The 72,089-nt window shown below is 38.0% G+C and overlaps 1 protein-coding gene across 3 annotated transcripts; it reads right to left on the bottom strand.

Annotated features, from left to right (window-relative positions):
- Positions 1–18,802: 18,802 nt before the first annotated feature.
- On the bottom strand, positions 18,803–47,534 carry TMPO (thymopoietin). 3 transcript variants are annotated; one of them, XM_081312042.1, is made up of 9 exons: positions 46,674–47,465; positions 38,815–38,941; positions 36,985–37,143; positions 31,603–31,700; positions 23,624–23,743; positions 23,429–23,524; positions 22,920–23,030; positions 21,803–21,891; positions 18,803–20,996 (listed from the first exon to the last, which is right to left on the bottom strand). In XM_081312042.1, exons 1-9 carry the CDS (start codon positions 46,950–46,952, stop codon positions 20,711–20,713), a joined length of 1,365 nt encoding a protein of 454 aa, XP_081168168.1. In that variant the 5' UTR covers positions 46,953–47,465; the 3' UTR covers positions 18,803–20,710. The 3 variants fall into 3 exon arrangements, with proteins under 3 accessions (XP_081168168.1, XP_081168169.1, XP_081168167.1); XM_081312043.1 differs by lacking the exons at positions 23,429–23,524; positions 23,624–23,743 and having other exon boundaries at positions 46,674–47,282; XM_081312041.1 differs by lacking the exons at positions 18,803–20,996; positions 21,803–21,891; positions 22,920–23,030; ... (1 more) ...; positions 23,624–23,743; positions 31,603–31,700 and adding an exon at positions 33,276–36,052 and having other exon boundaries at positions 46,674–47,534.
- Between the last annotated feature and the right edge of the window lie 24,555 nt (positions 47,535–72,089).

Genomic DNA, 72,089 nt, shown 5'->3' with positions numbered 1-72,089 from the left:
AGGCAAGCACTCTACCTACTGAGCTATATCCCCATTCCCAAACATATTCTTTAGAGAGCAGTAGCTTCAAATGTTATTGGAATTAACTGACTGACTTTATTCTTCTGAGAGAAACTGAATAGCAATGAGTCTTACACAATTACAATTAACTTATGAAACACTAGCAGTTACTTAACTTTTATATAATTTGTGATACTTGAAACACTGTGGGAAAAATATTTTTCCCTTTTGATTTCAAGAATTTCAAATTTTAAAAATATTTAAATCATTCCTCATTTAAATTACAAAATAGGGGAATATAAAGATCAAAGTAGAGCAGCTAATTTACTTGAACAGGGCAGCTCATGAATTGCAATAACTTGTTCCTCGTTGTTGGAATGATCTGACTGGACATATGAATTAAATGAGCAAGATTACTAATTTCACTATTTAAGTAGTATGGATAAAATTTAGAAATAATTTTCTAATTTTAGAGAAATATGATTAAGCATCTGAAGGCTGTATAAATGGAAATGTAATTTATTCTTAGAATGGTCTAAATTGCAGCAGGAGGTGGTGCACGCCTGTTATCCCAGTGGGTGAAGAGGGAGGCTGAGACAGGAGAATCACGAGTTCAAAGCCAGCCTCAGCAAAGATGAGGCGCTAAGAAACTCAATGAGACTCAGTCTCTGTATCAAATACAAAATAGGACTGGGGATGTGACTCAGTAGTTAAGTGCCCCTGAGTTCAATCCCCTTAACCCTCCACGTCCCCCGCTCAAAAAAAAAAAAAAAAAAAAAAAAAAAAAAAAAGTCTAATTTGCTAAAAATTCTTTGCATACTGGAGCAATCCAAGGTTTCTTATACTATATTCTTGCACATTTGTAATGTTTGTTCCAACTTTTTGTCTTTCAGACTAAGTTGTTTCTTACAAATTGTATGCAGCCTGAATTGTGTTTTTTTCCCCCTTTAAACCCCCAACACAGCTTTATTAACACCCCAGGGTGACACCAACAATTTTTCCATAACCCAACATGACGGCTCCCACCAGCTCCCATCCCGCTGCTCCTCACAAGGCTTTAGCTCGGGTTAGGACACAAGAAGCTTCCATCGCCATCTGGAGACTCAGCAGGGGCTGGCCCATCTGGTCACACACCAGCAGGGACCTCGTCGCTGTCCCTAGGAGAAGCGGCACTGTCGCTTCCTGTAGAAGCTTCGATGGTCCCTCGGAAGACCTCGGTCTGGGGTTGCTGCAGCGCGGAGCTGCGGCAGGGCCCAGTTCGTTGTCTTGGACAGTCCCAGGATTGGGCTGAGCGGGAGCAGTGGAGGTCCCTGAATCCTCCATTGTTCTCCACGGTTCACGTCCAAGGGACGGGTGGTGCCTCCTTGGAGCTTCGGGGCGTAGGGAGTCACTTTCGTGGGTGCGCAGGCGCAGTGGCGGCCCTAGCAAGGCAGCAGCGTCCTAAAAGGCGTCTTCTCTACAGCTGGCACTGCAGTCCTGGGACGCGGCTAGGGGTGTGGACCGTGCACTGTCGCCCTCTACCCTGAGACAGCCCCCGGCTTCGCACAGCCCTCCGCCAGCGGTCCCCCGCCCTCTTCCTCCACGCAGCCCCGGGGATGATCCGCCTGCACCCGTTGCCCACAGGCTGGGCAGCGTGCCGAGGCGCCTCCTGGGCAGACAGCCCCAGCAGGGGCGGCAGAGGACTACGGGGGGGTCATGTTCAGGTTTTTTGCCCGGTCTACCCCTTCCAGAGCAGCTCCTGAATTGTCTTTATATATTACTATTTTCATAACATTATTACAAAAATGAATTTCCTTCTGGGCTCTGTGGATCAGCCTTACTCTTAAATATTAACCACTTTTAAATACCTTATTTTGCCATGCCCTATCTTTCACTCCAAGAAATACTGTGGAAAAAAATAAAAATAAATCAGAACAAGGCAAGGTAACATAACATACTTTTAAAAATTTGGTGAAACATTTCAAAGTTTGCTTTAAGACAGTGGGTTCAAGGAAAATGGAAAAAGAAGTCAGAAAGGCATGTTTTGACTGTTAAATATTTAATATAACATGATGGTTAAAACGTAAATATGTCTAGGAAAAATAGAAGACAATTTTTAGACCTCAGTACAATAATTAAACACCAAATACATATGCTAGATTAATCTAAGGCACACAGTTTTGTCTTATTTTATTTTAGTACAGGGGAGTGAACCCAGGAGCATTTAACTGCTGAGCCACAAGCCTGCCGGTTTTATTTTTTTTGAGACAGGGTCTGGCTACATTGCTTAGGGTCTCCTAAGTTGCTGAGGCTGGCTTTGAACTTGTCATTATTTTGCCTCAGCCTCACATTTTAAAATTATTTAATGTTTATGGAACACTTAATTTAAGGTACTCTTAATATATTTTCAAAGTTCTATCTTTGGCTTCTCTTCTTTTATCTCCTCTTTCCTTTATTACCAGGGGATAAACTTTCATTCTTCATAGGAAATTCTCAATCTTGTATTGTTCATGTTTTCTGGTTTTATTTATTTTCATTTTTAAGTAATTTCAGACTTAGTAATAGTAATAGTCAGACTTAGGTTATACATTAGAACAGGACTGTCACAGAAGGGATATTCTCAGTTATCTTATCCAGAAGCACTTGGTATTGACTCATCTCATTAGTGGTCAGGTGAACTTTGATTACTTGATCAAGGGCTTATCTGCCAGATTTCTTCATTATAGTTACCATTTTCTCTGAAAACAATAAGTAATTTGTGGGAGACACTGTGAAACCACCCAAGTATTCTGTTCAACAATAATTTTCACATCCATTCATGATTCTTGCCCGAATCAGTTATTACTGTGTTGGTTGTCAAATGGTGATTTTTCTAGTATCATCAGTCCTTCTAGACTTATTAGTTGGTATTCTACTAAGTTCTTCCTTTCTTTTTTTTAATATTTATTTTTTGGCGGACACAATATCTTTGTATTGAGGATCCAACCGGGCCGCACGCATGCCAGGCGAACGCACTACCATTTGACCCACATCCCCAGCCCCGTGGAAGTTCTTCCTTTCTGCCTATTCATTTACTTCCTCACTTGTTTTTATCAGTATGGACTAACAGATCTCAATTTTATTTAATGACTTATAATCTAACACTAGTACATTATTTTTTTTAAAAGAGAGAGTGAGAGAGGAGAGAGAGTGAGAGAGAGAGAGAGAGAGAGAATTTTTTTAAAATATTTATTTATTTATTAGTTATTGGCGGACACAACATCTTTGTTGGTATGTGGTGCTGGAGGATCGAACCGCGGCATGCCAGGCGAGCGCGCTACCGCTTGAGCCACATCCCCAGCCCCCACTAGTACATTATTATTTCCATTTTCATATTGTCCCAGATTTGATCTGCAGGAACCCCTTTAATCGATCTTTTATTCTTTTGACAAGTGCCCATTATTTAAAAAAAAAAAATTTAGTTGAACATGAACACAATACCTTTACTTATTTACTTTATGTGGTGCTGAGGACTGAACCCAGTGCTTTATGTGTGTAAGGCAAGCACTCTACCACTGAGCCACAACCCTAGCCCCAATACCCATCATTTTTAAAGTACTTTCTTATTTTCTGTCACAGCAACATGTTCCATCCTTACTTTACCCTTTTTCTCTATCCAAGAGTCTTGGAATCAGCCATTTCTCCAAAGAGCTCTCATTCCTTTGAGGACAGAACAGCACCTAGAAACCAAGATCTGGGAGAAAAATATGCTTATTGTTTCTGGGATGCTGTTGCTTCTAGGCTCTGTGAGTGGATGTGTGTGTACATAAATAAACGTGTGTGTGTGTACACACACATACACACACACACAATCTTTTTTTTTCTTTAAAGAGAGAGTCAGAGAGGAGAGAGAGAGAGAGAGAGAGAGAGAGAGAGAGAGAGAGAGAGGGAGAGAGAGAGGAAATTTTTTTTAATATTTATTTTTTAGTTCTCGGCGAACACAACATCTTTGTTGGTATGTGGTGCTGAGGATCGAACCCGGGCCGCACGCATGCCAGGCGAGCACGCTGAAAGACCCCAGCCCCATAACCTAAGGCCCGATTATGAAAAATAGAAAGTATGCAGTAAACAGGGTGAGCTCACCACATGACCTGTTAGAAAGGGCACCCTGCCCACATCACAGGACATGCTTGAGCAAACTGGGATCATAAGCGGGAACAGGGAGGAAACAAAATGTAAACCTGTGAGATTTATGAGTTTTTCGGGAACCTATAGTGAAAAACAAGTTTATCATAGTGAAAAACAAGTTTACCCTTTAAGTGACATGTATGCTGGATTCAAAAACACCTGTTATTGTGCTAGGTGGAAAACAACTCCTTTTTCCCTATAAAAGGTCTGTACCCCGAAGCCCGGTGTGCCAGTTCACCAAAGCTTCGGCTGAGGTTTTGCTGTGCACCCGCAGGCGCCTGTGTATTAATAAACTTGCCTCTTGCTTTTGCAGCCAGTGTGACACTAGTTCTCTCTTGGACGGGGGATTTGAGGGTCTGAGGGTCTGAGGGTCTTTCAACGCTACCGCTTGAGCCACATCCCCAGCCCCACACACACAATCTTAACTGGGAGCCCCTGCCATCTGACCCCTCTGTCCTCTTTTAGTGTCCCATCAATTTTTTAGCACATCCTCCACTTTTTCCCCACCCCATATTGGGGATTGAACCCTGGGGCATTGTACCATTGAGCTAAATCTCCATCCCTTTTATTTATTGAGATGATGGGGTCTTGCTAAATTGCTGAGAATGGGCTCAAACTTGCAATCCTCCTGCCTCAGCCTCCCAAGTAGCTGGGATTACAGGCGTGCACCACAAGCCGGGTGCACCATTATCTTCTGGTACAACACATTCCTGGCTTCTTTTGTCCTTTTCATGTCATAACCCTGAAATCAGTCACTTCTCCAGGAAACACTGGTACCTTTTACAGGCTAATACTATTTAGGAACCAAAACCTGGTCAACTTTAATCCTTTCTTAAGGAAGGACTCACATTTTTTAATCGATTCATTTTGGGCCTTCTGAACTAGAGAATTAGATTAGGTTCCATTGGCTCAGACTGAAAAGTTGTTCATCTTCTTTACATTCTTTATAGGAGTATAAATCAGGCCAGGCATGGTGGCACATGCTTATAATCCCAGCTACTCAGAGACAAAGGTTAAAAGTTTTGCAAGTTTGAGGGTAGCCTGGGTAACTTAGAGAGAACCTTCCTCAAAATTAAAAAAAAAAAAAAAAATTTTTTTAAGGATTTGGGATGTAGCTCAGTGGTAGAGTGCTTACCTAGCATTCACAGAGACCTGGGTTCAATTCCCAGTATCACACGATGGTAATTTCTACATGGGTCAGTTTTGCTCATAGGTGGACTCTTGGTACCCAGAGTGCCAGCCATTTATATAGGAAACATTCCATAAATACTTTCCGAATGATTTACCTGCTGCCAGACCTACTTTAGAGAAACCAATTTGAGATAAGCTTCCCATCCTAAGTTCAAGGGTCACTACCAAGCAATTACATTCTCTGCATTCACTTGTTACAGCCACTTATCATGTTTCAGACTCAGCTTAAAATAGACTTCTCTCTCCTGCAATTTACCTTAGTGTTTATATGGTATTAGAACCTGCAGAGGCTGACAGCTTAGCCTACAAAAACTATTTTTCAGTGTCTCTTTTTCAAGATGCCCTGTTTTCTAGATCCTTCTAAATGACTCTGAAGTGATCTTAGTAAATGTAGCTGCTTTTACTGAGACTGTGAGAGTACTGACCTCTGTAAAGTCTAAAATGTCAATTCAAAATATATAGTTAAGAAGAGCATTTTATTTTTATTTTTCTTGGGAAAAAAATGTGATTGTAGTCATTCTATAAGGAGAAAAAGAAACCATACCATTTATTTTAACAGAATGTTTCATGTGGGGATTGGTTAAACAGGCATTGGAGAACAGAGAATCTACAAAGAAGACTGAGGTCACAAAGATAGTAACTACAGACAGCAGCTGCCACCCCTGGTGCTAAAGGCACAAAATAAATAGGCTGGAATCTTAGAATTTAGCAATGGGTAGGAGGGGACCTATAGAACTAGATCCAGACCTCTGAGAAGGCTCTGCCTGAGCGTCTCTGAGAGCACTCAGTGAGGCTGATTCTGGAAATGCCAGAAAAAACTGGAGACTGGCACCAGCTGTTGCTGCCAAAGTTAAGGGAGGAAGACAAGTAGGATTTTGACAGGATCAACAGCCAAGTCCCATCTTCCTCCTCCTGCCCCATCTCCTCTGGATCTTCCTATTGGTGGAAACTAAAATAGTGTTTGCATCCTTGGAACCTTAATGTCAAGAGTGTAAGAAGGGGAGGAACTGGGTTTGGAGCTGGTCAAGGAAAACTTTAAAACCAGCACAGCACTCAAAGGAGTTCAGGCCTAAAGCAATCTATCATATCGACACATTTAGACCTGAAAGACTATATTACACCGAGAACAACTGAATGCTCAGTATATAAATTTAGTGCATAAACTCAATGTGTTATATTCAGCTTTGTTTAAGTCCTATGTCAAGATTTATATGGTTAAGTTTTGAAAATATTTTTTAGTTGCAAATGGATCTTTTATTTATTTATTTATTTATTTATTTATTTATTTATTTATATGTGGTGCTGAGGATCAAACCCAGGGCCTCACACATGCCAGACAAGTGCTCTACCATTGAGCCACAACTCCAGCCTCTATATGGTTAATTTTTAAAGTAAAAATATTAAAGCATTATTATTAAAAATAATACAAGATGATTCATTGCAGTGTCACTTATAACTATTAGAAAGGATATAGTAAAACCATCAGTTGGGTTACATCAGTTGCTTTACTGTAAGGGAATTAAGTATAAAAAATCTGAATAGTTCAAATTATAAATTTGAAACAAAGGTAGAATTCTGATCTCTAGTTGGAGAAACAAATTATATATATATATATATATATATATATATATATATATATATATTTTTTTTTTTTTTAAAGAGAGGGGAGAGAGAGAGAAGAGAGAGAGAATTTCAATATTTATTTATTTTTTTTAGTTTTCGGGGGACACAACATCCTTGTTTGTATGTGGTGCTGAGGATTGAACCTGGGCCGCATGCATGCCAGGCGAGCGTGCTACCGCTTGAGCCACATCCCCAGCCCAACAAATTATAATTTTTTTTTTGAGAGAGAGAGAGAGAGAGAGAGAGAGAATTTTCATATTTATTTTTTAGTTATTGGCGGACACAACATCCTTGTTTGTATGTGGTGCTGAGGATTGAACCCGGGCCGCATGCATGCCAGGCGAGCGTGCTACCGCTTGAGCCACATCCCCAGCCCCGACAAATTATAATTTTAATGTAACTTTTTATTTTATTTTTTTAAAGAAACCTAACAGTCTTGGAAATCCGCTTTTTAAAAACATGGGGAAATAGAAGATGAAAATTAGTAGGGGCAAAGAAGCTGTATATAAAAATCCAGTTGAGAGCCAGGCACAATGGCAATTGTCTGTAATGCCAGCGACTCAGGAGGCTGAGGTAGGAGAATCTCAAGTTCAAGACCAGCCTCAGCATCTTAGCAAGACCTTCATAACTTAGCAAGATGTGTCTCAAAATAAAAATAAAAAGGTCTGGAGATGTAGCTAAGCAGTAAAGTCCTTCTGGGTTTAGTTCCCAATACCAAAAAAAATAAAGAAGTAAGTCTATTGAGAGATAAAAAGAGGAACAGATAATAAGAGGGAGAACCTTACACAAAAGAAATAGAGCTGGCTGTTCCTATTTAGGATTAAATTTTACATGATTATAGATATTCCCTCTGTCTCTCACACACCTCTAAAAGGGGAAAAGATGGATGGAGAAAGAGGGAGAATACCTTAGTTATCAAGACATACGATACTAACATTTTTCTACCAAAAATTGCAAATATACATACACTTTGGTCCAGTTACTTCCGGGAATTTATTTTACACTTATAATGGGCAGGATGATGTTATGTACAAGATGATTCATTGCAGTATCACTTATAACTACAACTATTAGAAAGGATATAGTATGGGGCTGGGATTGTGGTTCAGCAGTAGAGCACTCGCCTAGCATGTGTGAGGCCCTGGGTTCGATCCTTAGCACCACATGAAAATAAATAAGTAAAATAAAGATATTGTGTCCAACTACAGCTAAAAAAATAAATATTAAAAAAGAAAGGATATAGTAAATCCATTAGTTGGTTTATATAAATTATCACATGGAATATTATGCAACTCGTAGCTAATAAATGTAAATAAACAAAACTGAAGTCTCCATTGTTAAATAAAAATTCAACATGAAATAGTATGCAAAGTATGCTACTATCCGTGTACAAGAGGATGAAGATTATGTGTGTATGTGTGTGTGAGATATCATCTCTGGAAAGATACACAAAAACGGGTAACTTTGGTTGTGAATGAGGCAGGAAACTGGGTAGTGGGGGCCACTAATGAGAAGACTTTTCTCTGTATCTTCAATATATTGTATTTAAACTTTTAAACCACGTGTATGTATCAATTATTATCTTGATATTTCAAGATTTACTTTACGAGTTGGTCTTATAAAAGGCTCTTGTTCTTATGAGAGTTATCAGTGAAAAATAAATGATCTAAACTTATTTAGTTAACCTTGATGACCAGAATACATTATAATGGAAATAATGCTTGGGTCCTCCTTACTGATTCCCTATTACTCTACCTATACAACTTATTTATTTATTTATTTTTTATTGTAGATGGACACAATACCTTTATTTTATTTATTTATATGTGGTGCTGAGAATCAAACCCAGTGCCTCACACATGCCAGGCAAGCATCTACCACCGAGCCACAACCCCAGCCCTCTACCTTTATATCTACTTTAGTGTAATTACATGAATAGTTAACATCTAATAGTATTGTTAATCCAGCATGCAACATGAACCACTTCACATTGTTACTTATTACTGAGTTATACAGCGACATCTAGTGTAAAATCCCTTATACTTGATTTTTGGGATTGTCACACCCACAAGCCAATTTGTGCCATGGTAGTCAAGTGTTTCCAAGAGGCCAAAGAAAATGCCAGAGACAGGGTGTGAGACATGATTTATTGAGGGGAAGACTTACAAGAGACAAGTGACTGCTTCAAGAAGAGTTCAGAGGTGATAGCCTCATAGACATCCCTAACAGTGCTTAGCCATGTAGTGCCTCCTCTCCTGCAGCGCATTTTGTCCAGTGGCAGCCGGCTGGACTAGGACACATATCCTTTCCCCCGTACCCTCAGTTCTGTACCCATCTCTACTCAAGGTTTTTATGTTAGACTGCATTAGCAGTGCTATCATCAGCATTAGCTTGCTTGTATGACCAACATTCTAGGGAATAACTGTCCTGGTGATCATGCTAAAAGTGTTCTAGTTCTCAGTATGCATAAGAGAAAGTCAGTGTCTTTCAAGATAATATGTGTTTAGCCAGGTGCAGTGGCACACACCTGCAATCCCAGCAACTTGGGAGGCTGAGGCAGAAGCCTCAGCAACTTGGCAAGATCCTAAGCAACTTAGTGAGATGGTCTTAAAATATAAAAAAGAGCTGGGGATGTGGCTTTGTGGTAAAGTGCCCCTGGGTTTAGTCTCTACTGGAGAGGATAAGAGAGGGAAAGGGAGTGATGAGTGGGTGATGGAGGGAGGGGGGAAGGGAGAGAGAGAGGAGAGAGAGGAGAGGGTGGGGGGAGGGACATGTAGCTCAGTGATAAAAGTACTTCTGAGTTCTGTACACACACACACACACACACACACACACACACACACACACACACTTTCCGACCCAGCCTTGCTCTTTGTGTTCCCTTAATTTGGCTAGGTTTTTGGGGAACAGGAAAGGGGCATCCAGGGACCTGGTGCTTGACTCTCTCCCTTTTCTTTAGGGATAATACAATTACTATGTACTTATTTTATTATTTTTTTTCTTTTTTAAAAATTTTTATTATTGGTTGTTCAAAACATTACATAATTCTTGACATATCATATTTCATACATTTGATTCAAGTGGGTTATGAACTCCCATTTTTACCCCGTATACAGATTGCAGAATCCCATCGTTTACACATCCACTGTTTTACATATTGCCATACTAGTGTCTGATGTGTTCTGCTGCCTTTCCTATTCTCTACTATCCCCCCTCCCCTATGTACTTATTTTAGAATCCCAAAATAAACATCCTAGTCAAAATGTGCTTACTAATTCTTATTGTGACTTTTAGATTACAGTGTAAATTGTGGTATTGTTTGGGGTTCTTACCATGCATGTTTTAGCCAGATTGGATTTGACTAAAGCAGTTGACCCTGCAGTCTCAAAATAGTCGTGGTGGTTGGGATTGGGATTATAGCTCAGTGGTAGAGCGCTTGCCTAGCATGTGTGAGGTTCAATCCCCAGCATCACATTAAAAACTAAATAAATGAAATAAAGGTATTTTATCTATCTACAACTAAAAATATTAAAAAGAAAAAAAGTTGTGGTCGTTGCTTTGAGACAGGGTCTCCTTAACCTGCTGAGGCTGGCCTTGAACTTGATATCCTCTTTCCTCAGCCTCTAAGTAGCTGGGATTATTGGTGTCTGCTATCATACCTGGCATGAGTAATTTATTTTCAATAAAAAGGCTTATGTAGCTCACAGTTCTGGAGGCTGGAGGTTGCAGCACCTGCTGGGCTTCTGGTGAAATCCTTGTGCTGCTCCATATTGGATAGAAAGTGGGCAGGGCAAGAGGATGTGTGCAAAGGAAGTTCACATGGAGAGCCAGGAAGCAAGAGAAAGATACGGAAGCCAAACTTGATTTATATCAACCTGCCATGGTACAATCAGTTCTACAAGAGGGAGAACTCATTGACTCCCACCAGCTTTAATCTATTCAGGTAAGCTCTGCCCCCCATGACCCAAACACCTCCAGCTAGGCCCCACTTCTCAGCACTGCCACTTTGATTAAGCCTCAATGTAAGTTTTGGGGGGGACAAATCATATTAAAACCATAGCACTTTTTAAAAATTTTACTGTGAAATATACTTAGTTTGTGAAGAGAGAGAAATTAGGAAAAGCTTTGATTTATGTGTAAATTTTTTAATTACTAGAAATACTAGAAATATCTACAAAAATGCCTATAACCATCTTCCATTTAAAGCTGCCTTATGCAAGGTAGAGTAGTATAAAAATAGTACAGGACTTCTGTCCACAAAATCAAAATTTTATTTGTTGAATATTATGAAATTAGAAATCACTTGAGTAAAAATACCAATATCATTCTTGACTAATAAAGGAGTAGCAGACAACAAGCATATACTTTGTGACTATCATTCTCTGGTTGGTAACAAGGCCCCATTGCTCCAAAGTAACTTTATTTACAAAGACATAACAAACTGCAAGTAAACATTTACTGATAACTTTTTCTATTAACTGCTTCTTTACTCACTATGGATTTACAGCCAAACAATCACATCATTAAGTTGAAAGTATCATAGGTCAAAGATGCATTTGTGGGTAATCAGCTTTTAGTCACTGTGACCAAATCCTGAGCAGAAGGAATTAGAGGAGCAAAGGTTGATTTGGGACTCAAGATTTCAGATTTCAGACCATGGTTGGCTGACTCAACTCTTCTGGGACCAAGGTGACGTAGAACTTCATGGGGGAAGAAAGCCACTCAGTTTGTAAGAAGTGACAAAGTGGGAGGAGCCAGGGATAAAAATACATAATCCCCAAGGTTCGCCCCTATGACTCACTTCCTCCAGTCATGTCCCATCTTCCTACAATTACCACCTAGTAATCCATTCAAAATCATTAATCCATTAAGTGGATTAATCCGATTAGATGGCAGTTCTCATAATTTGATCATTTCACTTCTGAATATTCCTGTATTTACATAGCTTTTGGAGGACACCTCTTACCCAAGCTATAACAACATTTAATTCATTTGAGCTATGAATGTCACAGTGCAGCCTAGTATGGGTTCAAAACACAGCCCACGGTTGGGTACAATCTTCTAACCAAAGAGTACTTTTATTTATTTAAGTTGTAGATGGACACCATAATTTTATTTATGTGGTGCTGAGGATTAAACCCAGTGCCACACACATGCTAGGCAAGCCCTCTACCACTGAGCCACAACCCCAGGCCCCAAAGTATTTTATAATAAAGGGTTGAATGTCTCATGTAACAGTGAATACCTGCATCCAGAAAATGGTGGTGGTACAGTATACTGTAGAGCATCCATTTTTCACTTCTGAGATTGTGTGACTGGGAGTTACCCAGCATCCTAAGACAATATTGAACCCCACATACTGGGAATCAGTCAGGGAAAAGATAAAAAATAAAAAATTCTAAGTATGGCTTCCATTGAATATGTATCACTTTTTCACCATCATAAAGTTGAACACTTGTAAGTTAAACCACTGTGATTCAGGAATCCTCTACCTACTTTTAATAGTCTAGGAAATGGGTCACTGTTGTGTTGCTTTGGAAAAGCAGATATTATTTCTCCATTCCACTAAATAGGCTTCAGTTTGAAGCCCTTCAGGCCCTTTAATCAAAGAAAAAAATTCCACATTATGTGAAATTGATTATTTTATTAATCAGTGTTACCCACCAAATATTTATTTATATACAGAGCAGAGTCTGAATGTTTGGAGTTACTTGCTTAGTTGTGCCTGGTTTGACAATCTTTTGTAAGAATACAAACCCTTGGGACAGATCTGAATTTAAAACTTCAGTTTTGATCTGCAAACTGTGTGACCTCATGAAAATAACTTAATGCCTTTGGGCTATAGTTTCCTCAGCTGCAAAAGAAAGATTTAATCTTCCTTGAAATGAACAAGTAGTGAAGACAGTAAGCATTCTTTTTTCCTAAAGTAACAATTTAGGAACAATTTATTTAGTACTTGTTGTTTTACTATTAACACAACTCCAAGTTTTGACAGATAAATTAACCTGTAGAAATTAAGGATATTTCTTTCTATTGCTAGATTTCAAATTTTTAAAAATAATGAATGGGAATTTAATTGAACGGTTTTTCTGTGTCTTTTGAGATGACTATATAGTTGAAATATGGAACAGCATATTTACAAATACAGACTTGAGTCCCTGATTTTGGAAACAAAAGAATTTAAAAAGCAGATAAAGCTTGAAAAAAGTGTTTACCATTTGTAAATTAGAATTTTGCACAATTAACACAAAATAATTATGAAGATACCTAAGTAATGTATTTTATGCATGACCCACTCATTTTACTTAGGCTAAAAATTTAGAATTTTAGATTCAGCCACAAAAAATTTTAAAAACTTTAAATTGTGGCTAAAAAAAGGTAATAAAAATTTTTCCATGTTAACCATTTGCAAGTGTACAGTTCAGTAGCGTTAAGTATATTCACTTTGTTGTGCAACCCATCTCCAGGGTTTTTTCACCTTTCAAAGGTGGATTTTTTTTCGGGGGGGGGGCGGGTACTGGGGATTGAACCCAGGGGTGCTTAACTACTAAGCCACAACTCCTGCCCTTTTTGAGTCAGATAGGGTTTTGCTAAAACTTGTGACCTTCCTGTTTTAGCCTCCTGAGCTGCTGGGATTGCAGGTGTGCGCCACTATGCCTGACTACACTGAAATTCTACATTAAATACCAGTTCTCTACTTCCCTTACCCTCAGCCTTGGCACCTTTTTCTCCCTCCCCCCAGCTCCCCAGTACTAGGGATAAAATCCAGGGCCTCACGAATGCTGGGCAAGTCCTCCAACACTGAGGACATCCCCAGCCTCACCATTCTAGTTTTTTTTTTTTTTTTTAAAGAGAGAGTGAGAGAGGAGAGAGGGTGTGAGAGAGAGAGAGAATTTTTAATATTTATTTTTTAGTTCTCGTCGGACACAACATCTTTGTTGGTATGTGGTGCTGAGGATCGAACCCGGGCCGCACGCATGCCAGGCGAGCGCGCTACCACTTGAGCCACATCCCCAGCCCACCATTCTAGTTTTTGTGTTGACTTCTGACATGAAATAATACAGCATTTGAGATTTTGTGACTTACTTCCCTTACTGTAATGTCTTCAAGGTCCATCTATCTCACAGTGACAGGATTTATCTCACGGCCGAACAATATTTCATTGTGCACATATGCCACATTTTTGAGAATGTCTGAATTGCTTCCACCTCATGGCCATTTTAAATAACACTACTATGAGCAGGCTATATATATATATATATATTTTTTTTTTTTTCTGGGTACCAGGAACTGAACTCAGGGACACTCATTCCCAGCCCTATTTTATATTTTATTTAGACAGGGTCTCACTGAGTTGCTTAGCATTTTGTTTTTGCTGAGGCTGGCTTTGAACTCAAGATTCTCACACCTCAGCCTCCCAAGCTGCTGGAATTAAAATAGGAATGTGCCACTGCACCTGTGACAATTGCCTTTGAGAGCCTACTTTGAATTCTCTTGGATATATACCCCAAAGGGTGGTTACTGAATCATACAAATCCATTTTTTTTAGATGGACACAATACCTTTATTTATTCATTTTTATGTGGCACTGAGGATTTAACCCAGTGCCTCACGCGTGCTAGGCAAGTGCTTTACCACTGAGCTATATCCCCAGGTCCCACAAATCCACTTTTAACTTGAGGGCTGACTATACTGTTTTCCATAATGGTTGTACCATTTTATTTTCTCACCAGTGTATAAGGGGCCCAATTATCTCACATCCTTGTCACCACTTGTAATTTTTGACCAGCCATCCTGATATGAGGTGATCTTGCTTTCAATTTTCATTTCTCTGATTATGTGATGTTTAACAAATTTTCATATGCTTATTGTCTATTTATATATCTTCTTTGGAGAAATGTGTAATAAACCCTCCCCCCCCACCCACCTTTTCCTTGTGAGACAGGGTCTCACTAGGTTTCCCAGGTTGGCCCCGGACTCCTGGGCTTAAGTGACCCTCCTGCCTCAGCCTCCCAACCTGGGACTTCAGGTACACACCACTGCACCCAGCTCCCTTTGCCCATAAATAGACCATTTTGTTGTTCTAAGTTCTTCACATGTTCTGGGACATGATCCCCATCAGATTTTGCAAATATTTCCTCCCATTCCACAGATTATCATTTCATTTTATTGTGTCCTTTAATACACAGAAGTTTTGAAGTTTGATGTAAGCCCACTTTTCTCTTGCCTTTTGTTGCCTGTGCTTCTGGTATTACTGCAAGCAAATTGCTGCTAAAGCTTTCCCTGTTTTCTTCTAGAAATTGTATAGTTTTAGGTCTCAAATTTATATTTCTAATCCATTGAGTTAATTTTTTTTTTTAAATATGGAGGACAGTAAGGGTTCAACTTCACACCTCTGCACATGGATATCCAGTTTACTACTGCAGAAGAGATCAACCTTTCCCTGTATACAGTGCCCTTGGAGAAAAGTCATCTGACAGTAAATGTGAGGGTTTATTTCTGGGATTTCTATCCTACTTCATTGCCTGTCTGTCTTTATGCCAGCACCACATTGTTTTGAAATTAGAAAGTATGGTACCTGTCACTTTGTTTTTTCAAGACTCTTTTGAATATTTGGGCAAGACACAATCAACTCTTGAAAAACTATGTCCAACATATGACCAACAAAAATCACTTTCTCCTTCGCCTTGGGAACTTTTCTGAATTTTAAGAAAAAAAATCACAAGCTATATCAGAAACAAGGTACATAGAAAGGTAAAATTTATGATCACAAAAGCAACACTTCGATCAGTAAATACAGCATGGCCCTCACTTTCCTTCCCCTCTGAACACTTTTCTGATCACAAAGTCCTCCTTTCCACAGGTTATTGGTATTTTGATGTTTCTGATCATTATTTTCTTCTCTTTAGAGCTCAGTAGTAGAGCATCTGCTGCATATACAAAGCCCTGGGTTCCATGCCCAGCACACAAAATAACCCAAAAGCAAACACTGGGGAGGTTTTACCATCAAGTATGTTAAATTGGAGACTTGTGCATCTTCCCTTTTATTCATTTTAAAGTAGAGTATTTTCTACTTTCCTTCTTTTGAAAAAGTCAGATTTTTTGTATGTGATTACTGTGGTTTTTTTGGTCAGTATACATTTAAGGCCGACTCAAGACCTGCTGGTCACAATGCTTAAAGACTCTTGTTTCCTAAACAACTGATCAGAGGCTGTCAGAGGTTCTGTCTTGTTCTGGAGGTCATTCCTAACAGGAAGGTTTGGCCCAGAAACACATGACTGATGAACACGTATGTCTTCTATAGGCACCAAATCTCTATCTTGGGTGCACCTGGGTTAATGTGGGAGAAGCCTGCAATTATGTCAAGAAGGCACTCGGGTATGACAATTACTCTGAGCTTGGAAGCAGATTCTCCCCTCCTGATCCCTCAGATGATACTGTAGCCATGGTGATGGCATAACTGCAAAGTCATGAGATACTGATCCAGAACTACCCAGCTCCTTCCTTCCTTATTTTTTTTAATATTTTAATATTTATTTTAAATATTTATTTAGTTTTCGGGGGACACAACATCTTTGTTTGTATGTGTTGCTGAGGATCGAACCCGGGCCGCACGCATGCCAGGCAAGTGCGCTACCGCTTGAGCCACATCCCCAGCCCTCCTTCCTTACTTATGATCCAGAAACTGTGGCAATTATTTCAGGCTACTGGATTGGGTGCTCTACCACTGAGCTTACATTTCCAGCCCTTTTTTGATTTTGAGACAGGGTCTCCATAAATTGCCCAGGCTGGCTTCAAACTTGCAATATTACCCACAGGTCTCCTGAGTTGCTGGATTAGAGGTTTGTGCCATGGCATGCAGGTAACTAGCTAGATTTTGACATAATTTTCTATAAAATAATAAGTCTTCTTTTCCCAAACCAGAAACAAATAAATAGTAAACTATTATTAATGTGAATAAAACACATGCTTCACACTTCTTTCCCATTTGAAATTATTCACAGCTACAATATCTATATGTTAAATTTTGAACAACAAAGTCAGTAGTGATCTAGTATAAAAGCTTTTGGATTGTAGTTTTGACAAGTTTTTGGTCCTATTTAACACAAGGTTAATATGATAAAAAATAATTATCAATATTTAAACTGCTGGGCTGGGGTTGTATGGCTCAGTGGTAGAGTGCTCACCTAGCATGCATGAGGCACTGGATTCGATCCTCAGCACCACATAAAGATATTGTGTCTACCTAAAACTAAAAAGTAAATATTAAAAAATATTTAAACTCCTAATAAATTTATATGACTATTATTTAATAGGATGGTCAAATACTTTTTTAAAAAATACCACTTGTTGGGCTGGGGATATAGCTCAGTTGGCAGAGGTGCTTGCCTCACATGCACAAGGCCCTGGGTTCAATCCCTAGCACCACAAAAAACAAACAAAAACAACAACAACAACAAACCCACCTTGCCCAAAGAATGCCCAATTCAAGCTCAAAGATTATTTCCAAAACTGCACTCATGCACCAAACATTAATGTATTTGGCACAAAGGGGGCTTGGAATAAATGTTTCTTGAAGAAGGTGGTGAAAAACTTTTAAACCACTATGAATATAGCATAAAAGCCACTGTCAGTTTAACTAATGATTCAATCTCAGGAGAACATTACAAAACACAGGAATTCCCCTGTACTCAAAACTCCCATGTCTCGAGCTGGGGATGTAACCCAATGCTAGAGTACTTGCCTAGTATGCTTAAGGCCCTGTTTGTTCAATCCCCAGCACCACAAAAAAATCAACAACAAAAACCTACGAAATGACCCAATTTGATGGTGCTTCTCTAGTTCTTCTTACCCAAATCTTTGGCGACAAGGATGATATGTGATTGCTCTCTTCCTGCTAAAACTACATCAGTAATAAAGAAATAAAAATGTGTTCGACACAATTGACAAAGATGACAGCAAAAGATACTTCAAAAAGCTGCGTGAAGGATAGAAAACAGATGAAATAACAAAAATTAGGAAGTCTTAAATTCAAATGGCTAATAACAATTAAAATAAGAAGTGATTAATCAAAACAAAAATAGTAAAGCTAGCAGTGAAATACTTAACCCTAAAAAAACCCTATTTAGAAATTTAAAAGAGATGCACCACCAAAATCATGGAAGGAACAGGGCTGAATAGAGAAATGATTATGTGTATTTGGTCCCCTCTAACATATGCAAATAGATCCATCATTTCTCAGCTGAGCATAATCTCTCTGGGCATCCATTCTCTCATTTGCCACGAGAGAATAATACCTACTTTACATGATTATCAGGAAGGCTGAGTCAATACATATCAAGGGCATAAGAGTAATATTACCTGGCACATGGTAAGCATGCAACAAATTGTTATTTTAAACCTTTCACACTAATTACTTTCCAATTAATTATAGTGTATTTATTACTTTAAAAACCACTGTTAATAAGATCACCATTGGAGACACAAATCAGAGATGTAACAACAGCACTTTCATCTTGTGAACACGACTCCACAATGAATACAACAGTGACACTTTGGCTTAGTCTCAATGCAAGAGTGTCACAGATAAGTTCTAACAACAGTAAAGTTGGGGCTAGTATTGAGAGGAAATGGGAGACTTAACGTCATTCTGCAGATATAATAGACGTACATTGCTTACTTATGAACAAATGAGGACCTGATTACTACAGTAATTAGAAGTAACACACATAGGAATAGACTGAAATGAGAACTAAAACTCAATCCATAAATACACGAGAAATTTTACCTAGAAATCTTATTGTTTGAGCTATCTAAAAATCATATATTGCAACAACAAAACTAGAGGTTAATTATTTTTTTATTATTGAATTATACTGTAAATCTACACCTATGATTTAATCAGGAAGAAATGCTTTGTGTTTACAACAAGGACACATTTACTCTAGTGGAATAAAACAGACACAGACAAAAGACCATATACATGTTTGTTTTTTAAAAAAAGAGTACACGTTTTACCCAGTCCTTTTGCTATTTTGGACCATACTTTTCCTATTAGAGAACTGATCTTACATAAATGTCAAGTCTGATTTATCTCCTCACATTTTTAAACATTAAATGGAGTTCCTCACAATTTCTAATTATAACCAAACAACTGAAAACAATATGGGAAAAAAGTCTGAAAACAAAAAAAATAGTGTAGATGGATATTACCTGATAGTTGAAAAGTTGAGTAAAACATGCCTCCTCTGTGGCTCATCTCAAAGCAACATTTTAATTCAAAGAGGAAAGCTTTTCAGATCTATGAGTGCCTCTGCAGAATCAGACCTATAAGTGTGTCTGGTCTGGTCTTGCAGAAGTTGAGTAAAAATGTCTACAAAATACCTAAAATCTAAAAATCAGAACAGTGCTAGTTCAAACAAAAAGTTTGGTAGTCTAAATACACCTTCAATTTCTTCCTTTGTTAAAATTATCTTTTATTTTGGATGGCATTTTAAAAATAACTTATGTTTTTAGTGTGCTTTAAGGTCAATGACGATAAAGTTGCAAATCAAATGATTAAGTTTAAAGTTTTTATGTTTTACCTGATTCTACTGAAATTTCTTTCCATCACCTACAATTTTATGCAACCAAGTTATACATGAGGTAAATTTTAGCTAAAAAGTTAAAATAAATCAACCACAAAGATAAAGCTAACCATATTTCAAGAGAATACAAAATCATAATGCCCACTTTGCACTGAAAGTTTACAACTTTAACTACTACTTGTATGTAGTTTAAAAGCAAATACTTTTTTACTTTTTAATTAAACGATAGCTGGAAATATAGGGGAGAAAAAAACACTTGGCAAAAGTTTGTTTTTGGTAATAGAAGACAATGCAACAAAGAATCCAAATGGAACAACACCAGTATTTAAATTTCTAACTTTTAAACAAAACACATACACACACTTACTTTTCTTAAAAAAAAAAAAAATTCTGGTAGTAAATTGGATTGACAGAATCTTCAGTTGTAAATAAAAAGTATAAATTTCCAATTTTAGCCTTCTAGCTAGCTAACATGTACAGCCAGCTAGTTCTCTAAAACAAGTATTATGTCACCCTAAAAGATCCCTGCTAAAAATCAATTGTATTTAAATGGGTCTTACTGAAAGAGGACATTCATGATATTAGAAATCTTTTAAAAAGTGAGTATGATAGGGCTACAATAGCAACATTACTATTAATAAGTTACAGAAGAGATTATTGCTGTACTTTCCCTCATAAACACTGTCAAACTGTTTCAGTTACAAAAGTACAACCAAATTACTTTCTCTTACCAAATTTCAATGTTCCACCTCTGTAAAATTTTATTCAGAGAATAATTCTTAATCTTTTCTGTAAGAATTCAAAGTATTTAAATGTGTAATTTCACATTATACTACCATGTTTTGCCCTTCTTGTTTTCCAAATACACAAAACAATATATTTTCCCCAAAATGAAATAAGATGTCCACATTAAAAAAATAAAGCCTACAAAAAGTTCCAGAGCTAAAAAAGATTATCCATATGGCACAAAGTGATCTCCCACTAGTCCAAAGTCCAAAACATTTAAATGAAGTTCATTCAGATATCTTGTTTGCTTTTCCATGGAATATTAAATTTGAAGTGAAATCACATTATTTTTAGTTCTTGAGTCAACAAATATACACAAATGTTTTTCTAGTTATTAAAAATAGGAGACCAAGTTGAATGTGCCAAAGTGATATAATTCAGGTGGATTTTCTATTTTCATCATGAAGAAAACGAGAGAAAGGATTTCCTTGGTTGGTTTCCATAGCTTGATAAACCAAAAACAAAAAAACTGCCACAACAACAAACAGCAAAATTTTTATCCATACGGGAATGGAACGTCCCTTTTTTGTCTTTTCTGATTTGACATCTGCCAAAGGAACATACTTAGGAACATATTTAGATGAGAAAGATTCCTCCATCCTGAAATCACCGAGTTCTAATGGCCGGCCTGCAGCCCCTTTGATTGGTCTGCGGCAACTAGCACTGTTGAAAGTAAAAGGAGAAAGAGAAAAATAATTTTAGATGAGTTCATGATTTGAACAAGTAACATAAAACGTCATACCACTTCTAATTCTAAGAATATTCCATGAGGCAGCAGTACAAAATTGATATATATAAAGCCACAAGGTCAAGTCAATTTAAAACTTCTAAACATTTTCCACTTTAAATGTCAGATGTATCTTTTATTAGAAAATAATATGCAGAACATTGATAAATGCTCACTGGACTTGCCTTAAAAGTTATTTTCAAAGCAAGTATATTTAGGAGAAAATTATAACATAAGGTAGGTTTTGGCTGTGATTCTTTCAGTAAGGAAGTATTCAACAGGTAAATCTAACTCCAGTTTTTTCAATTAGAAAGGATAAATGCACGAAATAATTGATTTCCTTCAGGGCTTGGGATATAGCTTAGTGGGAGAGCACATGTTTAGCATGGACAAGGCCATGGGTTCAAACACAGCACCATAAAAAATAAATGAGGGAAGAGACTGAAGGCTTGGGGTTATACTCCTAGTACTGCCAAATAAATAAAATTAAATAAATAGAAGGTAAAAGATTTATTTATAATCCTTCAACTTGACAAGTTAATTTTTTTTATTAGTTGTTTTGACAAGTTAATTTTGAAAATGATTCAACTTTCAAGGACACGAATAACTTGTGGCTTAGGGGAATTAATCTGTTCCCCAAAGAACAGTTTAATTCTGAAAACAGAGTAAAATAACTTTGTAATGAAGAATGAAGAATTCCCTAGCAGAGTACACTTATACTTGATTCAGTATTTCCAAGTACCTAATTCCTGTTGGTGTAGATGCTTCATAGGGGAACATTTCCTTAAGAATATCTCTTTCTACTCTTCTTTCCTCTGTTTTTTCTCCCACCTAACAAAAAAGAAAGAAACAAGTTAAAATTCAATATAAGTGTGTAATAATTTTAAATAGAAGTTTTAGAGAACAAAAATGCCTTTTAATCTATCCTAGCTTTTATGACTGCCATTTCTAAATTTATTACCATCTAGATATTCACAGAGTTCTATGGCTCTCTTTAAATTTCTTCATCATGAAGTGATATTAATGTGGCTATTGGGGGAAAACTGCCATGCCAACAAACAGGGAAAAAAAAAATTCAGCAACCTAATGTGGCAGTGTAAATTCCCTCAATGATTTTCCATGTTTTTCATTAATAAAACATTAAGAATACATTTTTTCTTATTAGGAATTCCATAATAAAATAAAATAATCAAAATAGGAAGTGACCAATTAACATGGACCTTTAACCAATTCTAGTTTATGTTTAAAACTATAGGCAATGCAATCTCCTTAGCTTAGAAAAAATTTTGGCTTGTTTTGCTGTATATGTTTACCTTTAAAACCCACATCAAAATAATTTCATCTCCTTTAATAAAGATTCATAAAAATTACAATGTATCATGCAGTTAGTACTTTAAAGCATAATTATACAGGAGTTAATCCATTCAAGCACCACACAAAGTCACTTTAAAGTCCCATTATTTAACATTTCGACAGAAGAAAAATGTAGCATCCCTCACAGCCCAGGCAGCACTTCTAAACTTGCATCCATGACAAATAGAACATATTACAAGCAGCACACAAATGACTACTCCTTTGAAAACCAGAACTTAAGAAGGCACATAGCAGCAAAAGGGTAGTATTAGCATGGCATACTATATTAGTTAATTTCTGTTTTCACTATTAAAAGTGTCTTAAAAATGAGAAATGCGTGTGCACACGCGTGCTGCACACACACACACACACACACACACACAACCACCACCCAAGAAAAGAAAGCTCTGTTCCCTCCCACTGGAGAAAAAAAAAAAAAACCCAAATATAAATATTTCCTCTTTAAAAGATCAATGATAGCATCGATCTAAATTTTATTCATTTACTTCAGCTCTCGTCAATGGTTTCTTTGGTGTTCTTCTGGGTATGTCTGAGAATTCAGTGATTGGCAGAATAGAAGTTGCATGCTTGAAATTTCCAGTCACCCTATTGACAACCTGCCAAGATTCAAATTATTCAGACTCAGAATTATCCAAACATAACAGACACTTAAAAAGAAAATATTCTATTTCTGTAACACGTGACTTTCCCTTAACAAAAATTTAGGCAATGGAGCCCAGAAACACACACGTTGAGTACTTTATAGGTGAAGTCTTATAGTTCTTCAAATATTTAGTAAAAAAGTATGGATTCTTGTGTGAGGAATTGAACTTATTTGTAATAAAATAGCTATATTGAAAAATTCTAAAATTCAGAACTATATGGGGGGAAAATCCGTTTGAAATATTAAAAATTTGTAGATTTTGAGATTTGCCAAAATTTACCACCTCCCCATTTCCAATTAAAGGGCAATTTTCAAAGAAGACCACTTGTATAGTTCACAAAACATATTTACTAAGGATTCGTTGCTTGAAGCCATTATAGTTTCAGCTATGGGAGTACTCTCTGAAATTACTGCACCATCTATACGAAAATGTTGTGAAGTTTCCACCTGTTAGTTTGAAAACAAAACAAAAACAATAAATATAAAGTAATCACTAAAACCCTACCAATCTGAAAACCCAATTCTAAGGAATAAGCCTTGCATCACCCTTTTCCTTGGAGTTCTTCTTGACCCTCTTGGAGATTCCCTAGTTAATGCCTGCAGAGGTCCGCCTTTGGAAGATCCACTTGTCCATTCAGTCTCAGTTACTCCAGCTTGTGAATAGCTCTATTTAAGCATTGACACATTAAAAAGTCATATTCTAACAAACACCCTAAAAATGGCCACATTAGCACACTGCAAAGCCAACAAATCTCCAAATGCCAGCATTTACAAATAATGCTATGCCCTCAAAACATTTCTATCGTACCGATTGAACATTCAGCATCAGAAAAACTCTTATAAAGAATCATAAAATACACTAAAGAGTCCACCAATAAGAGGGGAAAAGACACCAATTATCACTGGGTCCTTTTGTGACTCATTGTATGCTTGGGCAGCTCTAATAATGCAGCTGCAACTCTTGTCTCAACAAAGAAGCAGAATGATCATGACTTAAATGAAAGTCATTTATTATATAGCAGGTCAATTTCCTTTTAAAACAAAAACACAAACTTTTGGCTGAGGATGTAGCATAGTGGTAGAGTGCTTGCCTAGCATGTGCAAGGCTCTGAGTTTGATCCCTAGCATTGCAAACAAACCAACCAGAACTTTTCTGACTGTTAGAACAGATCAAACATTCTTTTCATGTGATTAGTATTATTTTAATAGAAACAGTTTGAATTATAAACCATACTTGGCTATGTAAACTAAAAATTCCCAGGTGTCAAACTCTTAGAAACAAACAGAATCAAACAAGAAAAACCTAATGATCATCCTAGTGAATACATAAACACAGTATGTCACTGCCAAATCACAATGCTCCCACACCTCATACAGAAAGATAGAAAGGTAATAGTGATAGTTACTACTTTCTAGTTCCGGATTAATTTCTCCCTGGAGGGGGGGGGGGATCAACAGATTTTTTTCCCTTTTTAAGAAATAATTTTATTAGTTCCTGGATGCTTACAGTTTGAAATTCATTAGGCCAAATACATATATCAATCACCTGAACCTTTTGTTAAAATGCAGAATCTGATTCAGAGGTTCTGGAACGGAACCTAAGATTCTGCATTCCAAGTAACAAGCTTTCAATTTTGAAGCCACTATTATCAGATGATTATTTTAAATTCCTTCTAACTAGATAACATCAACTAATTATTAGTATTACAGTACAGTGTGCCTAGGTTGTCACTTTTCAAGATAATATTTTACCTAGATAACTGGTAGTTTTATGACCAAGTTAGTGTCTGTTAAAATTAAAGACATATTTATTCTTATCCTATATCAAGAAAAATTATTTTAAAATATGCAAATTTGTACCAAAACCTCACAAAGGAACATTGTCTCATGTATCTGATTTTATATTTATCTGTACTTGGAATTGACATAAGAGTTTACTTTTTCTCACAATCTAAATCTGTGTTCCTTATCCAACTAACAATTAGGAAATACTTGCTGAATGTAAAATTATAGTTAGTCTAAAGACAAATGTGTAAGCAAATTACAAAACATAATAAATGCTTAATAGCAGTCAAATTCTTAATTATTTAAAAATAATAGTTTTAATTTGAGGTTCTCAATCTTGGTGGTAGAGTATCATCTGGGGAGAGCTTCACAATCTATTGAATGCTCCCAACCCTCACCTCAGACCAATTAGATCAGAATCCTTCTAAAAGGGTCTAGACAGGGCTGGGGGTATAGCTCATTGGTCAAGTATATGCTTAATGTCTGCAATGCCTTAGGTTCAATTTCTAGCACAAATGAGTAAACAAAAATTTAAAAATAAATAAATAAAAAGGTCTGGATACAGTTAATTCTTATTGCTCTTAAGAGGATTCTAATGTGCAGAGTTGGGAATAACTGGCTTAATATAATTGCAGTAGATTTAACATGCACCTTGAAGTTAAGGAAAAAAATCCTACTTTGAATATTGGTCTCTTTTTTAAAAAATTTATTTTTATGTGTACTTGGACAAAATACCTTTATTTTAATGTGGTGCTGAGGATCGAACATAGGGGCCAGCACATGCTAGGCGAGCATTCTACTTCTGAGCCACAACCCCAGCCCCGAATATCATTCCCTTTTAAATAATTAATTATTCAATGCTGGTCAAAATAATTAGAAGTATTTTAAAAATATTTTAGTTTGATAGTCTATTTGACATGTATTCAGTACTTAAAAACTCTTCAAAGAATTACATTACTTGAAAGAACTAAGTTTATCAGTTGTGTAAGTGACACAATAAAACCAGACACTTTACCTATAACCAAGATGAAGGTAAAGGGGCTGGGGGAAGACAATCTTTTTCCTTAGAATTGATCATCTACCAAACTCAAGGATTAACTTTCTTTCTTTCTTGGTACCAGGGATTGAACCCATGGGTGTTTACAACTGAGCTACAACCCCCTTTTACTGTGCCAGGCCAAATTCCAGAACTTTGGTATGTTTTGGATTGAATAAATAATAGTCCATTAAAAACTTTACCAAACATCTACTGAAATAATAATTATGGTTAATTAAAAATAAAGTTTACATTTTCAAAGTTAAATTTCATTTAAAGTTCTTTATAATCTTTTGTGGCAGGTAACACAAGGAACACGTTGGTTGACTGAGGGCCTACTTGAGAATTCTAAAAATAATTTATATTTCTTTTGTTCAGATTTTATAAGTTCTTAGAAAATTTCAACCAGTTTTATTAGTTCCCATCATTATCCAATTTAGGATTAGTGATCTTTACGGAAAATTGAGAACCTGTAACACAATTAAAAAAGATATTCTAGGGGCTCGAGCTGCAGCTCAGTGGTAGAGCATTTGCATGTGTGAAGCACTGGGTTCAATCTTCAGCACCACATAAAAATAAATAAATAAAGGTATTGTGTCCGACTAAAACAAAAAGATATCCTAAGGATTTTTTATTAGAACCCACATCATAAATGACTTTAAGCTGGGTGTGATGTCACTTGCCTGTAATCACAGCTGCTCTGGAAGCTGGGGCAAGAGGATTGCGTGTTCAAAGCAGCCTCAGCAACAGCAAAGCACTATAAACAACTCAGTCAGACCCTGTCTCTAAATAAAGTACAAATCAGGGCAGGGGATATGGCTCAGTGGTTGAGTGCCCCTAAGTTCAATCCTGATCACCCCCCCCCCAAATTAAAAATATAAAATTATAATTCAGTACTATAATTATTTAATAAGATGATAAACAATGATTAAAAGGAAGCTCACTGAGATGTAAAATTAGAAATGTGATTGCTGTGTATTTTGCAGACAAAATAAGAATTACAGTATCATCTATGTTCAGTGAGATGTTTTCATATTGCCTTCTGATAATATATCAGGCAAAAAGTCGGTCAAAAGACATTTGCTGAGGCACTTGAGAACATTCGCAGGAGAGCTAGGTTAAAAAGGCAATAAATCCTCATCAACAAAAAGACAAGCATTGAGCTGGGGATATAGCTCAGTTGGTAGAATGCTTGCCTTGCATGCACAAAGCCCTGGGTTCAATCCCCAGCACCACCATCAAAAAAAAAGGGGACAAGATACACACTCACTTTGGCATTATTCATAACAGCATACAAATGAAAATTACTCAAATATTAACCAAAAGGGAAGTGGCTAAATAAATTACAAACTGCAACACAAAGTGCAGTTGTACAAAACAATGAGGAACATGGATAAATTCGGATATGGAGTGATCTGGGATATGTGCTTAGGTTAAAGATAATGTACAAAGTAGGCTGCCTTTTAAGCAAGGAGAAAGGGAACAAACATACATACATATCACATATATGTATAAATAAATTTGTGCATTTATTTATATTTTCAAAAAGAAACTAACCAAAGTTTGGTTAAAGAAAAAGAAAAAAAAAAAAAAAACATAAACTAAAAAAAAAGAAAAAACAGGGGCTGGGGATGTGGCTCAAGCGGTAGCGCGCTCGCCTGGCATGCCTGCGGCCCGGGTTCGATCCTCAGCACCACGTACAAACAGAGATGTTGTGTCCGCCGAAAAAAAAAAAAAACTAAAAAGTAAATAAATTCCCTCTCTCTCTCTCTATCCCCCCTCTCCTCTCTCTTAAAAAAAAAAAAAAAAAAAAAAAAAAAGAAAAAACAACAAAACCCCCTAACAGTACATTAAGTTGTGGCTTTAGGACACAAATAAAAAGTCTTTCAAGTGTATTTAAGCATAGCATTTGACTTTATATCCTAATGAAATATGCCCTAAAGAAAACGAAAAATAAAGTACTAAACCACATTTAGCAATCTTATTGTTAGAATACTGTGAAACACCTGTGATATATAAGATATACTATCATTTGAAGAACCAAGATACCAAGCATTTTAGAAGAGATATAAGTGTAACACCCAAAAGTTCACCATTCATTCATGTTTTACTTTTCTCCGAAAAGGAGTAAAGCAATGGCAACTTCGTAGAAGGAGCACCCTAGCAAGAAACTACCAAAGACATATGGGAGACAATAAAAGAATACAGGAAAAAACTTAGTAATTCCCACTGACAAAAGATGGCACACTGTGGGGCCGGGGTTGTGGTTCAGCGGTATGTGCAAGGCACTGGGTTTGATCCTCAGCACCACATAAACATAAATAAAATAAAGGCATTATGTCCAAATACAAAAAAAAAAAAAAAAAAAGATAGCACACTGTGAAAAAAAAAAAACAAAACTAATGCTGTGGGGGGAAGGAAAAAATGACTATAGTACACATAGTACATCACAAGTCAATATGTAAAGTTTTATTGCTAACCCTTCGACATATTAATTATTAATATCAATTTGAAAACTGGCAAACAAAAGGCAAGAAAGCATTTCTCTTGGTTCTCTTGTATAAATTTTTTTTAAATATTTATTTTTTAGGTATAGATGGGCACAACACAATGCCTTTATTTTTATGTGGTGCTGAGGATCGAACCCGGGTCCCACTGGTGCTAGGCAAGCGCTTTACCTCTGAGCCACAATCCCAGCCTCTTGTATAAAATTTTATTTTTAGGTACCTGAGAAATTTATGAGGAATGTTTCTTTATTTAAAAAAAAAAATCCTGGTCATAGATATAAAGGAGTGAGATACTGAGACAAATCACCATTTTATTTATTTATTCTTAAATTTTTTGGTAGTTAATAGATGGACAGAATGCCTTTATTTTATTTATTTTTATGTATTACTGAGGATCAAACCCAGTGCCTCATGCATGCTAGGCAAGTACTCTACCACTAAGCTACAGCCCCAGCCTTCACCATTTTATAACCATTTTATCTTTTGTATTGCTGTGAATTGAACCTGGGGTGTTGAGCATGCTAAGCAAGTGCTCTACCACTGAGTTACATCCCAACCCTCAAATCACCATTTTAGAACCTCAAATAAAATAATGGATTTAAGTAATAATCATTAATAACAAATGGAACCATTATAATGAAAGGCCAATGTAAAACTTCTAATTGGATAGATCATTCTTTCAATATCTGAACCTACTACTCATTAATTTTGGCATCATCAAAAGGGCGCATATATATCTCCTGAAATGATCAATAGGAAGACTACAGCATCATTCTTGCCAAAGAAACTGAACCTGAATCTAACCGACCCTTCAGATTTGTTCTGTTCAACATGGAAGCCACTAGCCACATGTATCAATTTAAATTAAATATAATTAAAGACTTGGTTTCTCAGACATGCTAAGACAAATTCCATGTGTTCAAACCCTAGACACTACTGTAATGAACAGCACAGATATAAAACATTTCTATCATTAATGAACAATCTATTGGACTAACTTCCAGTGTATAGGATACACAGGGTCTAGAAGAGCAAATTACACGATCTGACAAATCAAATCCAGAATGTGGGAGAGAATCTAATGACCTAATTTCTAGACCAAATAAATGGAGGGAAGAAAAGCAGTTATAGTAAGAATAGCCACAGACTTAGAAATCTAAAAAATTCATTTAAAAAATAAATTACAATGTATGGATCTTATCTGGATCCCTGATTGATCCAAACAAATGTAAAATAGAAAAGTGCAACACTTCTAAAACTGGAATAACATGAACAGTTTAGATATTAAAAAAAAAAAACGAATAATTTTACTAGGTGGGAAAATGACACTGTCATTTAAATAGCTATCTTTGAGAAATAAACATTAAAATATTGATACTAACATGTGAAATATGTTAAGGATCTGCTTTAAATACTCCAACAAAAGGCAAAACAACAAAATCAAAAGCATTTTAAAAAGCTGGATGGAAGATGTAGGTGAAGATGAAACTAAATTGGTAATATATTGATAACTAGGACATCCTTGACTGGAGAGTTATTAAACTCTTCCCTCCACTCTTCTGTTTTACATTTTTTTGTAATAAGTCCACAGTTTTATTCTGCCTGTCAACTCCTTAACCTCAACTCTCCTTTGACTATTTATCCTGCTCCTCAGTTTAGATTCCCCAATTAACCATTAAACCATCTTTAAACCCCATACCTTCCTTTAATCTACTATCAGATCAGACACACATTCTTGGTAGACACCTTGCCTTCATATTCTGGAACAAAATCCTCCATGCTTGTCTATTGCAGTGCCTTTCATGATATTCCCAATTTCTTCTGCTCTTACTCTTATTTCTGTATTCCTTAATATGACCCTAAAGCTCTTTGCTAGCAAAACTCTAAAGTCAATGAAATACTTATTCTGGTATTTAGTTCTGTATCAAAACAGAACAGGGCTGGGGCTGTGGCTCAGTACCACATTAAAAAAAAAAAATGAGTGAAATAAACGTATCATGTCCAACTACTACAAAAAAAAAAATTCATTCAATACCCTACACATTTTCTGTAGTCATCCAGCTTATTTTTAATAAATGGTTCTAAAATTACACGTATCAACTACATCAAATGAACAGAGGAACATGGCTTACAAGAACATGTTGGGTTGGGAATTTAACTCAGTGGTAGGTTCATGATTAAGACGCATGAGGCCCTGGGTTCAATCCCAGCTATGCATGCGTATGTGCATATGAATACAAACACACACAAAATTCCATTTTAGGACATGTCCCCCTGCCTCCCACCATTACTGAGAATTGAACCCAGGAGCACTCTACCGCTGAGTTATATCCCCAGACCTTTTGTTAAATGTTGAGACAGGGTCCTGTTAAGTTGCCCAAAGACAGCCTCAAATTTCACTTCCTGACTGCCTCAGTCTCAAAAGTAGCTGGAATTACAGACTTATGCCACCATGCCCAAGTGCAACTTTAAATGATAAACAGAACATGGAAAAGATAAATAGCTAACTAGATAAAATTTTCAACTAAAGACTAAGGACAAGAAAAAAGACTGTAGAGAAAAGTTATTAAATTAAAGCCAATAATTAGTTCTCTATAAACTAGTTCATTTATAACTATGTTGATTTTCCCCTTAATTTCCCTTTGCATTTTGCTTCTTACACAAAAAGTCAAATTTTCATCTAGAATATGAAACAGCGTCAGAGTTTAGGGAAACACCACAAAAGACAAAGCAGGTAAAAGTAAAAGCAAATTCAGAAATCCAGAGAAAAAGACACAAATATAAAACTACCCCCTGCCTTTTAAAGAAGCTGTACCAAAAGCACTAAGACATTTCTATGTTTTAAAATATTTCTCTCAAAAAGCTGTATGGTAGTAGAGCACTTGCCTAGCACCCATGAGGCCCTGAGTTTGATTTCAGCAACTGGGAAAGAGAGGCAGTTTGACCAACTTTGAACCATGCTTAGTACAGAATCAAACACAAATGAGACTTTTATCAAACACTTGCTTTTGCAGTAAACATAACCTACAATACTGATATACCCCAAAGTTTAGATTTCCCGTGCCATGTAGCTAGCTATGAAATCAAGTTAATAGTACACTGAATCTGGGTATCAACTGTTAACCAAATTTAACATAACAGATGAGTGTCATCGGATTACTTGAATCTGTACACGTTGATTACAAAGCTAAATATACCTGGTTGTGCTCAAGTCTTCTTTGCTTGAGTGTTACTGGAGTCTTTGCTCTGCCCTTTAGTGGTTCTCTCTTCTCAAGCTTGAGCTCTATTTTAGAGTCTGGAAATAATATTGGAGAAACCATTACTTTCTGAAACATGTAAGTTATGTTCTCCTAACACAATCTGGGAATCCAGTTTTAGGCACATTAATACATAAAACAAATTTGTCTATTGGTGATATCTCAATAGACCAAAATTGTTTAACTACAATTTGTCTTAGAAACTTTTACTATTATATTCCATTTTTAAAAATTCCCTCTTTAAATCCCATTCCCACTTCCTACTTAATTCTCCTTTTCTTTTTCTCAGACTAATAGAATTAAATATAAAAGTGTATTCCAACTACTCCTGGAGGCTTTTCACTAAAAAACAATTTCAAATGTGGGAAAAAAACATTAAAATAGTCAACAGTTTGCCATTATTTTGTCCATGTAGTATATTGCTACTATATGACAAAAGTTAGCTTGTTAAATTTAAGTTTGGTGTGTGGAAAAGAAAAACCACATAGATTTTTAAGAATTAAAAAAAAAATCTGTATTATATTAAGCCTCTAACAACAGTACATGGTAATTGTCAATGATATTAACAAGTAAGTGCAATCTAAAAGTCTCTTCTCAATGAGGGGTATAGCTCAAAAGTCCTAGGTTCAATTACCAGCACCCAATTAATCCATTTTTGATGCAGTCACAAAAAGTCCAGATGAAACTGAGATAAGAAGGAATCTTGTTCACAGAAAAGTTACAACAATCACAGGGCACTTCTCTTTCCCTTCCCCATAATAAAAATGTATTTCTTTGAAGATGAGTCAGTATTTGCTACATTTTTCATAGATTTCAATTTTTCACTTTTCTGGTCTTGATTTTATTGTCATTTGAAGACCTCCATTTTAAAAAATATGTACCTTTCCCATTTTTGTGGTCATTTATTATAGTGTAGTAAACTTAGTTATCAGTTGGCTCTTCTAAAAACTTCTACCACCAAAAATTTGTTATATAATTTTCTTACCAAAAAACAAGGATGGAGTCAATTCTTAAAGCTCAATTTTGTATGAATTCAATGTAGTTGTGCTACAAAGTGGTCAAGATGGCTATGATATACTTGTCCTGCTAACTTCCAATCTGATATTAGTCAGTCTAGAATTTATTTGCAAGTTTCCCAAAAAGAAAGGTGATTTTTATCAATTTAGTTCAAACAGTTCAATCTTCATTTGGGAATAGGCTATCAACTATATTCCCCCATTTCCCAACATTGCCACTAATAGATATATTTGGTACAACCCTCAGCATCATAAAAATTTACTTTTATTCTTTGTTAACTTGAAATCTAAGAATTAGAAAGCACAAGGTAAAATACTTATAGCCAAGCAGAAACTGATTAGGCAAATAATTTATCTGATTACAGATTAATTCCCCTTACAAATTTAGATTCCAACAGTCAATAAAAACATGGTCTTCAATAGAAGAAAATCCACACAACAATAACTGGAATATTTGATTATACTATTGGAATGTTAAGTGAGTTTCAATGATGAAATGGAAATGAAATGTTCATCCACAAATATTCAACTTGTTTGAAACTTCAAGAATAAAGCACACGTACAACACGTTTCTGGAGACCACACAAAACTGTTCAAATTTAACAACTTTATTGAATTTGTAGGAGCATTCTACATCAATACATTTTTTAAAATCACAAAGTACTTAGTAGGTACATGTATACATGTACATTTTAGAAGACAAATAACAAAATTACTCCCAGAAAGCTGCAAAGATGTAATGTGTAGTCTAAGAATAAATGGATAGAGAACTGAGGGACCATATTCTGTTATGCTGAGACTACCATTTCCCACAATGTCTCTACAATCAGATTCTTTTATCTTACAATCATAGAAATGAAAACAGGATAATACACTGTTTTATACAGACATAGACACTGGGATATAGTATGATTTCTTAAGGCTTTAAGAAAAAGCTGATAAATTTGCTTTTCGTATCAAGATTATTAAGCCTAATCATCCATGAAATACCACATACCTCAAAAGAAAAGTCTTTTTTTTTAAAAGCCCCATCTCTCCAGTGTCTAGTTCATCTGACAAAATAGAGTGTTAGTGTATGCTTTTACTATCCTAGACTATTTACCAACAAGAGCAATGTCTTTCAAAGTGAGGTCCATGAATTGTTAGTTAATTCGGAAGTGATGAGGCATCTGTATCAGATTGTAAAGCCATATACTGCTTTTGCTATCAATAAATGTACTACATAAATAAATCCTTTCATTGACCTAAAAAGTGCCTTTATTTTTAAATTTTTAAATTCTTTTATTAAAAAAGCAATGGGGGAATGGGGAGACTAACCCAGGGCCTTGCACATACTACATTCCTGAACTATGTCCCGAACCCCTTAGTCTTAAAAATTTTTGTGCATGTTTGTCTGTGGATCAGTAATAGTTTGTGAACTGGTTACTTTAAGTTGCACTGATCTAGAATATTATGAATGCTACTGCAGGTATCAGCATATAACAAACAAAAGAAAATAAAAGTGTAGACAACTTCTAGAAAGTGAAGTATCAAAAAGGATAAATCACTGCTTTAAATGTGTAATTAGTGTTTAATTCTACCCTAGATAGAAAAGAATATGCATATGATATTTGAAATAGTGAAGAATCTACTTATTTTAGTATTGAAATTCTCAGTTTTGAAGAGTTGTAAAAAGTATAATAGGAAACATTAAATGTTTGAGACAAATATATGATCAATAAAGCTTAAAACTTTATCAGCCTTTCTATCTGTGTAAATCTAAAAGAGCAGTTCCACATAGGGAATGACTTAACTATCTGAAATTCCTTATCAAAGATAAGACAGGTGATTTAGCTCTTAACTTTATTTTTTTCCACGCTTTTTAATTACTTTGTGTACTTCTCCTCCAAATAATGTCCCACCTTTAAAGGGAGTCACAGTCAGCTTATTCTTAGAAGCTGGATTAATTTTGCAATCCTTCAACCAGAGATATCGACGACCAAGAGTGGAAGATCCCATGGTATAGGCAGCCATCTTCACTTCATCAAATGCAGCTTCACAAAGAAACGAAGCTGCATCATATGTTTTGCTCAGAATATTGAGTGCCTGGTGTGTACGACTAGGATCTGAGCTAATAATTTGTGCAGCCTGACTAATGTCTGCTTGCATAGCCTTAACTACAAAGGCAGTGTGGGTTGCAATCTGCATCATGGATGCTGCAGCTGTATATGCTCTACAAAGTGTTAAGTCCAAGTGTTTATCACAAGACTCAGCAGAGCCCTCCTGAATACCTGCTGGTGGGATAGTTTCAGAAATAAACCCTTGGATTTCATCATCTACTTTTGGAACGGATAATATCTGGGTCGCCTCTCTGGAAGAAATTGGATATTTGCGTGCCAATGAAGGCAACTGCCTGTCAATCTGCTGCCACTCCTCTTCAATTACTTTTAAAATAGATTCATGGAAGGGAAAAGATAGTTCTGAGCTATCAATGTTATCATGCTGTGATTTCTCAGACTTTTCCATGCCTAAGGTAGTAAGTGCATGAGAGACAACAGTTTTGGCAAAAGAAGACATATGTTCAGATTCAGGTATATCCTGCAATACCTGGCTATCCTGAAATGACACAGAGGAACCTGAATCCCTCTCCTCTACTGACTTCTCACTGAGTCTAGGGAATTTTCGTGGAGGAGACAGGGAAGTGGTTTCTCGAAAACTAGATTGACCAATTCTCTTGCATATGTTTTCAATGTCCAGTGTGGGTATAGAGTTAGAAGTCCCAGGTAAACTATCTACCCCACCCTGGACCAACAGAGAATTGACATAATCTTTGATTGCCTGAGCAAGTTGTGGGGAAATTACTTGTGATCTCTTAGACTCCTCTAGTACTTCCCTTTCGCTGGAGAGAATGCGCTGATCTGAAATATTGGACTTCTCAGTATATAATGGCTGAATTCCACTTTTCTCTCCACGGTAAATATTTTCTACTATGTCTTTACAGTAAGAAGTAGTGGTTTCTTTAATCAGTGAAGGAGAAGCTGCAGTAGAGCCCAACATGGCAGCGAGTTCACGCTGAGAGGATGACGAAGAACTTTTCTCTACACTCCTATCATGGCTAGTCTTAGAGGAAAATAACAAATTCCCTCCAGAGGCTAAATTCTGCATCTGTCTCTTGCCAGGCAAGGTTGTGGCAATAAGAGGCTCCCTAGGTGGGTCGCCCTTAGAAGTATGTATTTTCTTAGCTGCCTGTAGTTCAGTCCTGCCCAAAGGAGGACGGGTGGAGATTTCAGGAAAAGAAATACCCTGAAAAAATCCACCAGAGGGAGTAGCTGGAAGTCCAGAAAAAGGAGCAAAATCCCTAGTGGACTTCACTTTCTTGTGTTCTTTCTTCTTTCCTGTAGAGGCAAAAGAGGCAGGAAGTTTAAGCATTACTTGTGTTTGAGCTGGTTTTATTCTTGCCTCCTTGCTAAAATAGTGCTGTTGAAGGAAAAGACCCTATATTTCATATTCTGAACAATTTGGCAGACTGTGCCTTAGAAGGCAGAGCTTTTAGAGATTTGAGTAACTTGGGTCAAATTAGATAATCACAAAACTAATGAACAAGGCATATGAATCAAGAGTTTATAAATATCACATTGCACTTATCATTTTTAAAAGGACATTTATTTCATGTGCTAGTATCAAAAATTTTAAATATCACAAATTTTCTTTAAAATAGTATAATATATAAAGATATGGTCAAAATATTTGCTTTAAAGTTGCCATGAAATCAGATTATCTAGCAACAATTTAAATGCCTGTCAGAAAAAAATAATGTGCCACATTCAAATGCTACCACTATATATTAACAAGGAACATATACATACTTAATAAAGATTAGATTAAAAAAATAACATGGAATAAAAATACAAGCACAAGAAGTAGCATATGATTTATATAGACTTTTTTAAAGTACAAAATAATACTATATATTAGATGAATAAGTATTAAAAAACTAAATAGATCAGTATCTACTGGTAGTGGTCACTTCTGTGGAGATGATAATGGACAAGGGCAAAAGTGGAGGAGAGAGTCTTTACAAAAATGAGATCTGAAGCAAAAGATAATTAACTGGTAAGTTTGGGTAATAGAAAATTAGACACTTGTACTTTTTTGTTTCTCATACTTGTTTCAAGTATTTAAATCAAGTTACTTGTAGAATTACTCTAATAATATGAACAAAAATTACATATGTCCTGCCAATATTGTTTTAAACTTTACCTTCTTCATGAATGAAGTCTCATGAGAATCTAAAAGAATTACATGCATTTAAGTTTAAAAATTTTACCTTCTTCATTGTCACTGTATCTGTCAGAGTCATTACTTCCATTCTGCCTAGTATTTTCTGCTGATGAGGAAATTGTTGGTAGAGGAGTAGAAGATCTTGATTCTGGTCCTTGTTCTCTCAGTTTCAATAGCTTTTTCTCATACAGCTTCCTGGTTGTTCCTATATCAAGGCAAAACTTGATTTTAGCTCTTGCATTATCTTATTTAAGGTCTAGCTCAGAAATTAAATAACATTATAAACTCAATTTTTACCCTTTCCTTTCCTAAACTTTATTACTTAAAAATAATAATAATAATGGGGTCTTTTCAAAAATAGGAATTTTTCTGAGATTTTAATGAGATTATAATGTTTCTTTTAATAACATGGAATACACAGTAGATTGATATAGGTCTTATTGGAGATTAGCTACCGAAGAACCATGTATGACTCTTTTTTAAAAAATATTTTTTTTAGGGGCTGGGGATGTGGCTCAAGCGGTAGCGCGCTCGCCTGGCATGCATGCGGCCCGGGTTCGATCCTCAGCACCACATACCAACAAAGATGTTGTGTCCGCCGAGAACTAAAAAATAAATATTAAAAATTCTCTCTCTCTCTCCTCTCTCACTCTCTCTGCAAGGGTGCTACTGCTGAGCCACAGCCTCCACCTGCCATGTATGACTCTTTTTGACTGCAAGTCTTGGACTTTGTATATTTTCTCTACAATTACAGAAGTATATGCCAATATAGAAAATTCTAGAAACAGATCATGCCCCCTGAGGAATATGCATTGATATATTATATATAATCATTTTCTGTAAGTTGAGTAAAATGAGTATGGACTTTTATAAGCAATACATATCCAGAAATATAAAGTAGTCTTAAAATGAACAGCTGGTATACCATCATGTAATTTAATGTATGCTGGTACATATCAGCATCTTCCTTTTACAATTTTAAACAAAATCTTTGTGTTCAAAATTTTCTACAACTTAGATGATCAAAATGAATTTTTCTCACCTTGAGGTCATTGTCAAGACCCTCATAAAATAAGGTAAATGCTACCTTGCAATAATCACTGAGCCACATTCCCAGCCCTTTTTTATACTTTATGCAGCGGGCGGGGGGGGGGGGGGGGGTGCTAAGTTGCTGACGCTGACTTTGAACTTAAGATCCTCTTGCCTTGAGTGCCACCACAACCAGATAGTTTATCATTCTTTAAATTATCTTTAAATTCCAATCAAGATATGGCACTTTTAATGATAAATGGAAAAAACGGTACTAGGCGAGGAATTGAATAACTTTAGTTATATTAGTCAGTTATTAACTTACTGATGTGGATGAACTGGCCAGTTAAGTTAGCTGAGATTCTCCTCAACTGTCATATTAAACCCATATGGGCTTGGAACAGTGGCACACACCAGTAATCCCAGCAGCTTGGGAGACTGAGGTAGGAGGATCAAGCCAGCTTCAGCAACTTAGCATCTAAGCAACTCAGTGAGACACTATCTCTAAATAAAATACGCACACAAAAAAGGGCTGGGGGTGTGGCTTAGTGGTTAAGAGCCCCTGGGTTCAATTCCCAATAAGAAAACAAAAAATAATTCAATATAGTCTCACCAGGTGATGTGATATGTGCACCACATAAAGCAATCTCAACCACAGAGATAAGAGATTAGCTAGTTCAATTCTTTTATTTCCCTTGATAGGGTTGAGGAAATTAAAGTCTTGGGGATACAAAGGGTTAATGGTAAGACCAGCCCTTGGAACCCAAATTCTAATCACTAGGCAAGAAGAGAAAACAACTAAGGGCCTTGCTTCATAGAAAATATATTTGAAATTTTATGAACTTACCCACAATAGGACCAGGATTCACCCCATATTTCACAAGCTGATCCAGAAGTTCTTCATTAGAGAGCTCTGTTACATCTAGATCATCCTTATCTTCTAGTCTGGGCTTATCAGTTTTCTTTGTTGCTTTCTGTAAACAAAGTCCAATTGTCATTTCTACACAAATTTTAGAGTGTATATTTATTAGACAAATAATATGCTGTGTAAAATAAATATAAACATTCACCCACAAGTCAATTTATAGTTATACGACATTAAGCCATAGCAATTTGATTAAGTTAAAACAATTCATTATTTAAAGACATTCTAAATTCAACTATAATTAGACTGTACAAAACTAATTCCCACACAAATAACTTACATGTTAAAGCGATTAACTGTTGAAATATTCAATTTTGAAATACCTCTGTAAAGAGGTAGTAATGGCATCAAAAATTCAACAGCAAATAAATACAAAGTAAAAGTAATTGACTTCGGATAACATTATATATGTAATAATGAACCTTATACCTATTTTCTTTAAAATAAACAAAAATTATGCTGAATTTTTTATACTGTGCACCCTGCCCCTTAACACTGAGTTAAGTTCGCAGGGCTTTTTATTTTTTTTGAGACAGAGTCTTAATAAGATCCAGAGGCTGGACTTGAACTTGTGATCCTCCTGCCTCAGCCTCCCAAGTCAATGGGCTTATAGGCGTGCACCACCATGCCCAACTATACTGTATTTCTTAAAAGATAACTCCTGAAGACAAGGGAGTCAGATCAGCATGAAAGAAACAAAGTGAAGCCAGACGCGGTTTAAACATGTTCACCCTAATGTAGTAAATATAATTTACTGTTGACCTTTTCTAATCCTTGGAGTTTTTTTTATACTTTTTTTTTTAGGTGATATGGAGAATGGAACCCAGTGCCTCACAAGTGCTAGGTGTGTTCTATCACTGAGCTACAACCCCAGCAGTTATAATTCTTAAAGTTTAAACTAGTGTATGAAAGTTAAAGACTTTTATAAAAAATGATTTCCCCTTAAACAGTATATCAGAACATAAGAAGCCCAAATGATTATTCTCCTTGTACTTAGTTTATGGCCATTGAAAGAAGTCTCACAAGACTTCATAGTTATCACCCCTAACACAGCTTATTCATCAGATTCAGTTGTATAAAATCATTTTACTAGAATAGCCAAAAGAATGTGGAACTTTGAGAACAATACCAAAATAAGTTCTTTCCTAATTTTTAATATTTATTTTTTAGTTTTAGGTGGACACAATATTTTTATTTTATATTTATGTGGTGCTGAGGATCAAACCCAGTGCCTCATGCATGCTAGGCGAGCACTCTACTGCTGATCCACAACTCCAGACCCCTATTTAAATGTATTTCTTTTAGTTGTTGATGGACCTTTATTTTATTTTATATGTGTTGCTGAGAATCAAACCCAGTGCTTCACACATGCTAGGCAAGTGCTCTACCACTGAGCCACAACCCCAGCCCCTCAAAATAAATTTTTGAAATAATCTGAACAATGGCAGTATTTTCTCAAAAAACTATATATATTTCCAAAATAAATAGTTTAAGCCAGTAAAAGTATGGATACCTTTTAAGATTATGGCAAATAGCCTTTACAAATGTCTGAGTAATCCTAGAAAGTATCAGTGTACCGAACAATACCCAGTTGTTTAAATAATGGCCACAAATATCACTCAAAAAAATCACTCAGGCCTGAATTAGTATTTAAGGCAGGAGAGTTAATACTACACCTTAGAAATGTTTTATGAAAAATGGCTAAAGTTATTAAGTTGTACGGATCAATTACTTTCCAATTAAAGGGGGGGGGGAGCAGGCATCCTGGGAATGTACCAAAATAAAGGGCTGGGGATGTGGCTCAGTGGGGGAGCACTGGCCTAGCCATGTGTGAGGCACTGGGTTCACAAAAACAAAGTTTAAAAATTTTTTTTTTTTTTTTAATAGAGGCTTGGGATGTAGCTCAGAAGCAGAATGCTTGCCTAGCACAGGCCCTGAGTTCCACCCAGCAAGCAAGCAAACACAAAAACTTCACATATTTTTTTCCCCAGAAAGTGATAATAATAAAGTCAATTCACTATATATCTTTTAGTGCACTAATCTAGACTTACCAGGCTCAAATCTTGAAACTGTACATTTTGATGTCAAAATAGTTACCTAAAATCTAAGAGCTCTATATTTAAAGACTTGAAATCTTATCAACCTAATCTTGTGTTATTGACTTAACTTGAATTTTCCATAAAACATAGTTTGTAGAGAAAAACGCCATTATATGATATAAATACTTTAAGCAATGAATAATTTAACCAGGTTCAAATTACTTGTAAATAATTCCTCCCAGCATAAGAATGTTCAAATTTTACTATCAACAAAAATTTCAATTTCTTGTAACATCCTGAAGTGGTTTTTTTTTGGGGGGGTGGGAGGTGGATGGGAGGGTGTGGTATTAGGGATTGAACTCATGGTCTTGCACATACTAAGAAAATCCTGTCACTAAGTTTTAAATCTGAGTTCTTTATATTTTATATTGTGACAAAGGAAGGTCTTGCTAGATTGCCCCAAATGGCCTAGAATTTGTAATCCTCCTGCTTCAGTTTCCAGAGCAGCTGGGATTATAGGTATATGCCACCTTTGACAGGGTTACTAGCCTAAAGTTTCGGAAAAAACTGATTTTAGCATTCAACACAGCCCACTTACTTTTTATTAGTTATTTGTATACACCCTTTATTTTCTCTAAATGGTGAACTCCTTAAGTAGCAAGTCTCCAAGTGTAGCTTGTTATCAAAATCGAAACTAGGGCTGGGGATGTGGCTCAAGCGGTAGCGCGCTCGCCTGGCATGCGTGTGGCCCGGGTTCGATTCTCAGCACCACATACAAACAAAGATGTTGTGACCGCCGAAAACTGAAAAAATAAATACTAAAAAATTCTCTCTCTCTCTCTCTCTCTCTCTCTCTCTCTCTTTAAAAAAAAAAAAAATCGAAACTATTTTAAAATATCTTGCTTCACTCTGATTCTTAAGTTTGGGCAGAAAAATCTATATTTTAAATGTGTAGCTTTAGTAATCTGGATGTAGCATTTAAGTGGGCACCAGAGAGCAAGAGCACTATCATATTTTTAACTCAAGCATCTTAGAACAAAAACAAAAGTAGCGCCTGACACAGGAGTTCTGTCAAACAAATGAATGATGTGTACATTCTTGAGAGGGAAAATCAAGTCATTTATTTTTGAAAATCCATTTCCTATTGGGGGGGCAGGGAGGTGTGGGGATGTGGCTTATAGGTAGGTGGCATGCTTGCCTAGTATGTGTGAGGCCCTGGATTCCATCCCTAGCACCATAAAAAGAGAACAAATGACATAGATTTTGAATCAAAGTAGGAAATCAATCCTTTTACATTTTCTTAAACTTCAGCTGAACAAAGAAAACTTTAAAATGTAGTAGATAAACTCTGTGATTTTAAATTTAATCTGTAGGGGGAAAGTGCCAGAAAAGTAATTCATTTTATAAATATAAAAAAAATTGGGAGACGGGTAGTTTGGTGTACATGATTAACAAGACAGCAGTTTCAATCAGGAAGAAGGAAACATTAATTGTACTAAATTCTACCTCCTGATAGTTGTATTCCTTTAAGTAAGTCACAATCTGTTAAATTTCATTCAGTCAAAAACACAGAGTACTATCAGAGATATGATAAATTATTGTATAATGGTGTATTAAGAATCATAATGCAAAATTAAATAAATAAATAGATAAAATAAAAAAGAATCAATACAGGGGCTGGGGATGTGGCTCAAGCAGTAGCCTGGCATGCGTGCGACCCGGGTTCGATCCTCAGCACCACATACCAACAAACACATTGTGTCCGCCGAGAACTAAAAAATAAATATTAAAAAAAATTTAAAAAAAAAAAAAAGAATCAATACAGGCAGCAAGAAGTTGAGGAAAAAACAAAAACAGTGTACCTATGTACCAAGCACTCTTCTCCAGTTCGTTCCCAGATACCAGATGACATCTGTTTTTTTCTTTTTTTAATATATATATTTTTAGTTGTAGTTGGACACAATATCTTTTATTTTTATTTGTTTTTATTTTTTATGTGGTGCTGAGGATCGAACCCAGCACCTCACACATGCTAGGCGAGTGCTCTACCGCTGAGACACAACCTCAGCCCTCTACTGTTTTTTTCAATTTTAAAATCCAACAATTCTGTGAAATAACTTGTTTAATTTCTACCTTTAATAGCAAAGATGCTGATAACAATACTATTATAAAATAAATTCTACTGAGCACACATTATATATTGATGTGTGTGCAAAAGTGCCTTATAGTATTTGAGAATTCTAAAAAAAAAAAAAAAATCATGATAAAGATGCTAATATCCCCCATTTTACTAAGTGAGGAAACTAAGGTCCAAGGCTGTAAGGCTAACAAGGGACATCTGCATACTATGTAACATAGTATCACTGAACAGACATTATGTATCACTTTCATATACTTATCCTTTTCTGAAATTGTTATTATGGTACCTTTGCACTGTACTGCCCTGATATTAAGATGAAAACATCCAGAAACAATGACTATAATAGGTATCAATTACTGAGCACAAGGCACTTCATTTATGCAAACTCATGTAATCAACCGTCAATCTGATAAGTGACTTTTAGTTTATTCCTATATTCCAGGTAAAAATGGAGAAATCTAAAGGCAATCAATGTTCACTGTTCAATAAGCAGCAGACCTAGAATTTAAATCTATAACTCTGATTCATTTAACACCTCATTAAGGAGCATTGCAATCAATTTATGATTTACGCTAACTTGCCTTTTCCGGTTCTGTCCCAAGTCTTTAAACATTTCCTGTTAAGAATTAATCAGGTTGGGGGGCAGGGTGGCTCACTGGTAGTATGTTAGCCTGCATGAAGCCCTGGATTCAATCCCTACCACACCTTCATGCTTTGCACTTTGTAACAAAAAGGTAGGATGCAAACTCAAGGAATGTTTATTCTTGTGTCCACAATCTAATTTCAACACCTAAAATACTGGCATTAAGATGAATAAAAGAAACAATAAAAGAAAAGAAAAACAAGAAAACAAAACCAAAATAAAAATTTTAACATGCAAATGTTTGTCATACTACACAGTCTGACATTATTGTGGTGGTTCATACAAAGCAAATTCTCTCTTATAAAGGAATCTGACATGCAAAATAGTTTTACATATCAACTATTATAAATGCTCTATGGCTCTTGTAAATCCAAAGAACCTCTTCCTATCCCATATTTAAAAAAAAAAAAAAGTCTATTCAGACTTAATTGTAACTCACTCTTGTCTTAAGTATCTTTTTTTGTTTGTTTTTGGTACTGGATGGAACTCAGGAGTACTCCATCACTGAGCCACATACCCAACTCTATTTTGTATTTCATTTAGAGACAGAGTCTCACGGAGTTGCTTAGTACTTCGCTTTTGCAGAGGCTGGCTTAGAACTCAGATTCTCCTTAGTCTCCCCAACAGCTGGTATTACAGGCTTGCGCCACTTGCCTCAAGTATCTTTAAAACAGAAAATAAAGCTATTGACTACCAATATTAACTTTTTCAAGTTGTTATCATTGAGCCTGGCCAAAGGCATACATTTTTAAGTTTTAATCACTCAAGTGGGATAAGACAAAATTCTATGGTTATGAAATAATTCTCCTCTATAAAGGAAGCTGGGCATGGTGGTACACTCCAGCAGTCCCAGTAACTAGGGTGGCTGAGGTGGGAGGATCACTTGAGACCAGGAGACACCCCCTCACCGCCAGAGGGAGAAATATAACTTTTTAGCATGTCACTGGACACAGTAGTGTGAGTGTGTGTGTGTGTAGGGGGGCAGGTGTTGGGGATCAACCTAGACCTTCCTATGCTAAGCAGATGCTCTACTAGTGAGCCACACCTTCAGTCCCACAGTAGATAAGCTAAAAAAAAGTTAATTCGCCCCCCCCCCAAATGAATTGGAGTGAGAAATGGGTAAATAACATAATTTTTAGACCCAAGACACTAAATTTTTATGATGATGTATAGGATCTGCAGAAATCAATCTTTAAATTTCTATTTTTATTATCTTAATGTGTTATGAGCACATATTAGGAACTCAAAAATGATGGAAACTCCAAGACTTAAAGTTTTTGCATACAACCCAAACTTTATGGTTTAATACATCTACACCAACAAAGGGTACTACAGAAGAACTGTTTTTTTTTTTAAGTGTGCTGACTGAAATGGAAGATATTTCACTTTTGACCAAATCTATAATGAAATAGTTTGAATACTATCCCCTTTTTTGAAGAGTCAATGGAGGAAAATCCTAATTCTTTAAACCCTAAAATGGAGACATCAGAAACAATAAAATTTGGCTGCTCTTTTATTTATTGAACAAACACTTATTATATATTATGTGGCATAATATATAATAGTTTCTCTGAAGCCCAGACTGAGACTTTTCGATTAAATTTACATGTGTCTGTTACATGTTATTCATTTCCATTTCATTCGTCAGCAAAACACATTAGATAAAAAATTTTAAATTAACAGAGAATGTTGTAAAACTTTTGAAAAGAAATAGGTTGGGGTTTGGCTCTGTTGCAAAATGCAGCATCAAAAAAAGGGAAAAAAAAAGAAAGAAAAAGAAAAACAGCAATAACTTTGAGTTATAATAGTAACCAGCAGCAACAACTCCTACCACATTTCACTGTCTTTTCATGAAAGCATTTTAAGTTATGCCATCAAGTTTTAACAACATTATGATATGAAACCTGGTAACTAAGTATATACAAACCAACAAAAACACACTTAAAATTTACCGATAACAAAAAGCAAACTAATAAGCATTCGCTGAAGCCAATCTGAGAATTAACCAGGATCAGACATTTAATACCATAATCCCAGCGGAGGCTGAGACAGGAGGACCCCGAGTTCAAAGCCAGCCTCAGCAACAGCGAGGCCCAAGCAACTCAGTGAGACAGTGTCTCTAAATAAAACACGAAATAGGGCTGGGGATGTGATGTGGCTCAGTGGTCACGTGAGTGCCCCTGAGTTCAATTCCCGGTACCCCTCCCCCAAATTTAATACCGACACATCATGATGCCATAAAATAAACCTATCTCTTGGTTCCGAATCTTTCTTTCCTCAAGTAATATTAAGCAAAAAAGGGGTGGGAGGGGACAATCAACTCAAACTCATTAACTAGAATTTCCTAAGATCGATGATAAACATTTAAAAAAAAATTTTTAAAGGTTCATTTCAACCTAGAGTAAAACTGCCGCGACAAGAGATGGCCTGTTGCTGGAAGAAGTCAGACTAACAAGAAAACACCACCAGTTCAAAAAGCCCTCTGCACGCAAACTAACAAAACCAATATGAAAAGGCGGGAATTTCTTTATTTCAAATTTTGCTTAGATATGAGTAGGTCGCAGACTGCCCTCCAGGGAGCGCTCTGAGACTGTTCTGCACGAATCATTTCGGTTACTGAAGCGGGAAAACGCTCGGACCTGACCTGCAGCAGCGTTCCGGGGCCGACCCTCGCCAGGCGTTTGAAAAGCGCTTGGGGCCCGGTCTCAGGGCCCACTCCCGACGGCCGCCAGTCGAGGACCAGGGCTCCGGCGCCGCATAGCTCCCCGACGCAGCGTCCGAGCGCCCCGCGGCCGCAACTTCTGGTCCCTCCCTCGCAGCGCCCCGGTCCCGGAGCCCGCACCCCGGCGGCGACCGAGCTGCGGGTCGGAGCACGGGGACAGCCCCGCGCCGAGCGGGGACGAGCGCGCGCGGAAACCGCCAAATGCCCGCCTTTTTGTCCCGGGCCGGGCGTCCTTACCCTGCCGACGGTGGCGCGGCCGCGGCCCGCGGTGGAGGGCCCGGAGCTGAGCACTGGGGTGGGCTCGCGCTCCTCGTCGCTGGAGAAGTCCGGGGGCCCCTTGCTGTTGGCGCCCGCGGCGTGCGGCGGCCGGTTGCGTGCAGTGAGGTGCTGCAGGTAGAGCTGCACGTACACGTCTTTGCGCTGCTCCCCGGCCGGGAGAGTCACATTGTTAGCGACCAGTTCACTCTTCAACTTGTCTTTCGTCAGGACCGAGGGGTCTTCCAGGAACTCCGGCATCTCCGGGATCTACTAGTCCCCTTCCCCGCAGCCTCACTGCCGCCGCTCACACCGCCGCGCTCACTCCTGGCCGGGGGCCGCGCTGTCGCCTCCGAGCCTTACGGCTCCCGCCCGGGAGGAGCGCCGCGGGGGCACGGCAAAAAAATCGCAGACACAAAGCGAGGCCAGACGCGGGCACAAAAGCGCCGCGAGCCCAACTACGGACTAAGTGCGGACAGGCTGGGAGGCTACACCAACCCCAGCCCACACACTACAGCCAAGGCGAGAGCAGCCTGCTTCGCCCACGCCCCAAGAACGCGCGCCGCCATTGGTGGGCGGCGGGAGGAAGCGCAGCCGTGATTGGCTGGGCGGCTCGCGCGGGTTCCATTAGCCACCGTGCGGAGCGAGAGGTTGTAGAAACGCAGTTTAAAAGCTGCTCGGGCGGGAGCTCAGGCTTCTGGCCCGTTTCGGTTTCCCCCTTCCTCCACCCTTCCCTTTAGACGCTGATAAGGGACGGGTCGTACTGCTTTTGTGCTCCGTTTCCTTTCCCTCCTCCTGCTTGGGACACAGCTTCCATCCTGGGGTCGGTCACCTCCGAGCGGGCCGAGTTCCACGCCAGCCCTGAGGACCCTTGGCTGGGCCTTTCTCCCTCCCAGGACACTGTCCGTCAAAGAATAGGCTGCTTTCCCGAACGCTAGCTCTAGTAGGGAAGACGAGAGGCGAGGCATGCATGTTCGTGTGTCTTGATTTACTTGGAGAGTGGAAGGGGCAGCACCAGGAGGCAAATTCCCCTCTGCTCAGAAAAGCTTCTTTTGTTCCTGCAATTCCGGAGAAACTGGACCTCTGCTATTAGTTTAAAACGTCCTTGAATTTGTTGACAAAATTGCATTCTTATATGTCCCGTTTGCTTGTGACCCTACGGATTGGGCATTTCTAAATTATTTCATTTGAACAGTTACTTGGGGCTTACATAAATCCGTGCATGCATTTTTGCTGGACAGTCTCTCTTGGTTAAATCCCCCCCAGCCTTAAGTCTCTGACTATAACTTAAACCCAGAGAGAGTGGTAACAACTAAATGAAGCGCAGTATTTATAGTCAACTTCAAACAACAGAGATGGTACATTACTAGATTTTAATTTCGGACGCAGCATTAGTGACTTTATAATTAGGCCGGAAACTATAAACAAACCCGTGTTAAACTGATTAAAATCCAGTAGAATCTGAAACATATACTCTAATTAAAATATCTTCCTGGAAACAAACACCATTGATGACATCAATAGGAACAAACACGTTTCAAGAATATACGTATGTAAGATGCTTCCTAAAGAGAAACTATCCTCGGATTTGGGTTGTCAGCTGACTCTGAAAAAAATCTCAAATTATGCTTTGTAAATTGCTTTAAAAATTTTTTAAATGTTTACCTGATTTCTACATGGTTACGTTGAAGTAAATTTAAAATAAATGGCATCACTAAAAATGTTTTTATGAATTCAAAGAAACATTCTTTTAATGACATTATTTTCCTAGAAGTGATTTTATTAATTCCTGCCTAAAAATCTCAATATTACATATATTTAGGCAACAGTATTAAACTCAGTGATGAAAATTTAAAATTTTGTTTTAATAAAAAAGTTATTTTGTACATTTTTATAATCACTTATGAAAGTTGGGGTTCCCCCACCCCCATCACAGCTTCCCTCCGCCCCCCATCACAGCTTCCACGGCATAGGTGAGTGTTTTTATCGTCAAAAAGGGAACTGAACTGAGAGATAAAGGACCATAATTTTGCGTCCCAATCTGCAATGTACTTCAGTTATGTTTTCCAGTATAGTCTCAAATTTTAATGGACAGAACAAGTCTTGAGCTTTATCTCTGCAAGGGCATATACAATAGGTCTTTTGTGGATCCTCAGAGGAAGAAGTATTGCTGATATTTTGGTGACATTTTAAGATAATATTCTTCTACCCTAAGTTGTTTTTTTTTTTTTTTGGTACTAGGGATAGAACTCAGGGGCACTAGACCACTGAGCCACATCCCCACCCCTATTTTGTAGTTTAAAATATTTAGAGAGTCTCACTGAGCTGCTTAGTGCCTTGCCATCACTTTAGGTGGACACAATATCTTATTTTTATGTGGTGCTGAGAACCAAAGTCAGTGCCTCACATGTGCTAGGCAAGCACTCTACCACTTGAGCCACAAGCCCAACCCCCTGAGGCTGGCTTTGAACTCGCAATTCTCCTGTCTCAGGCTCCCAAACCACTGGGATTACAGGTGTGCACCACTGCGCTGGCTTCTACCCTAAATTTGGTACGAGTACAATACAATACTAAGGTCTCACTGCCACCTCAGTGTGCTTCCTGAAGATGCTGCATTGAAACTGTTTGTTTTGTTATCCACAGGACTTTTGCACCAGAAGTTTTCCAAGTAGTTTAATTTTTAGAGACAATAATGAAGCCAGAATTTAAAAAGAGATAGTCAGCATAGACAAATTGAAGAAAACAGACCAATCTGGTTTGGGTACTGTGCCTGTGGGAGATTGAAATGTTAATATCCCCAAAGTCCAGCCTATAAGGCCCATCCTAAAGAATTGTTAATGAAGCAACTCCAGAGCAGACTGGGAACTGCTAATTAATTTGCCCTGGGCCCCCTTCCTTCCCAGATCACTCCTTCCCTGGCCCTCTAGGCCACCTGTTCCCCACCTTTTCGCCGTTCCATCAATCATCTCCTGGGCCTAGTCATGTATGCAGGAAGGAAAGAGATAAGGAGGAAGAGAACAGGAGAACAAAGGAAGCCTAGGACATATAAAAAGGCAGAGCACCTTCACTTCCTAGGATACCAACTATGGCCCACTTCTCCCTCCTGGGAAAAGTCTATGTTACCCCTTTTTAAATAAACCCTGCTTTATATGCTTGCCTCGGTGTGCTTCTTTAATGTTATCCTTCAATATGTGAGGAAACAGACCTTGTCACTCATAACCTGTAGTATCGATAGCTCATCCTATTTTTTCCACAAGCAAAGGAGTGTTGACCAACTATTAAGTCTGAAAGTTGTTTTAGTAGACAGTACTGTGCCCTACAAGTCAAGATATGATTCACAAAAACTGCATTCTAGATGCCTGAAATTAATGTTCCCTAAACAAAAACTGTCACTTTCATCTCTTTTTCTTATTCCTGGACATGCTATCAATAGGAGATTACTGCAGATACTACATTTCTCAGGAAGCATGATTTATGTCATAAGCTATCAGAATGAGACTGCTTTTCTAGATCTTTCTCTCCAAATCATGAGTTATCAAATTGAGACTTGGAATCATCCTAGGATGTATTCCCAGAACCATTACTTTTAGTGATGAATGTAATTTTTGCTTTTAACTCTGCTGTAGAATTCCAAAGTAGAGGATATTTTTCTCTCATATTCTATGTACCTCAAACTAAAGTAATTAGGCTACTGAATTTGTTCCTGATCACTACTTTCAAACTTCTCTTTCCTCCTCCAGGAACATTTGGAGTTCACATCATCCAGCTAAGTCACCCTCTACTATTTTTGCTATTATTTACTAACCTCCTGGCTAATCTCCTTCAGAAATTATAGATCTCCTTGCTCTAGGTTTTTCTCACTATCATTCTTGTCTACAGTTTATGCAGATTCAGCATCTTGTAGGTGATCTGTGCAACACTAACACTTAGCCTCTTAGATCTTTGACTTCTGTATCTCCAACAATTTGTTCCCCTTTTCTATTGTATCGACTCTAGTGGTAAGACTATGAGCCTTAGCATCAATAACTACCTTACCTTTAAAAAAATTGTGATTATCTTTGGAGCATCAATTTTACTACCAAATTGGTGAGAAATAGAAACTTATTAAGAACCATCTCTGCAGGCTGGGGTTGTAGCTCAGTGGTAGAGTTCTCACCTCACATGTGGAAGGCAATGGGTTTGATCCCCAAGCACCATACAAAAATTAATAAAGATATTGTGTTCATCTACAACTAAAACAATATTAAGAAAATAATCTCTGCTATTTCAGAAACATGGCAGAAAGGCCAGAGAAGAGTAGGGAAGGGAGAAGAGTCCCAGGTAAAAAGTCTGTTTTATTTCTTCCACCTGGGGTAGTGGGGCCAACTCATCCACAGGCAGTTCTGAATGCCCTCCGGATTGGAATTCATGGGGCGATGTCCCAGGATGCTTGCAGACTTCCCTCCTGCAGCTGTTCCACGTGAGTGAGATCCCCTATAATCTATTTGGTTTTTGCCTCTGTCTGAGCTGTCCACTTTCATTGGAGCCACTTTATTTCTGAGTTCAGAGTGTGTGTGTCTTCCTTTTGTTGGAGCACATTGTTCCTGAATTTAGTGTTTGTCTTGAGGGCCAGCAGGCAGCAACATGGCATTCAGCAACATATTCCTAGGATACAGTTGCAATGCTCCTAGTCACTGCCTCCCAGTCCTTGCTGTTGTCATGAGTACAGGCTGTAGTCCTACCATGGGGTTGCTCAGTAGGGAGGGAGTTTTCTTCTGATGACAAAGTATCCCAGGAGGACTTGCTGCTCTCTGCCTCCTACCCACTGTGCTCAACAAGGGGCTGGGTGAGGGGGGCTGCAAGAATATGTTGTGGGACTATACTGGATTGGGGTGTCCTTGTTTGCAAGTTGCAGAGGGGAATGGCAGGCAGACTGGGTCTTCTACTGCCCTTCTGTCCTGACAGTCCTCCTGAGGCAGCTATAGCTCATAGGACAAAAGGGAAAGAAGTAAAGAGCAGGCTCACTGGCACTCTTTTTTGAACAGAGAGTGAAGCTGAAAGGATTGGAAGGGAATGGGCTGGGCCCACTTTTGGATGTGTAGGATAGGGTTAACTTGGACTGATCAGTCCCCCTGGTTTGTTTGTGCTGGAGCATCAGAAAGATAGCTATAATCTCATCAAATTTTCTGGTTACCTAAGATACTCAGGATTCATATGGACCACAAACCATGTCAAACATGACCCTCAGTAGTGAGGTTCTAGGTGGCTGGGGAGTGGCTCCCTAGAAGAAATCAGTGAATATTCCTCACATTAGTTTAGTCATGGTGCCTTGCGACTTAGTCTACCGTAGTATTCTTCGTGGGGTCAGTCAGTAACTGATGACACTTATCACTTCATGAAAACGTGAGAGGGAAGGTACCATGTGTGCAAGACCTGCTTCTTCAGTTAGAAAAATGTGATGTTTGTTAAGTGGGAGGACTCTTATGAAGGACAGAAGGACATCAAGGCTCCATATGTCCATGATGGAGCTGTTACAGTCTTTTCATTGGTAGAGTTCTGGGGCATAGTCTGGAAGAATGCCGCAGATTGTGTCAGATTCTGCCAGCTGTGAACCTGATGCCCAGCCTGAAGTCATAAAGTTTGCTATTTCTTCTGGCATTCACCAGGGTGTTCTCCAGCTTCAGATGTGGTCATGATGCCTTTCTCAAGACAGTTGTGTTCAGAATACATGATCTGCCTGAGCACTTTGTGAACCTCTTCCTACATGCCAGTGACCTCTGGGATAGACTGCAGTAGCTAGCTGTCTGCCACCTGCATACTCCATCATGAGGCAGATATTTTCAGTTGTTTCAATAATGTGAGAGAGTTGGATCACATTTGGGTGTTCCACAGTCTTCATTAGATCCACTTAGAATATAATGAAGAACAAAGTTCTTTTCTACGTTTCGTAGGATTTTCATGGCTACCTCTGTACCCATGAGGATATGCAAGGTCAGATTCACCTAAGGAAAATTTCCCTATTTGATGTCCCTTAGGGGCCTATATAACATGTGAGGGTTCCTCAATGTAGAAGCTGGTTGAAAGGCCCTGCCATACTCTTACAACCTCACTACTCTGACTATTCTCACTATACAGCCTCAAAAGCAATACCAACTAAGGATTCTAGCTAAAACAAACAAACAAACAAATAATAAAAAGAAAAACAAACAAACCCCCAAATCAAAAACCAATATGAAGACCAAAACCAAACCACTAAGTGAGCTAACTATCTGTGAGTCTGACAGGTCACCAAACAAAAGCTCCCTGTACTTATGGACAAAAATCAGTCACGCCAGAGCCTATATAGGTGTTGTTTGAAATTCCCTTACATTGATTCCTTGTGAGGTCAAAGCAGCAAATGGTCCAGTCACAACTTGGTGTAACCCACAGTGGTTGTCTTACTTTTTGGTCTCTGGGACCATTTTCACTTTAATAATAAGAAAAGGACCCTGGAAGCTTTTTCACTGCAGTGTGTTATAGAGAATGACATATACTTGCTTAGAAATTAAAACCTGTGGCATGCTTCAATGATCTTTTCAAGCCCAAAAATCTATAATAATTTTTGGCTTTTAAAGACCTCATCTTTAAAAAAATTTTTTTTTTTTAGTTGTCAATGGACTTTTATTTTATTGATTTATATGTGGTGCTGAGAATTGAACCCAGTGCCTCACACATGGGAGACAAGCACTCTATCACTGAGCCACAACCCCAGTCCCCAAGACCTCATCTTATCTCTACTCAATGTATTCAATTCCTTTTCCTTTCTACTCAAAATGATTAGTGTCAACTCTGATCAGAAGAAAGTGTGGCCTGTGTCCCTGGGACAACTGTTGGTGCTCTCTATATTTTCTTTTTCTTGTTATATTAGTCTATGGTCCTGTATTTTATTTATTTATACGTGGTAAATCAAAGTGAGTACCTCACACATACTAGGCAAGTACTCTACCACTGAGCCACAAACCCAGCTTCTACATTTTCTATTATTTAAAAAAACCCTAAAAAATAGAGTGAACTCTATAATAAATACCCAGATGATCTCATCTAGATTTAACATTATAAACATTTTCCACATTTCCTCATATTTTTTTTTCACCAAAGCAACTTAAAGTTTATAGCAAACACCATGACATTTCACCCATGAATATTTCAGTATAAGTCTCCAAAAAGGACATTTTTGTTCTATTCAATTAGTTTCATTGTAAAATTACCCAAGATCACCTACTATCTAGTCCATGTTAAATATTCTTTAAAAAAAAAAAAAAAAAGATGGGGCTGGGGATGTGGCTCAAGCGGTAGCGCACTCGCCTGGCATGCGTGCGGCCCGGGTTCGATCCTCAGCACCACATACCAACAAAGATGTTGTGTCCGCCGAGAACTAAAAAATAAATATTAAAAAATTCTCTCTCTCTCTCTCTCCCCCTCCCTCCCTCCTCTCTCACTCTCTCTTTAAAAAAAAAAAAGATCGTATTTTTTATAAATGATTTTTTATTTTATGATGGTAGCACTTCATTCACATTGTGACACTGTAACAAAATGTTCTGTTCCCAAAGATACTATAGGGCATGCTATTAATACCTATGGGGCTGAGAGGGAGGGACCTTTCAGAATAATTTACCCATAAGGTCCTCATCTTATTTCTTATCAGGAACCCTGAACCCAGGAGGCAGTGGGTTGATATATTCAAAGTGATGAAAAATGAAGCTGTCATCCAAGAATCCTATGGTCAGCAAAAATGTCCTTCCAATAGGGGAGAGCAGTGGGGGCAGTGGCAGATCCCTTGGTCCTTTCATACTGCTGTATGAAATACCTTAGGCAGGGCAACTTTTAAGAACAGAAATTAATTTTTCCCAGTTCTAGAGTCTGACAAAATCCAAAATCAAGGTACCATGAGATACAGTGTGTTGAGAGAGTTGGCTTTCTCCTTCTACATGGTAATTTGTTGCTGTGTCCTTGTGTGGTAGAAGGGGAGAAGGACTGAACTCACTCCCTCAAGTGCTTTTTATTTATTTTGTTTTATTTTTATTTTCCTCAAGATACTGGCAACTAAACCCAAAGTCCTCATATGTGCTAAGCAAAAGCTCTACCAATGAGTTACATCCCCAGCCCTTTTAAGTTTCTTTTGGCACTGGATCTTACTAAGTTACCTAGGCTGGTCTCGAACTTGAGATCCTCCTGTCTCAGCCTCCTAAGTAGCAAGGATTCTAGGCATCTACTACCATGCACAGTGTAATAAATGTATGTGTTTCTGTGTTGTGTAGGATTAAATAGGCCTTATGTATTATAGACAAGTGCTCTTTTCTAAGGAGGGCACATATCCCATTCAGGAAGTTGGAGCCTCATGACCTAATCACCTCCTGAAGGCCTCATGTCCCAATACTGTTGCCTTGGGGTTGAAGTTTCAACAGAAATTCTGGAGGGATACATACATTCAAATCACAACACTAGGTAAAATGAGTTGAGGGAGTTGATCACCACTGAATATGCCCTGCATGAGGGGAGTCCTTCAGGTTGAACTGAAGGATTTTAGATAGGAACTCAGAGCTGAATAAAGATGGAAAGATCTCTGGAAAGGCAAATTCATGACGTTATAATGGCTAATGCTACTTTTGTTTTCTGCATGACTTAAGAGACTAATTTAGCTAAAAAATTACTAGTCTACATTAATGAACATAATATATATATACATGCTCTTATCAGGAATTGCTTTAAGTGACAATACATTAAACACTGTAATGAAAAGTCAGGGAATGGGCTGGGGATGTGGCTCAAGTGGTAGCGCGCTCGCCTGGCATGTGTGCAGCCCAGGTTCAATCCTCAGCACCACGTACAAACAAAGATGGTAAGAACTAACTGAGGGCCAGCCTCCAACCCTGGGAGAATCTGGGGAAATGTGTTTTAGGCAGAGGGAACAGCAAGGAGAAAGGTCCTGGGCATAAAGGAGCTTAGGGAGATGGAGATACAAGGAGACCAAAGTGTGTGATCCCAGTGATGGTGCAACACCAAGTGGAGGTCAAATTAAGGTCAAACTTGGAACTGGTGATCTTATTTCCATTTTACAGGTAAGGAAACTGAGGTTCAGGGAAGTTGAGCCATTCTGCTGAGACCCTTCTCTCACATCTTGATTCCAAAGTCCACTTCCTCAAAACACTGTAACACATGTGTTACACCTCCTGGGTATCTATTTAAGCTATGGTTGCAACAGACATAAATATTCAGACAGGCTGATTAAATATATTTAATAATTTAGTTCATTCCCCAATTGAGTTCATCAGGAGGCTCCCTACTCCTCAAATATCTCTGGCCTATCTTCTAAATAGTCACCAGAAGATTTTTCTTTAGCACCTAGTAAGATGAATGTTTTTCTCATTTTGAATTTGACTTGAGTCTGACTCCTATAAGATCTACTTTCTGTGTAAGTAAAGGACCAAGTGCCCTCCATAATCAAGCTGAACACACATAGAGCCCATCCAAGAGCACTGGGGACCCACAACACATTGGACACACAGTAAGCTAGACAAAGCTGATGGGAGAATTTGTGAACTAGAAGATAGTCCTGAAGAAACTGCTCAGGATGCACCACAGAGAAAAAAGAAAATGGAAAAGTAGAAGGCAAGCTTTGAAAGTCATGAATGCTTCAGAAACCAATCAGAATCTAGACGGAGAGAAGGAAGCATGCAAGAGAGCACACTCTAAGCCAGGATGCTCAAGCCCACATGGGCTTTCTCAGACATGGTCTTGGCATTTGAGGAGCTTGAGACTGTGGTGGGGAAAACAAAAGAAAAGGAGAAGAAAATGGATGTTAACTAAATACTGACACATGTCACATACTGTCTCATGATCAGCATCACTTGATTGGTCCATAGACCTTGAAGCTGAAATCTTTGCTCCCATTTTGTCAATGAGCAATGGCTCACTACAACTCATTCATTCATATATGTGTGCTATTGGTGGTTAGCACAGACACACACAAACAATAAACACTGTTGAATGAGTGTGAAATGTGAGGCTTGCTATGGTATAGATATTAAATACTCCACAAAATCTCAAGAGTTGAAGACTTTGTTCCCAATGCAGCAGTGTTCTGAGGTGGGACCTCTTAGTAGAGCTGTGACCTCATAAATGGATTAATCCAATGATGGATTCATAGCTTAATGGGTTATGAAAGGTGGTAGAAATTTTAGGAGGAGGGGCCAAGAGAAAGTAAATAGGTAGAGGCCCTTAAAGGGTATATTTTGTCTCTGGCACCTCTCTTTCTGCTTTCTGGCCATCTCAGGTAAGCTGCTCTCTGCCACTGTGCATTCTCTACCATGATGTCCTGCCTTGCCAGAGTCCCAAATCAATGAGTCCAAGCGGCCATGGGCTAAAGCCTCTGAAATTGTGAAACAATTCAGTTGACTAACATAGCAGATTGGTACCAGAAATGGAATTGTTACTGTGACTGTATCTGACCATGTGATTCAGAAACCTTTGGAACTGGTTTGCAGGAAAAGTTTGGAGAATCAGGCTAGAAGTCGGGCTTAGAATGTTGTATGTGGAACTTAATAGGTGACTCTGGTGGTAATTTATAAAACCAGAATGCTGATAGGAATGCAAAAGTAAAGACTGTGCCATGAGGTTTCCAAAGGAAATGAGGACTCTATTGGGAATTGGGATTAGAGACCATTACATTCTAGTAAAGAACTTACCTATGTTTTGTCCACGCCCTGAGACTTTGTGTGAGGCTGAGTTTAAAGGTGACAGAATAATCTGGTAGAAGAAATTTCAAGACTGCCGACCAGCAATAGGCAGCTGAACTTAAGATGGCTCTTGTGAATTTGCAGGGACACCAAATAAAACACAGACACAATTTACCTTTACACAAGCTTCAGGATGGCTTCCCTGCTCTCGGCCTCAGGCTCCCCAAAAGGAAGGGCAAGAGAAAGTCATGAGAGGCTGGCAAGAGAGAAAAAACATGTTCGGAAGTGAGCTTTTATTGGGGGGGACTCTTGTTCTTATAAAGTTCTATCCAAAAAAGGGCAGGTGAGTGTTACTCAACCCTAGGGGTACACCCCACAAAGACCCCTAACTTTCCAAGCTAGACCCCGACCAAGTCACAGTGAATGCAGTGGTTGGTCAGAATCTTGAGGCATCAGGACTGGAAGGTGAGGTCATTCATTGTGGCTCCCCACACAAGACAGCACAGCATTCAGGATCTGCAATGGCTATTGATGGCTAATTGAGCCAGATTTACAGTGAGAATGGGAAGCAAAAAGAAGAACAGGAAGATTTTTAAAATTTGCAGTTTGGGACCAAGGAGGATGTGGTTGTTGAAGAGATTAGTACCATTAAAAAGAAGCCAAGTGCTTTGTATCATGGCTGTGGGATTAGGCCTTGAGGACTTCTAAGAAATTGGCCATACTCCCACCCATCCCAGGCTCAAGGGTGTAAAAATTGTAAACTAATTTGAAAGATTTTTGCTTTGAGAAGAGAGTCGTAGGGCTCCTTGCTGGCACAGGGCTGCCTAGGAAATTGTTTCCCAAGGTTCAGTTGCCAGGCACTCAAAGGCCATTGTATTCACATTCCAAAGGGGCCTGTCGATTCTTCCTGTTGGTGGTGAACCCTGGCATCTTGTACATGGTGCTCATTTTGTAGCTGTACAGAAAGCAAGAGTACAGGGTGATGGAGGCTTCCACCAAGATTTCAAGGGAAAGCATGGGAGGCCACGCAGTACATGGCAGGGTCAGAATCATTGTAGACACCCCCTAAGGGTCAGATGCAAGAAGCTGTGAGTCAAGTGGAATCTACCACTCCAGGAGCTTTCTACTTTAGACATGATTGGGGAATGACCTAATGACTTAATGACCCATGACCTGCTGTCTATAAGCTGGGAACGCAAGAATGCTGGTGATGTCCTTCTAGACAAACCTAGAAGTGAATCAGAAAGAAGAAATGTTTTATGAAGAGTGACAACTGGCTTTGCCCCAAGTCAACTACCTCACTCTCTACAGTTTTGTTTTTTTGTTCGGTGGTGCTGGGGATTGAACCCAGGGCCTTGTGCATGTGAGGCAGGCACTCTACCAACTGAGGTACATCTCCAGCCCTACCTTACTCTCTAAGTCTCAATTTTAAGGATCCCAATTGTTAACCACTACTAGCCTTTTTTTTTCAGCTTATTGTAGTGTCCCTAACCTAAGTAAGACTTCCAAATCATTAATCCTTTTTAAGCCTAACATTTTCTATTTTCCTGCTTCTGCCATTATCAACTCATCCTGACCAACATTTTTTAGTTGTTGATGGACATTTATTTTATATGCAGTGCTAAGAGTCGAACCCAGTGCCTCATACATGCTAGTGGTAGAGCCTCATACATGCTAGTGGTAGAGCGCTCTACCACTGAGCCATACCCCCAGCCCCCTGATCAACATTTTGGTAAATATATTCAACTCTCTTAACTCTTTCTTTGTTGGAGTAACCTCAACCTTTCTTGGATTAAACCCTGTTTCAATTGAATTTTTTTCTTACTTGCATCTGAACAGCAAATATTGCTGTACAAAAGTCATGAAATGGATTGACTGGTTTAATTCAAAAGACTTTAGTCCTCATAGGAGTTCTCAACACTATTTGGCAAAGTCATTCCATTCTCTGGATTAACCATTCTTACCTTTAATTCTCTCCTCAAATTTCTCACATCCCTTTCCTCCACTTCCTTTTTCAGCTTGTGACCTTGCCACATATTTAAGAAAATTAAAACCATCTGTTGAGACTGCTTCAATCTCCAGAACTGTCAAATTTCCCTCATTTTCTCTTGCATCTTTTCTTTTTTTCCAATTGAAGATTTGTACTATCATAAGTAAGTTCTACCATTTGTATTCAGGGTCCTTCCCATTTCAAAGACTTGCTTCTTTTAGTACCCTTTCTCATGCTTGACACCAACCTTGACCAGACATTTTGACAATAGGGCCAGAATAACAATGCTTAAAAACTCTCATTTATTTGTGAAATGTTCTGAATTAAGGGGGGGGGGGGAAGCTATGTATTTTATAATATCCATCCAATATAAAATTGATTTCTTATGTTAAAACAACTATTAAAAATCCTTAAAATACTTACAATATCAAGGCTCCAAACCCCGAGAATCAAAGGAAAGATATTTCTATGCTAAAACAGAACTAAGGGGCTGGAGTTGTGCCTCAATGGTGGAGCACTTGCCTAACATGTGTGGGGCCCTGGGTTCGATCCTCAGCATCACATAAAAATAAATGAGACAAAAAAAATTTTGCTCCAATTATTTTGTCAGAAAACTTTTTCATATCTTTCTTAATCATTTGGATAAGTGCCTCCATTTCCCATGTTATTAATATACAGCTGACTTTTGTTTTTCATGGGATTGACTGTGAACTTTAGGGTGTCACTTCAAAAAGAAGTCACTTCAAACAGAAGATCGGTTTACATTTAAAATGATGTCAAAAATTGAAAAGCCAAAATCCTTAAAAATGTTTATTTCCCTTAAGCCATTTCTGGGAATTTGTTCCAAGGAAATAATCAAAAGTAGAGTTTGTTTATATTTGTTGTTTTATTATTTATAATGGTGAAAAATAAAAACTGAAATCTACAATAAGGAACTGGCTAAGTAATTTATGAAATAACTATGATATTATGGTCATAAAAATCCATATATTTCATGGGCATTAAAATCATGTTCTTGATGTTTAAGAATATGAGGAAGGGCTGGGGGTAGAGCTCAGTTAGTAGAGTGCTTCCTCACATGCACAAGGTCCTGGGTTCAATCCCCAGCACCTCAAGAAAAGAAAAGAAAAAAATGAGAGAATGTTCACAGTAACATTGCTTAAAAAGTAGAAAAAATGGAGTACTATGTAGAAGGAGATTGCAGTTCTATAAAGAATATAGATGTAACAGTGTGTGTGGAGATGTGCATATTTAAAAATCTACTCAAAGAAAAACATACTAACCTCATACGGACCAAAATGTTTGTAGTAGTTCCCATGGGTAGTGGGGCATGGGTGATTTCTGTATTCTCCAAGATTTTTATAATAAACACATATGAATTTAAACCACAAATATTTTTCTAATTTCAAATATTTTTAAATTAATGTGAGAAGTCAAGCAATCACTTGGTTTATCAGAATAAGAATATTTCAATTTTGCCTATCCCCAAACTCCATTTCATCAACTTATCCAGATCTATTTTTTTTTTAAAGAGAGGAGGGGGAGAGAGAGAGAATTTTTTATTATTTATTTTTTAGTTCTCGGTGGACACAACATCTTTGTTGGTATGTGGTGCTGAGGATCGAACCTGGGTCACGCGCATGCCAGGCCACCGCCCTACGGCTTGAGCCACATCCCCAGCCCATCCAGATCTATTTTAGGTAACTGATTTCAAATAATGGCAGAAGGGAACAGGTATTTATCAGGTGACAAACATAGCTCATACAATTGTGTACTACTGAATTAATCCCCTTTTAAGAATAAATAATATCATTTTTTCTTTTTTCTGTGATGCTGGGGATAAACAATAAACAACAATGGCTAGGGTTGTGGTAGAGCACTTGCCTCACATGTGTGAGGCACTGGGTTTGATTCTCAGCACCACATACAGATAAATAAATAAAATAAAGGCCCATCAACTAAAAAAAAAAATAAATAAAAAAATAATACTCTGGAAAATTTTTAGTGAAATGAAACAAAGTCAGAATTTGGATTCAGATATGGATCTGTGTATTCTAGATCCTCTTTCCACACATCAACCCTATATAAAGATCAAGTTAAAATGAAGTGTTGGATTTAGGTTAATTAAAAGTTACAACAAGTCAGTCAATGGACCATTCTAAGAAACCATGTATGTTCACCTTTGGGAAAGAAGATGGGAACTGTGAAGTGAAAGTTTTACAGTGCATATAATAGTATTAATAACAATGTGTATATAAACCGCTTTACAGCTTAGAAAACATTTTGGTGTATCATTATAATAGCTCTGCATTATCCTCAAAATAAAATCTAAATTAGAATGTAAAAGATCCTGTGTCATCTGTCTTGTTTACCTCTCCAGTTTTTTTTTTTATTTTTTTTCCTTCTCTGGCCATACTGAAGAACTAAGTGGTCTCCAAGGAAGCTGTGTTAGCTCTGGAGGCTAGAAGTACAAGGTTAAGGTGCTAAACCTTGCCTTGTATATGACTGACTTCTTGTTCAGTTCTTGCATGGCCTTTCCTCTGAGTATATATATCCTTAATGTTTGTAGGTCCAAATTTAATCTTTAAAGGATGACACCAATCAGACTGGATTAGGAGCCACTCTAATGGCTTAGTTTTCACTTACTCATCTCTTTAAAGGCCTGTCTCCCAATATATTCACATTTCAATGTACTGGGGATTAGGGCTTCAACAGAAGACTTTGGGAGGACAATTTAGCTCATTAACAGAAGCTATCTTCTTTCTTCCTCCTGGAACCTTTGTAAATACAGCATATTTCTGTAACAGTACTTCTTTGATCTTCACTTGTAAGAAGCATGTTGTTTCATTTGTATAAAATCACATTTTTGTGATGTAGACACAGCAGGTTGTATCACATTGTTACCAGCTCATATAACAAACTGCTGAGTTAATCTCCCAGTTTTTAGCACCCCACACCATTCGATTTATGCTACTTTTTGTGGCACAAAACATATTATAGTATTGGGGGGGGGCTTAAAATATATGTCTCCTGATGCTCAAAAAAGAAGAAAAAAAATTTACTCAATGTAAATTTTACTGTCACCCTCATCTACAACACCAGGTTCATCTTAATTGGGGAGGTCTCATAAATATCTGTTGAAATGGATCTATTTTCAATTTGAACAGGAGAGGGGAAAAACAAACCACATCAAACTGAAAATACAATGTCTAGCTATATGGCTACATTAGGTTGAATCATTAGAACTTATTGTTTGATATTTTCAAAATATTGAGCAGTAAAACTCAGGGGCTTTTATAGAAATATCCAATAAAAGCCTAAAAATATTTCTCATAGCCTGTTATTCTTTTATTTGTGTGTGTGTGTGTGTGCAACAAATATTTGTATACATTACCTTTAAGGCACTATTTAGTATAAAGAGATTAACAGTCAAAGTAGTATGTGACTTGTTACTTGTTACGACTCACTTGAAATTGATGAAAATGTATTCCTGCAGCTTCTAAGACATTCTTTCAATAGTTCCCCACTCCCCCACCTTTTTAAAATCAAACATTTAGAGGGCTATCTGGAGTCAGTCAGCTGATTGCAATCTTGGGTGACCCTTGGCAGATCACTAAAACCTGTGTGCCACAGCCCCATGTTATATTGGTCACACGTTGTGCGGTTTTCACAGTGCCTGTGGCACCCAGTAAGGGCTAAAATTTGTAAATCATAATATTCAAAACAGTACTCTATTGTACTTGCTTTTAAAAGGCAAATAGCCTAAAATCATTTTCGGAAAAGCAGCCAGCACCGTATATTGCATATATGCTACAAAGGACCGCAGTGGGCTGATATGCTCCGTGATGCAGAGGTAACCCTTCCACTCTGTAGGCTTACTTCTCGGTAATAACAAAAAACTCACTGGTACAAGACCAGACAGTACAAACACCATCCTTAAGGCTTTTTACTATATGGTAAGCTTTATCTTTCATGCACACTAAAGGTTACTACGATAACTTTTAACCGAGGAAGACTTTTGTTTTTTAACACTAAAATCATTTTCGAAAAATGGCGGGAACGCATCGAAGATTGTACAAACGGATAATTTCAGAAAGGAAAAAAAAAAAAAAAGCCATGACCCCGACGTGATTCGAACACGCAGCCTTCTGATCTGGAGTCAGACGCGCTACCGTTGCGCCACGAGGTCCTGCTGGGCTATGGCTCGCGCGGTTTCTTAGGACTCCGATAACATGGCGCTTCTTCCGGCTGAACCCCGCCTTTTCTTGCTTTCCTTCCACTCGGTATCTGTCGGAGCTGGAGACCAATTCCTTCAGAGCTCAACTGTCCCCGACAACGAGCTCTCTACCTAGATTGAGACATGGCCAGCGGGGAACCGCGATAGGGTTACCCGGTTAAGCCGGCCCCCAGGGTCAGGAGAAAACAATCCTTCCTCTTCTTTATCGAGCCATTTCCGTTCTTGTGTGCCCCCCCCCGCCCGTTAGGGGCGGAGACGCCGTCCTTCCTCTCCCCTCCCCCACGGATGGCGCGTGAGTTCGTGACCCTGAGTTGCAATCCGACGGGGAGCCACTGCGCACGCGCGGACCGGTGCCATCTGGCGCCCAGGGCGAGCTAGGGGCCCGCCAGAGTCTCTGCGCTTTTCTTTCCGCCTTTGTCAACAATGTAGTGTTTTCTCTCAGGTCAGCTTTCATTCCACCCTGTGCCTTAAGCGTAAAGGTGATCATTTTGTGCACTTAGAAATGATGTCTCGACATCCTTATGTTTGACAGCAATGTCATGAGGGTTAAATTTATAAAAGTAATACCGGGATATTAAAAAGGTGAGAACCTCCCCGTCGGGGAATTGAACCCCGGTCTCCCGCGTGACAGGCGGGGATACTAACCACTATACTAACGAGGAGCCATGCATGTGCCCTTGCTCAGGTATTTCTTCAAGGAGTGTTCAGGTCCCCTCCCTGGGCTCTGTTTCTCTTTGGTGTGCCGCCAGGAAGTGTGAAAAACCACCTTCCTGGAGTACTTGCTCTGATTATCTTCCCTGGCAGTCTTAGACCCTTTTTCTTTGGGGGCGGAAGGGATAAGTGGTATAGGATGAGTTAAACAAAAATGCTTCCAATTTCAGTGGTGGTGAATTGTGTAAAAAAAGCTTCCCGGGGTTCTTTATGCTTTCCAAGTGACTTAGGTGGTTGGCATGAGTTTTTGGTTGGATTTAATCAGGACCAAGGAATGGTATGTGACTTGAAACAGAATTTTCACCCTCACAAATTTTAATTTTCATTCGGAAGTTGAATTTCAAGGGTACCCAACGGTTGTCAGATGTCTGCTGCAGTCAGAGTCGCCCCACAGCCTGGGGCCTCTCAGACAATTCTATGCTTTCAGGACACAAAAGGGCTCAGGCCTTTGACCAGCTGCAGCCATATGAAATTTTATCACCGGCCTGTTCCTGATACAATTTGTCTACAAATTCTAGGTAGTGTCTTCGATTTGTTTAGAATGACATAAAGCATATGTAAATGGCCAAGTAATGCACTTAAATTTAAAATTCAAAATAAAGATGTGTTATTATTTAAACAAAAAGTCAGGAAAGTACGTTAACAGGATTATTTGTGCCATCCTAAGCCTTTCCATAAACAGGAGCAAGCCATTTTCCCAGTGGGTCAAAGAGGGCCTCTCATGTCAACTTTTGACTGTCTCTAAATTAGTGTATTTAGAGTCACTGATAAACTGTGTGATTGAAAAGATTCAGTTTAGAACTTAAACTCACATGTTTTAAGAAATCCCTTTCTTGGCTGGCGGGGTGGAGCACACCAGTAATCCCAGGGCTTGAGAGGCTGAGGCAGGAGGATTGCTAGTTCAAAACCAGCCTGAGCAAATGGAAGCACTAAGCAACTCAGTGAGACCCTGTCTCTAAATAAAATACAAAATAGGGTTGGGGATGTGGCTCAGTGTTGAGCAACCCTGAGTTCAATCCCAGGCACACAGAGAACCCCCCTCCCCCTTGAAAAAAAGAAGCCCCTTTCTTGCCGTGTACTAAAAATTAATGTATTTGTATAGATTGTAAATTACATGCTATTTTTCATCTGATGAAAAGGATAATTTGTCTAATGCAAATATCAACCAATGGCAATTTCTGCGGTGTGTTTTGGCATGAATTATTATTTTTTCACTCCTAAATATACCCAAACCCTCAAAAACTAAAAATAAAACCCCTCTTTGTCCTGGTGACTCCTTCCATTTCTTACCCTCAAATAACTCTATGCCAAAAGTCACTGTGATAACAATGGCAGCATCCTTTTTGTGATAAGATCCAAAGGACTTGTCTCAGGTCCCTCCTTTGACAGAGCCATAGCATGTTGAAAACTCAAGGTCTCCTGAATCACATGTTTGCCCCCTGTTCTTCACGTGATGGAAGAGGCTTAATCTTTGTACTTTCCAGGAGAGACCATCCACTGAAGCTCTGGTAAGGCTATGCTGATGTTGAGACACATGTTGTTACGCTCTTTTTGCCTCCCTAGGGAAACTAAGAAGTTGCCTGAGTCAGCGCAGATCAGAGAGCAGGGAATTTAGCACCTGTTGTCCATCTTCCTAAAATGGAAAGGAAAAGAGAGGGTAATTAACCTGAACAGGGTAACGGAGTTCAGAGATTTCTCACTGTCAGCGCTGGAGAACATAAAGGTTAAGAATGTGACTGGCAGCACAGAGGGTGCCGAACACTCTGGAGAGAAATCTCTGTAGATTGCATGATGGCAATCAATATTATTGAGAACTTCAAATCTTGCTCTGCTTAAATAACTGTTTGGGTAGCTTATCGCAGCTTGCTAAACATTTCATCTTCTAACAGCCCCATGAGGCCAATAGGGTAAGTATTTTTATTTTACAGGTAGATGTTTTATCGGTCCCTAAATAGAATTTTGTAAGGGTCACACAAGTAGGAAGTGGTGAGAGGCCAGGAATCATCCAAGCTTTGATAGTAATTCCGCTGCTATTTTCACCCTGTTGCAAATTTCCTTATCCATGAGTATTAACAAACAAATACATGCCATGCAGAGAAAACTTTATAACTAGTGTAAGCACGTGCCCTGCTTGTTCCTATACTACTATTGAGTAATCTCAAATTACTTAACAGACACTTTGTAGTTACTCATTCACTTAACAACCCAGGGTATGTGCCAGACACTGTTTCAGATGTATGGTAAGATTTTTAGCAAATAAATCTTGTTCAGGTGGAGCTTATGTTCTAGTTGAAGGAAAAAAAAAACAGTGAATAATGAGTATAATAAATAAAAGTAAGAGCAAAAATATTAGAAAAGAGAATAGGGTATTTGGAGAATGATCAGTTAAATAAGATGTTCAACAAAGGCCTTATTAAGAATCTAACATTTGCGCTGGAGTTGTGGCTCAGTTAGAGCGCTTGCCTAGCAAGTGTGAGGCATTGGATTCGATCCTCAGCACCACATAAAAATAAACAAATAAAATAAAGGCATGCTGTCCATCTACAACTACAATTTTGTTTTAAAGCTAACATTTGACCAAACTTGAAGGAAGGAAGTGACAATGGTTATGTAACTCTGAGAGGCCTGGGGGCCTCAAAAGTGACTGTAAAGATAGTCTGATATTTGTTTGTTTTATTTTTAGTACTTGGGATTGAACCCAGGGGCACTTAACCACTGAACTACATCTCTGGTCCTTTTTATTTTTTATTTTGAGACAGAGTCATGCTAAATTGCTTAGGTCCTAAGCTAAATTGCTGAGGTTGGTTTTGAACTTGCGATCCTCCTGCCTCAGACTCCCAAACTGCTGGAATTACAGGTGTGTACCACCACACTCAGCCTGATTTATATTTTATTTATTTATTTATTTTTAAAATAATTTTTAGTAGTTGATGGACCTTTATTTATTTGTATGTGGTGCTGAGAAACGAACCCAGTGCATCACACATCCTAGGCAAGCGCGCTACCACTGAGCCACAACCCTGGCCCCTGATTTATATTTTAAAGGGACTTTGGCTACATGGTTGGCAGTAGACTGTAGGAAGAAAAAGCAGAAGCAGGGAGACTAATGGAGTCTATTGTAATAATCCACTTAGAGGATGAAGATCTCAGACTAGATGAGAGTCATAGAGAAGGTGAGCAGTGCTGATATATTTTCAAGTTAGAACCAACAGAATTTCTTTTCTTTCTTTTTTCTTTTTTTTTCCTTTTTTATATTCTTTTTTTTTCCTTTTTTATATTCCTTTGTAGTTATACATAACATTTGGATTCATTTTGACATAATTATAGAAGCACGGAATATAATTTGCTCTAGTAAAGTCCCTATTATTTCCCCTTCTCTTCCCCTCCTCCATTCCCCTGTTCCCTGCCCTCTACTCTACTGATCTTTCTGCTATTTACTTACATATAATTAAATTAGTGACTTGTGGATATACATAATGATGAGATTCACTGTGGTGTTTTCATATATGTACACAGGAAAGTTAGGTCAGCCTCATTCCACTGTTCTTCTCGTATCTGTTCCCTCCTTCCTCCCTGTCAATCCCCTTCCTCTAATCCACTGATCTTTCTTCTACTTTGGTAGAATCCCCTTTACCCCTTGATTTCTTTTTCTTTTGTCTCTTTTTCCTATTTTGGACTACCTTCTGCACATAAGAGAAAACATTTGATGTTTGACTTTCTGGGTCTTACTTATTTCACTTAGTATGATAAGTCTCCAGTTTCATCAATTTATTAGTAATTGTCATAATTTCATTCTTCTTTAAGGCTAGTAATACTTCATTGTGTGTGTGTGTGTGTGTGTGTGTGTGTGTGTGTATTTTTTCCCTTAACCATTCATTTGTTGAAGAGCACCTAAATTGGTTCTATAGCTTGGCCCATGTGAATTGTGCTGCTATAAATATTGATGTGGCTGTATCTCTACAAGATGCTGATTTTAGATCTTTCGGGTATGTACTGAGGATTGGTGTGGTTGGGTCATAGAGTGTTCCATTCTTAGTTTTTTGAGAAACCTCATATTGCTTTTTAGAGTGGTTGCATTAATTTGCAGCTCCACCAATAACATATGAGTGTGCTTCCCCCCTATATACTTGCCAACATTTATTACTATTTGTACTTTTGATAAATGCTATTCTAACTGGAATGAGATGAATTCTCACTTGATTTGCCTTTCCCTAATTGCTAGAGTTGATAGAAATTTTTTTCATATATTTGTTGGCCATTTATATTTCTTCCTTTGAGAAGTGTCTGTTTAGTTCTTTTGCCCATTTATTAATTGGGCTATTTATTTTTGAGTGTTAAGTGTTTTGAGTTCTTTATAGATTCTGGGTATTAATGCCCTATCTGAGAAGCAGGTGGCAAAGATTTCCCACTCTGTGGGATCTGTTCTTTCCTTTGCTGTGCAGAAGCTTTTTAATTAGAGGTTGATGTTGTCTCAATTATTGATTCTTGGTTTTATTTCTGTGCTTTAGGAGTCTTGTTAAAGAGGTTAATTTATGAGCCAATATGTTGGAGTATTGGGCCTACATTTTCTTCTAGCAGTTGCAGAGTTTCTGGGCTAATTTCTAAGTCTGATCCATTTTGAGTTGACTTTTGTGCAAGGTGAAAGATAGAGGTCACGTTTCATTCTTCTACCTATGGATGTCCAGTTATCTCAGCACCATTCCAATAGAATTTCTTGATCAAGTAAATTTGAGGTATGAGAGTGAAAGAGGAATCAAAGATGACTCTAAAATTTTGTAGCATGAGCAAGTGCAAAGATGGAGTTGCCATCACTGAGCTGGAGAAGGATGATATGCGACTTTACAGGGCACTATTCATTTTGATATTGCATATGAAGAGCATACTAAGGTTTAAATTTGGAAACTTCATCCCTAATGTAAAGGTTTTGAGAAGTAGGGCATTTAAGAGATGATTAAGTCATGAAGGCTGGATGGATTTATGCTATTATTGAAAAATTTGGGTTAGTTGTCTTAGAAGTGGGTTCCTTTTTTAAAATTTTTATTATTAGTTGTTCAAAACATTACATAGTTCTTGACATATCATATTTCATACATTTGATTCAAGTGGGTTATGAACTCCCATTTTTACCCCGAGAAGTGGGTTCCTGATGGAAGGATAAGTTTCACTCTTTTCTTTCCCATCATGCATGGGTTTGTGCTGTTTTACCCCTTTGCCTTCCACCATGGGATGATGTGGCATCCTTGACCTTGGACTTCCTGGCCTCCAGAACTGCAATAAATACACATTATTTATAAATTATCAACTCTCAGGTGTCCTATGATGGCAGCACAAAATGGACTAAGGATATAACTGAGGAAGAGGCAGGACGCCGTTCACAGATTCTCTGTGATGGTGGTGCTCCTTGGAATTGTGCAACATGGCAGCCCTGCATGTGGAGCAGTATTCTGGAGGGATGATCAGAATTCCAGTTTTGGGTGTGTTAAGGCTGAGACATGGAAGAGTCTATTAGATATGACCTCTTCATATGAGTACTCATTGTGTATGTCAAGTACAGTACTGGATACTGGAGACACAGTGATGAACAAAGATCCTGGTCTCAAGGAACTTTCATTTTGGTGGAGGAGACACTTTTCAATAATCAAAGGATAACACAAAAATGTAAAATTACAGCTTTGACAGTTACCAAGATGATAATGCAGAGGGAAGGGCATCTTAAATAGATAGAATTGGATGTGCAAAGGTTATAGGAACTGAGGAAATGCGGTAAGTAGAGGGTTTGAAAGAAGGCTGAAGTGGGTTGAGGAAAGGGGGGGAGGGAGGGAGGAAGATCATAGGAGGGACAAAGAAAAGGCTGAAGGGAGGAGGATGATGCTGGGTCTCCCAGGCTGTGTTAAGGACTTTTTTGAGGCCTCTTATTCATATTTACCTACCTGCCTATCATCTCTCTATCCATCCACCTACCTATTTGCTATTTTTAGGGTTTGTTGAAATATAATTTACATGTAGCAGAATTCACTCATGTTAGGTGTGCCATTCTATGAATTTTGGCCATAATCAGGATATAGATTATTTCCTTTGCTCCATCCTTTCCATCACAAAGTTGGCTTATCCCTTGGAAGTCATTTACCTTCCTGCAGCCCCAGAGAACCAACTGACCCGATATCCATTTCCAGAATGTCATATTAATGGAATTGTATAGTCTGGGACTTTTGAATATGGCTTCTGTCACTTAGTGTAATGCTTTTGAGAGTCATTCATGATGTTTTTTTTTAATTGTTGATTAATATTCTATTTTATGGATGTTTATTTGTTTATCCATTTACTAGTTGATGGACTTTTGTGTTGTCTTCAGTTTTCTGATTATTAAAAATATAGATATATAAATATAAAACCTGAGTATGCAGTTTTTTTCATGAACCTATGCCTTCATAGGATCAGCTTTGTTGGGTTTTAGGGTAAACATGTTTATCTTTGTGAGAAACTGCCACAATGTTTTCCTAAGTGACTGTAACATTTTGATCCTCCTTAAAAATACATGAGAGTTTTTATCTTATTGTTCCACTTCTTTGCAAGTACTTGGCATTTGTGTCAGTCAGCTTTCCATTACCATAACAAATGTCTGAGATAAATCAACTTATGAGGAGGAAAGGTTTACTTTGACCCACTTTCTGAGGTTTCAGTTCATGGTCCCATTGCCTTGAAACAATGCAATATGGTGAGACTGTGTGGAAGAGGAAGCTGTTTACCTTATGGGGGCCAGGAAGCAAAGAGAGAGAAGAGGACACATTCCCAATGACCAAACTATCTTCCATTTGGCCCAACCTTCTAAAGATTCCACTACCTCCCAATAGGGCCCATCCTTTTTTTTTTTTTCACAACATCTTTTATTTTTTTTTAAATTTTATATGGTGTTGAGGATCCAACCCAACCCAGTGCCCCGCGCCTGCCAGGCAGGCGAGCGCGTTACCATTTGAACCATGTCCCCAGCCCAGGGCCCAGCCTTTAACATACCATAGCAGTGTTGTGTGTTGTAAGGTAAGTGTTTTTTTTTTTTTTTTTTTTTTAATTAGGACTTCTTACTCTACTAGATGTGTAGCAACATCTCATTGAAATCTTAATTGCCTTTCCCCAGTGGTTAATGATGTCATCATTTTTTTTTTTTTCTTTTTTGGTGGCAGTGCTGGAGATTGAACCCAGGGCCTTGTGCATGCAAGGCAAACTCTCTACCAACTGAGCTATATCCCCAACCCTTTGAACATTCTTTTTTTCATGGATTCACTTGAGCATTCAAATCTTTTGCCCGCTTAGAAAATTGAGTTGTTTTCTTATTATTGAGTTTTGAAAGTATAAAAAATATTCTGACTACCAGATTTTTCATCATAAATATTTTGCAAATATTTTCTCTAAAGTTGTGTCTTATCTTGCATTCTCTTAAAGAACTTTAATTTTCTTTTTTGGCTACTGGGAATTGAACTCAGGGGTACCCGACTACTGAGCAACATCCCCAGCCCTATTTTGTATTTTATTCAGAGACAGGGTCTCACTGAGTTGCTTAGTGCCTTGCTTTTGCTGAGGTGGACTTTGAACTCGCAGTCCTCCTGCCTCAGTCTCCCGAGCCACTGGGATTATGGGCAGGCGTGCACCACCTTACCTGGAAGGACTTCAATTTTTATTCTAAGAGTAATGAGAAATGATGAGAAAGTTTTAAATGGACAATTCAAGACCTGTTTTATCTTTTTCTTTCTTGTGTTTCTTTCTTTTTCTTT

This window comes from Spermophilus citellus (genome assembly GCF_964194105.1).
Source record: "Spermophilus citellus genome assembly, chromosome: 10".
Lineage (NCBI taxonomy): Eukaryota > Metazoa > Chordata > Mammalia > Rodentia > Sciuridae > Spermophilus > Spermophilus citellus.
This window is presented reverse-complemented; position numbering and strand designations above follow the sequence as displayed.

Excerpts from the sequence above, each read along its gene's own strand:
- TMPO (XM_081312041.1), bottom strand. The coding sequence starts at position 46,952 with ATGCCGGAGTTCCTGGAAGACCCCTCGGTCCTGACGAAAGACAAGTTG. Across the intron at positions 37,144-38,814 it reads GAATCCTGGTCCTATTGTGG|GAACAACCAGGAAGCTGTAT; the intron begins GTAAGTTCATAA and ends GCCTTGATATAG. Across the intron at positions 36,053-36,984 it reads ATACAGTGACAATGAAGAAG|GAAAGAAGAAAGAACACAAG; the intron begins GTAAAATTTTTA and ends TTGCCTCTACAG.